The sequence below is a fragment of the Hylobates moloch genome, unplaced genomic scaffold (assembly GCF_009828535.3).
Source record: "Hylobates moloch isolate HMO894 unplaced genomic scaffold, HMol_V3 SCAFFOLD_11, whole genome shotgun sequence".
NCBI lineage: Eukaryota > Metazoa > Chordata > Mammalia > Primates > Hylobatidae > Hylobates > Hylobates moloch.
This window is the reverse complement of record NW_026652286.1, coordinates 87,393,125-87,465,213: the sequence shown is the minus strand read 5'-3', so window position 1 is coordinate 87,465,213 and position 72,089 is coordinate 87,393,125. Positions and strand designations below refer to the sequence as shown.

Genomic DNA, 72,089 nt, shown 5'->3' with positions numbered 1-72,089 from the left:
TAGTGGAGGGGCATTATTGTTTATCTCACACGTTGGCAGTAAAGATATACTGACTACAGGACATCTAACATGAAATAGAGGTTTGAGGATATTATTGAAACTAATAAAAAAAACAGAAGAACTGAAACCAATAATACAAGGAACAGATCTTACAGTGGAGGAGAGAAGCTGGAAGTGATCTAAATTCCTCATCCTTCCCAACCATGACTCAGTGGATTTCTTCTAATGTTAGTGTAATCATTAAGTAGGAGTACAAACTTAAGTTTGTGATGGACTAAAACAGAAATGATTAACTCTTTGCAAGGAGAGTAGAGCGAGCCCCACTTCTTAATACCATTACTTTGGGGGTTCAGTTTCACCATATGAATTTTAGGGAGATACCAACATTCAGACCATAGCAGTATGTCTACACTAGCTACCTCCAATGATGATAAATAAGGTCTCCTCCCTCTCTCTGCCTCAAACATACACACATCAAGTATAATTCAATGTGTTTTTAAACATTTACAGTCATTCTTTCCTTTTCGGTGCTCAAATTGTCCCATATTTGACCACTGGGAGCCCCCTGGAGTTTCTTTTCAGACCCCTCAAGCGTAAGAGAATCTCAGCTTTTATCCCACAATTATTGTAGCCTTTGCGCCTTTAGTTTGATGAGCATGAGAGATCAAAAGAATGTAAATATTTAGTTGCAATGAATTTGGTTTATTAAAATTAGGCATTGTGACACATTAGAGTGGTACTCATATTGTTGCATGTTTTCTCTCCTTGAAATGATGATTGGATTAATAGATTAAACTAAGAACATGATGTACAGTGGATATCAATGAGTGTTTGTTGTTAATGTTGCCTTTGATGGTAATGATAATAACAGCTTATATTACTGGGTACCTGCAATGTGCCAGGCTTATTTTACTAAGTACTTTAACTCCACTCTTTGAGATAGTTGCTAATAGTATTCATTTTACAAGTGATGAAACCAAAATACAGAGAACTTAAATAACTTGTCCAAAGATACAGATCTGATAGTAAGGAACCAAGTTGGGATTTGAATCCAGGCTGTTCAGAGCTCAGTTTCCTAATTGCTGGGATGATCATGATTGCATTAATTTATTGCTGATATTTATTATTCATTCATTCATTCAGCAATTATATATTGAGTTGCTCTATAGACTACACAATTGAGCCCGGCATTGTAGACACAGAGAAAAATAACAGCAGAACTCAGCCCTTAAAATGGAATCAAATGGACATTCTCCCTCGATAGACATCCTCAGGACATGCTATCTAATTTATTCTTCCAAGTTTGTCCTGGTTAGTAGCAGGCCCCAGCCAACTCTCTCAAACCTCAAACTTTTCCTAGGGCCCAAACACTTCTGATAACCCTCACTCTCCCCCAACAGACCTAGAAGGAAGATTTACTGGGCTCACCTCTAGTTGTGGCTTACACAGAGAGCTGTCGAGAAGATGAGGAAGGAGGGAGTGAGATACCTCCTCTCAGTGCGGGGAAGTGGGAAGTGTACCAGGAACTGTGTAGTGTATTCAGCAGTACCTGCTCTTACTATTCTCAAACTCTTCTACCTGAAAGGTATGTGGTATTATCTTAGGTTTGCAAATGTAAAAGCACACTCACGGAAGTTAAATGACTTAACGAAGATTATGCAGTTCATTAAGTGGTGAAGATTGGGTTTGAATTTAGGAATATTTAACCAGTTGCAGATGATGTTCTTTCCACCATGTCAGATACTTCGAATCATTTGGGATCAGGCTATGGTGTGCTGGAGATGACTTGTATCATCTAGCAAGATCTGACTGTATGCATCTATTCCCAATTCCATGTTCAGGGACATCATTTTGGTAGCTTAAAATCAGCCATGGAAGGGAGCACTTACACAACAGAAATTGGCAGATGCTACAAATCAGGACTTTTATGTCCAGAGAGCTGGTTCTGCACACCACTGTTTATCTGCACACCACTGGGATCTGGTAAACTGGAAGGCAGATATTAGAACTAGGTCAGAAATGACTCTTAGCTGGTCTTCATGGTGGAGCCAAGAAGAGTTAAATTAAGAGGGTCAGCCAGGTAGTAACCAGGTACGTCAGTCTAAAAGGCCTCTAACTCAGGGATCAGCAAATTTTCCTGTAAAGGGTCAGATAGTAAATAATTTAGGCATTACAGGCCACATTTTAATCTTTGTTTTATTTTTACAAATCTTTAAAAAGATTTTTAAAAAATTATTCTTAGCCCACAGGCTGCAGGCTGGATTTGGCTGACAGCTGTTAAGTTTGCTGACCCCTGCTATAAACTAGCACCAAATATATAGAAAGACAGAAACTACTCATTACAATTGTTCTCAGAGACAGTGTTCTTTGTCATTGGAAAAAAATTGATAAACTGCTTACAGTATGGAACATTAAAACAGCACCTGCCTGCCCCTTAAGAAACATAATCAAGTGGCAATGGACTGATACCAAACTGCCTTCTGAGGAAAGCAGGTCTCCTAATCACAGAGCTTTTATTTGGCTTAGTGGAATGTGCAACATTGAGGTCACAGCTAGATTGCTCAAGACATTAGGGGTATAACTGAGCTTTCTCTGCTGTACCACCATACAGTCTTCATCTTGCCCTCTCCATATACCCTAACCAAATATTTGAAAACTGGCACAGAATAATTTCTCTGCCCGGGTTCCACCATGCAAGAAGGACATATAAATATCTCTAAGATCCAGATAATTAAGACAGAGATGAGTAAAAGAGGATACAGGAAACATACCCACCTATATTCCCGAGCATTTTTATTTCATGCCTCATCCCTCCTCCCCTCTTCCTGGGGTAATTAATGTGCAGGAAATGGAGTGATCTCATTGAGCACCAGAATCTCTTTTTTCATGAAATGTAGAAGAGACAGAAAGACCTAGTTTCCTTGGATCCAGAGTAGGTGAAGGGAGAAACAAGCTGCCAGGTAATCAGGCTGCTGATGAAACTTCCATAAGGATTATGAGTTGCCTATCTTTGTAGCTGCTTCCCTGTTCTTCCAACAGCACCCCTCGGTAAAAACCCAGCCAGGTGATAGGTTTAAATGAAAACCGAGGGGGTACATGGACAGGATGAACGGGCATGTGTAAGTTGTTTGACAGTGGGGAAATAGACTGGAAAAGGATACTTTAGGTTGTGGTTCCTAAATTGGTCGTATTGCCAGGTGCCAACATAGATGCATTATAATTACATTAAAAGACTAAAACATACAGATTCCTGGGCATCACCCAAGAAAATCTGGTTTGATCGGTTAGAAGCTAGATGTGGAAATGCATGTTTTTAGAAAGCTACTTAGGTGGTTGTGGTACACAGGCATGTGGAAAAGCTGATTCTGAAAATGCTCTGAGAAGCAAAAGAGCCAGTTCTCAGAGTATGGTCTGAGGCATCTATGAAGGGCTCAGAAGGTATTCTGGTAGTTCTCAAAGAAAAGTATTTAAACATTTTGTTTATTTATACTTCATAAATTTAAATTGTAGTTTAATTATGATTTTTCCACAGTTTCTCTATATTTTTCATAAAAATTGCTTTCTTAAAAATGGTGCATGAATCATAAAGTTTATCTGATCAGTTAATCTTGACTAATATTCAGTTAACCTGGAGCACTTTGGTCTTCATAAACATGTATTTATTTTACATTACTATGGGTTTTTGTTTACAATTTATTGGTTTTTATTATGTAATTTTATATCTTCACCATAAAATAAATAAATCAAAGGCTTAAGAGTGAATTATTGAGCGTAAAAGAGGTTGAAAACATTAGTAACAGAAATACTTCAACTCAAAATAACTTTTTAAACATAAAGAGAAGAGCTTCTTTTCAAATTATTTGTGAATGTGTTGATTTTGCACAATTACATAGAACAAAATGTGCTAAAAAGAAATATAAGCATGAATCTCTGAAAATTGAATTTTATTGGATCATTAGTCTATTTGCCTCTTGGGTATTATTTTTGATGAAACTTTAAGTAGTGTCTGCAATAGAAGAAAAATATTTTATGTGTATATTCTTTCCTTCACTTCTAGCAATAAAATCTGTCCACAGGAGTGGGCATATTGTACAGGCTTGATAATCAAAATAATGTATCCTCAACCAGTGTTATTGATTTCAGCATGGAATTGTGACCCAAACTGGGACAACCAGAGTCTTCCTTCTTTCTTTCTTTCTTTCTTTCTTTATTTATTTATTTATTTATTTATTGACACAGAGTCTCTCTCTGTCACCCAGGCTGGAGTGCAGTGGCACGATCTCGGCTCACTGCAACCTCTGCCTCCCGGGTTAAGCAATTATTCTGCCTCAGCCTCCCGAGTAGCTGGGATTACAGGTGCATGCCACCACACCTGGCTAATTTTTGTATTTTTAGTAGGCATGGGGTTTCACCATATTGGCCAGGCTGGTCTCAAACTCCTGACCTCATGATCTGCCTGCCTCGGCCTCCCAAAGTGCTGGGATTATAGGCGTGAGTCACTACGTCCAGGCTTCCCTATTATTTTTATCTATATACAGGTGCGAGGAAAGTGTTCTATTACTGTGGGGTCACAAATCACAAGGATCATACAACTTTTCAGCTGCCACATGTAAAGAACCTGCCTGAAAATGAAGCCAACAGAAAACTGCAGGGCTGAGAGGTGGCATGGGAGATAACAGAGGCCTGGCAATGTCCTTTAAACATCTGGATACAACATCCCTCAATTATTTTGCACTTTTTCTGCCTTCTCAGTTATGAGTTAATTCAGTGCTTCCCACTCCTCCTTAGGCTACTTTGAGGTAGATTTTTATCACCTGTATAAATGTCCTAGCCTATAGAGGACTAAAGCCATCAAAGACAAAAGTCAAGCAAAGCACACTCACCTCTCTGCTAAGGCAATCTACTTTTCTCCAGAGCAAGAATGAACAAGAACAAGATATTGGTTTCCAGTACCAACTTGATGAGTTTTGTCAATAAAGTAAAAAGAAAAAAGACTAGAATTACCAAGGTATCATTTGTCATTGCACTCCTGATAGTGAAAAAATGTACAACACAAAGCACTGGCAAGAAGCTTATAAAGCCAACCACAAGCTAATGATACATATAGTTGATGCTAAATCAGAAGTAAGTCAGCAAAATTCCTATATCAAATGATACTGTTATACAAACATACTGTCAATAGCATATAATGTGAATGAAAAAGTATGTACTAGAACACATTTTGCTTTATAGTAGAGGGAAATGATTTATATGCGGAGCAAGAATACGTTCCTGGCATCTGTGCAGCATGTATAAGAGCCTGAAGCACTTGATGGCTTTTTGCATCTGGTTGTCATTGAAAACTCATGCTGTACAGGAAGAATTTTTATATAAATTATTTTGCGATCCATGGTGTAGACTGGAAAAGAACATTGGGATTACTCCTATGAGAGCAGCAGCTATGTGTGCAGCAAGACTTGTACCTGAATGCCAACTCACCTGCTCCTTTATTAACAGAGAACTGTTTTTAATCATATGCCTCCTAACGTTGATTGAGTATCGAAGAAAACAGAGAATTCAAGTCATTAATGGATACTGAACAACAGAGACAACAGTCGACTCTTGAACAACAGGGGTTTGAACTGCACTGGTCCACCTATATCTGACTTTCTTTCAACCAAATGTGGATCAAAATATTGAAATAAGTATTTGCAGGATGTTAAACCCATGTATACAGAGGGCCAACTTTTCATATACTCAGGTTCGGGGCTTGAGCATGAGTGAATTTTCATCTACATAGGTGTCCTGCAACCAATTCCCCACATACATAGAGGGACAATTGTATTTCATTTCAGCAAGTTGGACAAAGAAATGACATACTCTTGATTTCCGCATTTAAGTTTATTTGCCATGAAAGGGAAAGAACATACATGAGGGTTTTTAAAAATTACTATTGTGGTAACAAAACAACATTAAATTTATCCTCTTAACCATTTTTTCAGTGTACAGTACAGTAGTGTTAAGTATATTCACATGGTTGCAACAGATCTCTAGAATATTTTTACCTGGCAACACTAAAACTCTGTACCACTAAACACTAACTCCCTCTCCTACCAGCCCTTGATAACCGCCTTTCTACTTTCTGTTTCTATGATTTTGACTGCTATGAATACATCATAGGAGTGGAATCCTATATTATTTATCCTTTTGTCACTGGCTTTTTCCACTTAGCATAATATCCTCAAGGTTCATCTATGTGTGCATGTGACATGATTTCCTTCCTTTACTAAGGTTGCATGGTTTTTCACTGTATGTATATGCCACGTTTTCGTTATCTATTCACCTGTTGATGGACATTTGAGTTGCTTCACCTCTTGGCTATTGGAAATAATCTTGTGATGAACATGGGTGTGCAAGTATCTCCTTGAATTATGTGGAAATAATTCAATTTGCTTTGTGAATATCTATCCACAGTGGGATTGTTGGATTGTATGGCAATTCTACTTTTAATTTGTGAGGAACCTCCATACTGTTTTCCAGTATGTATGGTTGCACTATTTTACAATCCCACTAACAGTGCACAAAGGTTCCAACTTCTTCACATCCTCACAAACACTTGTTGTTTTGTGTTCTTTTGATAGTGGCCATCCTGATGGATGTGAGGTGATACCTCATTGTGATTTTGATTTGTAGTTCCCTAATGATTAGTGATATTGAGCATCTTTTTATGTGTTTATTGGCCACTTGTATATCTTTTGTGAAGAAATATCTATTCAACTTCTTTGCCCATTTTTAAATCTATTTGCTTTTTACATATTCTGGATATTAACACCTTATCAGATATAATATTTGCAATTATTTCTTCCCATACTCTAGGTTGCCTTTTCATTCTGTTGATTGTTTTCTATGGCTATGCAGAAGTTTTTAAGTTTGATGTACTCCCATTTGTTTCTTTTTTATTTTGTTGCCTTGCATTTGGTGTCATAGCCAAGAAATTACTGTCCTAAATCTTTTCCCTTGTATTTTCTTCTAGAAGTTTAATAGTTTTGGATCTTACATTTAGGACTTCACTTGATCTTAGCCAAAAGGCCGAGAAGTGATACATGTAGGTCTTTAATCCATTTTGAGTTAATTTTTGTATATGCTATAAAGTAGGAGTCCAGCTTCATTCTTTTGCATGTGAATATTCAGTTTTCCCAATACCATTTGTTAAAGAGACTGTTCTTTTTTTCCCTACTGTGTAGTTTTGGCACACTTCCTGAAAATCATGTAGCCAGATATGCCAGGGTTTATTTCTGGGCTTTTTGTTCTCTTCCATTGGTCTACATAGCTATCTTTATATCAGTACCACACCATCTTAATGATTGTTGCTTTGAAGTATGTTTTAAAATCAAGGAGTGTGAGGCCTACAACTTTGTTCTTCTCTTTCAATATTATTTAGGCTACTCAACATCCCTTGAGATTCCACATGAATTTTATGATTTTCTAATTCTACAAAAAATGCCATTGGGTTTTGACAGAGATTGCACTGAAGCTGTAGATAGCTTTGGATAGTATGACATTTAAAAAATATTAGGTCTTTCAATCCACAAGCATGGTATATCTTTCCATTTATTTGTATTCTATTTCTTTTAGCAATGTTTTATACTTTTTGGTTTTTCATCCCCTTGATTAAGTATATTGCTAGCTATTTTATCCTTTTTGGTGCTATAAGAAATGGGATTGTTTTCCTAATTTCCTTTTTGAATTGGTCATTGGTATAGAAATGCAACTGATTTTTGAGTGTTGATTTTGTGTGCTGAAACTTTGCTGAATCCATTTCCTAGTTCCAACAGGTTCTGTGCAGAATCATTAAGATTTTCTAAATATAAGATCATGTCATCTGTGAACTGAGAGAATTTACTTCTGCTTTTCCAATTGCATGTCTTTTATTTCTTTTTCGTTTTGTTTTGTCTTAATTGCTCTGGCTGGAAATTTCAGTATTATGTTGAATAGTAGTGGTAAGGATGGGCATCTTTGCTTTGTTCCCGATCATAGAGGAAAAACAGTTGTTCCTAGTTGCTTATGGTATTAACTGTGGGCTTTTCATATATGGCTTTTATTATGTTGAGATAGTTTCCCTCTATTCATAGTTTATTGAATGTTTTTATCATGAAAGGATGTGAAATTTTGTCAAATGCTTTTTCTGCATCAATTGAGATGATCATGTAGTTTTTGTTCCTTATTTTGTTAATGTGGCACATTATATTTACTGATTTCCATATGTTGAGCCACCCATGTATTCCAGGTATAATTGCCATTTGGTCATGGTGTATGATGCTTTTAATGTGCTATTGAATTTGGTTTGCTAGTATTCGTTCTTTTTAGGATTTTTGCATCTATGCTTATCAGGGATATTGGTCTATAGTTTTCTTTTCTTGTCTTTGTCTTGGTGTCAGGGTAATACTTGTCTCATGGAATGAGTTTGGGGAATTCCTTCCTCTTATTCTTTGGGAGAGTTTGAGGATTGGTGTTAATTCTTCTTTAAATGTTTAGTAGAATTCTCCACTGAAGCCATCTGGGCCTAGGCTTTTTATTGTTGTTGTTATTACTGAAAGGTTTTTCATTACTGTTTCAATGTCCTCTCAGTAATAGGTCTGTACAAATTTCTTATTTCTTTATGATTCAGTCTTTGTAGGTTGTAAGTTGCTATGAATTTATCAATTTCTTCTAGGTTATACAATTTGTTAGCGTACAATTGTTCATAGTAGTCTCTCGAAATCTTTTTTATTTCTGTGACATCCATTTTAATGTCTCATTGCCCATTTATAATTTTAACTATTTGAGTCTTCTCTATTTTTCTTAGTCTAGCTATGAATTTGTTAAATTTTTGATCTTTTTGAAAAACCAACTCTTAGTTTTGTTGATCTTCTCTATGGTTTATGCTTTACTTTATTTCCTTTATCTCTGTTCTAATCTTTATTATTCCCTTCCTTCTGCTGACTTTGGGCTTGGTTTGTTCTTCTTTTTCTAGTTCCTTGAAGGGCAGAGTTAGGCTGTTGATTTGCAAACATTTTTCTTTTTTCATGTAAGCATTTATTGCTATGAACTTCCCTGTTAGTTCCACTTTTACTGCATCCCATAAGTTTTAATGTGTTGTATTTTTGTTTTCACTCGTCTCCAGCGATTTCCTAAATCCCCTCCTGTGTTCTTCTTTGACTCATAGGCTGTTTAATAGTGCAATGTTTAATTTCTAAATATTTATGGATTTTCCTATTTTCTTTCTGCTATTGATTTCTTTTTTTTCTTTGGTTTTCTTTTTTTGAGATGGAGTCTTGCTCTGCCACCCACGCTGGAGTGAAGTGGCGTGATCTCGGCTCACTGCAACCTCCGCCTCCCGGGTTCAAGCAATTCTCCTGCCTCAACCTCCCGAGTAGCCGGGACTACAGGCATGTGCCACCATGCCCAGCTATTTTGTATTATTAGTAGAGACAGGGTTTCACCATGTTGGCCAAGCTGGTCTCAAACTCCTGACCTCATGATCTGCCTGCCTTGGCTCCCAAAGTGCTGGAATTACAGGCGCGAGCCACCACGCCTGGCCTCTGATATTGATTTCTAGTTTTGTTTCATTCCATTGTCCATAAATGGGTTTTTGAAAGAGGTTTGATAATAGCGATAGAGAACATTTCTATGATTTCAAATGGCTTGCTCAAGTCTTGTATATTAGCAATATAGTCATTATCTGCAATAACCTGAAGCTATCACTTTAAGCCAAAACATTATGAAATATTTAGATACCAGAATTTCTTTAAAAAATAAACAAGAAGCAAATGGCTTAAAAGTCAGAGACTTGACACTTACCAACATTTGGTGATTTTTTTTGTTTTTTACTCACCACGAAAAATGATAAGGCATTATAGAATTTGCTTTTAAAAATACAACGAATTACAATGACAAAACATTAAAAAATACTTTCTAGAGAAGAATGCAAGCACATGTTGTGCTATCTGTACAGTACCACTAGCTCCATGTGACTATTGAACACTTGAAATGTGAATAGTGCAACTGAGGAAATAATTTTTTACTTAGTTTAAATTTAAATAGCCCTATGCAACTAATGGCTATTGTGTTGTACAGTGCAATTCTAGAACAAGAGAAATAATAGACCCTCTTTTATAGGGGCTAATGGATCATATTTAAATTAAAACATTCAATTTGTTGAGGTGAGAGATGAGGGAGAAGGCACATTGTAGAGTGAGTTGTAGAGTGATATAGACAAACTTCAGTGCATGTGAAGAGAAGGTAAGAAAACTAGAAACTATATAATATCAGAACTAGGTTGAAGGAATTTGAGGTGGTCTTGGTGGGAAAATGATAACTCATTTAAGCAATTAACATTGCAATGGTTGGAAGAATAAATTTACTTTCAAAGTTTCCTAAAGGAGGAATTAGAACCAATAAGTAGCTTGATACAAGGAAGAAATTTCTAACGTGAGTTCCGTATTTAGAGAAGTCTAGTGCTAAGGTGTATGACCTAGACTTATGACCTAGACTTTTCTTTTCTTTCTTTCTTTTTTTTTTGAGATGGAGTCTCACTCTCTCACCCAGGCTGGAGTGTGGTGGCGCAATCTTGGCTCACTGCAACCTCCACCTCCCGAAGACCCAAACTTTGTACTGATGTTACAGCATTATAACTTCACTTCCTCTAACTAAGAAACACAGTCCTAAGAGGGGAAGTATCCTTAATAACAATATTCCCACTCTTGAGACCTAGAGTATATTAGTAGAAAGGGTGTATGTCTTTCTAATGAGAGGAAGATTTAGAGACAAAATTTGTCATTTGAGGCCCTCTGGAGGGGATCCCAAATCATATTTTAGGATATCCAAGAATCAGGGTTTTGGGGTCTGTACGTTAACATAATACTGAGTTGTTTTCTCTCAGTGAGCCTGGGGGTTTTGAAGTGTGATCCATGATTCTTACTGGAATCTAGAGAACTACTGGTTACTAAGTTCCAAATAATTTTCCTAAGCAAGAAGACCGCTATTATGATCCCACTAAGTTTTCCTGTTTACATCACATTTTCATTAAACTTGAATCATTTAATCTATGCATTTCTGTGCTGCACATGTCTTCAAATTATGGGTGATGATCATTTGCTATTCAATCATCGTGTTCAGCACTGGAGACATGCCTTTAAATTTGGTTTTCTCTTCCTAGTAGCACTATTTACAGTAGCCAAAAGGGGAAACAACCAAATGTCGATCAACAAATGAATGGATAAACAAAATGTAGTACATACGTACAACGGAATATTATTCAGTCTTAAAAATGAAGGAAAATTCTGACAAATGCCACAATATGGATGAACATTAAAGATATATGCTAAGTGAAATAAGCCAGACAGAAAAGGACAAATGCTGCATGTTCCCACTTATATGAGCTACCTAAAATAGTCAAATTCAGAAGGACAGAAAATACAATGGTGGTTGCCATGGGCCAAGGACAGAAGCGAATGGGGAGTTATTGTTTAATAGGTACCAAGTTTCTTTTCGGAATGTTAAAAATGTGCCAGAGATGGATCATGATGAGGGTTTCACAACATTGTAAATTACTTAATATCACGGAATTGTACGCTTAAAAATGGTTTATAGCTGGGTGTGGTGCTGCACGCTGGTGATCCCAGCTACGTAGGAGGCTGAGTCAGGAGAATCACTTGAACCCAGGAGGCAGAGGTTGCAATGAGCTGAGATCATGCCACTGCACTCCAGTCTTGGTGACAGAGTGAGACTGTCTCAAAAAATAAAATAAAATAATGCCAGGCATGGTGGCTCACACCTGTAATCCCAGCACTTTGGGAGGCTGAGGTGGGCAGATCACCTAAGGTCAGGAGTTCAAGACCAGCCTGGTCAAACAGATAGTGAAACCCCATCTCTGCTAAAAAATACAAAAATCAGTTGGGCATGGTGGTGGGCACCTGTAATCCCAGCTACTTGGGAGGCTGAGGCAGGAGAGTCGCTTGAACCTTGGAGGGGGAGGTTGCAGTAAGCCAAGATCACATCATTGCACTCCAGTCTGGGCAACAAGAGCAAAACTCTATCTCAAAAATAAAATAAAATAATAAAATGGCTTAAATGGTAAATGTTATGTTACATATATTTAACTTTAATAAAACTTTTTCAAATTTAGTTTCCTCAAAACTTGGATTGCATTAAACTATCCTCGCTGTATATGTGAGATCATCTATAGAAAGTGGCTAGTGCTATTTTTGTATTTTTCCTCTAACAAATGTAGTTTAAGAACACGCCAATCTGATTTTGAATCACATAATCCGGTGGATGGGCATTGTTGGTGCAATATGCAATCGTCATGTCCCAGGCATCAATAATACCCACATTAAGATCCACAAAAATATCTCTTATGATAAGATTCTGAATATAGCCATGAAAGTCACTGAACATCTCTGCATTTTGTTGTATCTCTCTGGTGTTTTCAGTTTTAAGCATCACCTTGGTCTCTGGGCTTCGCAAGAATAGACGTTCAATGGCCTTTTGAATATTGATGGCCCTACGGATGAAAATGTTGATGGGAAAGGGTCTGAAGTGTTGGCCAAGAGTAATGACAATGGCTGTGTTTTTGTCTCCTGCTACCCGGTCAATTTCCCGTGGGATATAGTTTTCATCTTTCACTGAGAATAACTTTTTGGTAACAAATGGATGACCATGTTTTTTCCACTGAATCAAAATATGTCTTTCAACATCCAGAAGAACATGTGTTTTAAAGATCCCAGCTCCATGATGATCAAAATATTTTAGGGCTGAGGAAAGACAAATCAATAAATCTTTTAATAAAAGGAAAATGATATAACTTTAAACTGCACACAACATGTATAAAATTCTAACCAAGATCACTTCTAACTAAGCATTGTTGCCCATGTAGGATGGATAATTTTACCAGGTGCATTACAATCTTAACAAAATATTGAACTTGTTATGAGAATACATGAAGAGGAAGAAAAATATTAACATTTGTGAATGAAAAGATAAAATTTAACTTTTTATTAAAAGCCCAAAGCCAAAAGTTAGGCAAATTTAAAAAAATAAAAATAAAATAAATATTAGAAAAGAAAAGCAAATAATTCTAATTATTATTTCAAAACCCTCAAAAGTCAAATAGAATTTCAAAATATAAATTAAATACATACTTTTCACAGTTTTTTGTAAGTAGTAAATCCACTGACGCAGTGTTGAATCTCCCATGAGATAAATAAGTTTTCTTTCCAAGCAGTCATTTATATTTTTTGTTTCATTGAACTTGATCTGTTTACAAAATGCTGTAATCCACATTTTTTTCAAAGTATAACCACTGGGGAAAGGAGTCTTCATTCCAATCTGGCAGTTGTTTTTTATGTTCTCGCTCTCTGGCAATACAAATTTCCAGACTAAGTAATTTTTATTACCACAAATTATTTTGGAAAAATGTTTCTCATTTTTGCCTTCCTTTTCCTCTTTTTCCTCCCCCTTTCTCTTCAGCTCTATTTTGCCCTCCTGTCTTCCACAAATATTTATTTAATAAATCATGTTAAAAGGGTGAATTAAATAGCTCTTCTTGAATAGTTTTTCTTGGAGTGGGGATCTGTTGACTCTTGTGCCTTTGCAGTGTTTCCCTGGGCTCCACCTTGTCCCCAGAGCCACTCTGCTGGGAACAGCCAGCCAGAGTCAGGAGGAAATGTGTGGCCGTGAAACAGCAGGGTGCAGTGACCCTGCCAAATATTACACCAATGACATTGGCCTCGCGGAATTGTAAATCTCATCTTCCTCAAACTACCTGTCCAGGAAAAGAAGCTTGAACGTGTTTATGAAATGAGTGTCACACATTGTTTATTTTGTATGTCCCAGAATCATCTTCTCTGGCTAATAATTTTTTTAAAATCCTTAAATCTTAATTGTCGTGTCTAGAACTGAATGTAATATTCTCAGTGTGATCTAACACAGAAAAAAAGTAGGATCATGACCTCCCTGTTCTGAACACTCCTCTATTAAAATAGCCTAAACTGTATTTACTGACTCTTATTGAGTTTTCCCCCAGGTAAATTTCCGAGGCCACTTTTATATTCACCACTTACAATGCACATTTTCTTTGTCATCTACCTGCATTGTTGGGATATGGGGTACACATTGAGGAACTTACATTTATTCATATTGAATAACATCAGATTTGTAAGTGGCACCAAAAATTACAGTCTGGTACTATCTTCCAAGAAACTGCCTGACTTTAGTAGAAATTACTGTCCAGGCAAGAAGGAAATAAAAGAGGTGTTACAAACATTCAAATTGCCTCAAGAATCTAAGAACTTTCTTCAGTGTAAAAGTTGGGTGTGAACGATAGTTGCCCTAGCAGAGAAGGGATCTGTCGTCTTCATAGATTGTGAGCTTTACATCTGGGTTCATGATTTATTTGTATTTATGTTCTCCACAGGGTTTAACAAAGTTCTTTGTAGAGTAGGACCTCAGTAAACATTTGCTAAAAGCACAAAAAAAGGGGTAATGAGTAATGGTACACCCCATTGATTGTTATAATGGAAGTCCTTCACTTTACTTTAATTTTGAAATTCACTTCATTTCCAGTGTAGCAGAAACATCACTTCTATGAGTGAAATGGTTTTGTGTTGACCACTAAAGTTCATATGATTAAACTGAGAAAAAATTCACATAAATTTCTAGTTCATAGAACTTCAAGTAAGATGACTTAGCTAAATGAGAAATTAGAAACCACCAAAGAAATGTCCTAACTCTGAATCTGTGCAGCTCATCTGAGACATGTTTCACATAGCACCAGCACCTGATCATTGGCTCTTGAGGAATAAATCTCAAATTTAAATACAAATAGCCTGTACATTTTGAGGCAGTGCCACTGAAGTTAATGGTTTCCCTAGACTTTTATATCTGACTTGGGATGAAAATTTGTTTAAATCGATATGAAAATAATTTCCAAGAATAAAATCCCTTCTCTAAAACCCAAGGTGGTTGATGTAATTTGTCCCAGGAAATGAGAGATCAAACGGTTAGAATAAATATCTCTAAGTAAGCATGTCCTTTCCGTGGATAAATTGTGATCATGGCAGGCAACAACACTCCAGACTTACTGTTACATGGTACGACCTCAATGGGGGTAAAGTTCTTCATCATTTCAACTCCTATGTTGGACCTGCAAGAAATGGGAAAATAAATTAGCTTAATATCTGCCCAGATAATAAAGCAGGAATCACTGGTTTAGATGGATTAAACCTCTCTTCTCCAAATGCCTTTCCCCCCCTTATTTTGATATATTTAAGATATCCTGGGGAAGTAAATGGGTCAGGATTCTGGAAAGCTGTTCCTCTGCTAATGGCAGGGAATCTAGAGATCTAGAGAAAGTCACTCACCCTCCATATGCAATCCATCACATCTATCTAACATCTATCTGTCTGTCTGTCTGTCTATCTATCTAACCTTCTTTTAATTTTACCTTCTAAATGGCTCTCTACCACAAACTACCCTCTCCACATTTTCCCCCTGTAGTAATTCAGGCCCTCATCAACCTTTTCCTAGGCTAGTGCTTCTTAAACTTGAGCGTGCATCAGAATTACCTCCAGTACTTTATTACAACTCCAGTTGCGAGCCTCACACCCAGAATTTCTGATTCAATAGTTATGGGGCAAATTCTCAAGAATTTGGATTTCTATCATAACAAGCTCTTAGGCAAACCCAAAGCCAATGGTCTAAGGGCGTTACTTTGAGAACCTTGTCCTAAATTATTATAATACTATCTTTCTGCCCTTTTGGTTTATCTCACCTAAATACAAACCCTATGCTACCTATTCTTTTCCCCTATGTAAAATGTTCCCATGACTTTCTGTCCTCAACCTACAGAAAAAGCTCCCTAACTGGTATAAAAATCTCCTATGAGTGTCTATATTGCCAGCTTCATCTTCATCTACTCTTCACCTTCTTGAGTTCCCTGGAGTCTATTTTTCATAGTCTGTAATCTCCCTCAGATAGGAATCGTCAATATTATTCACCATAATATTTCAAATGCCCAGCACAGTGAGCTTTGTCTCAAGGTATCAGTCCCAATGACCATGGTGAGTATGTCTGGCCAAACTGAATTCACTCTATCAGAATGCAATCCATCTGGGGGAAGGTAGGCCCTTTCAGAGCCAGAGCCACAGAAACCTTCAAGGGGGATAGAGAAAGCCCTTTCTAAGATTGAGAAGAATTGCCTGAATCTCAGGAAATGAGTTTTTGGGTCAAATGAGGATAATATCCCCTTCATCAAGAAGGCCAGAGGACTGAAGAGAGGTTAGGGTGGCTGGACGTGATGGCTGCATGGAGTGGTGGAGTCATGGGAGACAGCACTATGGCCCATTGACTTTAGAATAAGATTGACTGGGAATCCCGTCCTGACTCTGCAATTCAACTAGATATATGACTTTGGCCAAACTATTTAATATGCCTAAATTTTCTCATCTTTAAAATGAGCATAATAATAGTCACTCCAGAGTATTTTACTGAGGATTAATGGTATAATATAAGGGAGGCACCTAACATAAAGGTTGGCATATAGTAGGTGCTCAACAAATCATTGCAATTATTATTACTGAGGATCCCATCAGACCTATTTTTGGCACAAGAGTAAGATTTGCCTCTAAGAAATTTAACCTGACCAAACCTCTATTCTCCCATACCTTTCTCAGGTAAGGCTGAGGATAACAAAAGAGATTGAGACCTGGCTACCTTGTAAATTTGGTTACCAAAGAAAACTTTGATGCTACATTAAAATTAGGATTAAAACCATGTATTAATGTTATAAAGGAATTCATTTTAATGTCTCTTGTTTTTGTAATTGTATCTGTGCATTAAATTTTAAAAAGGGATGTATAATTAATTAGACCATAATAGAAACTAACAGAATAGTGAACAACTGTGTTACCTATGTGATGTCTTCTCCTATGATAACTCCTCATTTATGTTTTTATCATGATTATCCACACAACTCTTAAAAAGAAAAAGACTTTTTTAATTTGAAGAAATAAATATCCTAGGAAGTAACATTTCTGATTCTTCAGCCAAGGTTGGGAGAGAGAACCCAAGTGGGAAAATATATTTACAGTTATCCCTCAGTATATGTGGGAGATTGGTTCTAGGACCCCCACTGCATCTACAAAAATCAGCATATGCTCAAGTCCTGCATTCAGCCCCACGGAACCCAAGTATGTGAAAAGTCAGCTCTCCATATATGTAGGTTTTGCAAGCTGTGAATATTATATTTTTGATCCACATTTGGTTGAAAATGCTTTGAATATAAGTGGATTTGTACAGTTCAAATCTGGGTTGTTCAAGGGTTAACGGTACTATGTTACAAATGAAACAGAAACTGGCTTAGTCCCTGTATTCGTGAAAAGGAAAGATGTCAAAGAATTGGGCTTGGGTCTAGGAAGGGGCCCTAGAGCTTAGCAATAGAATGGTCCATGAGACCTCTTGGATGTGTAATCAGCTGTTCCTTGCATATGCACTACATCACCTGTAAGGAGACTGAAATTTCTATTTCCATGCAGTAGGGGAAAAAAACTTAATAGCTTGAATAGAGCAGGGGATCTGGGAAGGACTTATGTCTATTTGGAAATAAAGCAGCTTACTATCATGATTACTGTTATGAGCACAGCCCCCTTGAGAAGCCTGCTTAGGACCCAAAGTGTGTGCCAGTCTGCCAGACTAGGGACTTTGGATTTCCTGAGACACAGCCAGCAACCGTGCAAGGATGGTACCTCCAACCCAGGCTTCAGTGAGGACCACCTCAGGAGGGATCTAGCTGTAGCCAACAGGGAATGTAGAATCAGGCACATATAAAACATATAGAATACAGAATCTTAAGTCCACCCTTAGACTTAAGACATAATTCTGAGACCTTCAAGACAGGAAGACCTTTATGTCTCCATGGTCATTATTCCTTTGCTTCATAAAAATTTATTTTTAAAATCCCAGCTTCTTTTAGCTGAGCCATAGGGGATAAAGAGATTTTTCCATACCTTGATCAGGAAAACGTAAAGAAGTAAAGGTGACATAGGGGTGAAAGGGAGAGCCTGTAGTGATGTAGGGTCAGTTGTGCCCAGCTCTCGGTGTCATCATAATGCTTAAATTGGATTTGAACTTGAATTTCCAAGATACGGTGCTATCCTGGAAATCTGCCCTCTGAAGACATATCAGAAAACTAAAGCCTTTCTATGGCAGCAGCTCCCAAACTGGGGAACCAAAGTCTCTTTAAGTGATCCATAAAATAAGTGGTCTGTGGCCAAATAAATTTGGGAAATGCTGTATGCTCTATCCTTGCTTGAAGGGATACATATTAAAGTTTCTGAGAAGTCCTGCTGCAAAAAAACCAGCTTAACTTTAATTATTTCTGCAGATTGTATTATTTTACTTATTTCTTTTTCATTCAACAAATAGTTGTTCAGAACTTTCTCAGTGTCAGGTATTGTGCTGGGCCTGTGAGACAAAATACTGGCCCTGAATGACTTCCTGACAGACATATATGACTTCTAAGGCCCTGCCTACCTATCTCATCTTCTCTCTCCCTCACTTCCTGTGTTCCAGCCTCACTGCACTCCACCCCCACCGTGGTTCCTAGAACATTCCAACATGCTCTTGCCTCAGGTCCCATTCCTTCTCTTGAGAATGCTATTTCCCAAAAATTCACATGGCTTACTCCCTCACTTCACTCAGGTTGCTGCTCAACACAAGGCTTACCTGACACCGTTTTAAAATAGCATCAACCATCATGTTTGAACCTGTTACTCTTACGACCTTCATATTAAAGAGTTTTAATATTAAGAGAGTTTAAATTTCACCCTTAGAGCCGTGGGGTCATCTTAAAGCTATTAAGGAGGAAATAGTAAAAGACATAACTGCATTTCAAAAACATTAGTCTAGGTGCAGTGTGGAGAATAGATTGGAAGAAACAGGATTGAGGGCAGAGAAATCAGCTCTGGGGATTGTTGTAATGACCCGAGGTATGATGGCAGGTTAGACAAGGATAGAGGCAATGGTGGTAGACAGAAATGGCTGGGTTCAGGAGATAGTTAGGAGGTATAATGTATAGAGCTTGATGATTCACTGGATGTAAGGGGTAAAGCTTGACCGAACAATGATATCATTCACCACTTTTTTATTGTACAGCATCTATTAATACTCTATAGGATTAGTATTCCCTGGAACACATTATAGAAAATACTGGCCTATAAAGAATTACTGAACCTGGAAGCATTGCAAACCATGGAGAACTATAGGTCTATATTAAGTGCTTCACTGGTTATAATCCTGTCAGCAAATAGTTCTAGGGGTGACTTGTACGGATCCCTGTGAACACACTCCAAGCTGATCTGACTCTGAGGACCTAATTATAATTTAGTCAACATAACTGACATGATACAAAAGTTTGATTAGGCAAAAAACTACCAGGCAGAGTTTGGTCGGATACCTCTTTTTATCTATTATTGTATTTGAAAGCCTCTTTACCTGTGAAAAAGGCTCCATTCTTCCTTGCTAAGATAGGAAATATTTCTTGTCCTAGTGGTCATGTGGGTCAAGGCCTCACAGGACATATGTTGAGGCCTCACACAGTAGAAGGCTTCTTGGTCTCTGTCATCCATGTACTGGCACAGTTCAGCGTTTGTGTTTAGGGTCAGGCCACATTCAGTGAAGACATTGGAGGTTCTGTTGGCAAACAGGCCAATGAAGATGATCCTATCACATCCTTGGTTCCTTGCCCTCCAGAGAGCTGACACCCCTTCACTGGGGTGGATGAGCAGCAGAGACAGGGAGACCTGGCCCTCCCAGAACAGAGTGAAGCTGACCAGGTAGGTGCCGTTGTTGAAGTCAGTCACCTTTCCTGAAGCACCTGCCATCAGGGCTGGGGAGGACATCCTGGCCCTCAGGAAATCCCCACCATATTGCTTCCTGCGTCCCAAGTGGTCCCTCACCTCCAGCAGGATGTCCAGCTGATCCCCCCTGCAGTACGTATCTCGAGGGTTGAGGATGGTGGCTGTGCTGTGTGTGGCACTGGTGGTGGTATTCACATGGGTGAAAGGTCTGGGTGGGATCTGCTGGTCTAGTTTCTCCATAATGTCCTTTATTCTAAGTTCAGTCTCTTTTAGTGAAACTGCTGGACACAGTGGTGCTTCAGAGCGTGAATATTTTTTGAAGATGTTCCCTTGGTTCAGGGTAATATGATTTTCCAAGCTGAACGAGAACTGAAATATTGAAAGGGAAAAGAAAATATCATCAGCAAACAATAGGGCTTGCTTTTCAATGTAAATTATTATGGCTTATTTTACATCTTTCAGTGTGATAAATATCAAAAATCAATACTAACTGGTTTTCAGTTATGGAATCTTCAGAATTGGTTTCCATGTAGTATGACTTCCTCTGCTGCCAGCAGATGGTTTTCTTTAGGAGTCACTGGCTTAAAAATTAACTAGATACAATCAATACATACTATTTCATGATTCAATTTTAGTTTTTCCTTTTGCTATCCCCTCACTTGACTTTTCTTTTTAAAAACCATATTATCATTTTCTATATCAACAATTCAGACAACAGAGCACAATGTGGTACATGCTTCATGTGCAATGTATATTCCACTGCTGTTGGAGGAAGTGTTTTATGAATGTCAATCACATTTAGTTGAAGGGCTGTGTTCTCTAGTTCTTCCACAGTTTTGCTGACTCTATTAGTTTCATGGGGCTGACATCACAAAGCATCACAAATTTAGTGACTTAAAACAACATAAATTAATTCGCTCATAGTTCTGGAGGCCAGAAGTCGGAGATCAAGATGTCAACAGGGTTGGTTCCTTATAGACGCTTTGCAGAAGAATATATTCCATACATCTCTCCTAACTCCTGGTGGTTTCCAGTAATCCTTGGTGTTCCTTGGCTTGTAGATAGCTTACTTCAATCTCTGCCTCCATTTTTATGTAATCTTCCCCTCTGTGTGTGTTTTCCCCTTTTCTTCTCTTAAAAGGACAGTTGTCACTGGATTTAGGATCCCCCTTAATCCAGGATGATCTCATCTTGAGCCCTTTCACTTATTTACATCATCAAAGAGTGTTTTTCTAAATATAGTGGCACATCCTTATTCATGGTTTTAGTTACCCATGGTCAACCATGGCCCAAAAATAGGTGAGTATAGTACAATAAGATATTTTGAGAGAGAGAAAGAGACAGAGAGAGAAGCCATATTTATATAACTTTTATTACAGTATGTTGTTATAATTGTTCTATTTTAATATTAGTTATTTTTGTTAATGTCTTACTGTGCCTAATTTATAAATTAAACTTTATCATAGGTATCTATGTATAAGAAAAAAACAGCATTTACACTGTATAGCGTTTGGTACTATCTGCAGTTTCAGGCATCCACTGGAGTCTTGGAATATTTATTTAGTAGATTTAAGGAAGACTACTGTAGGTCATATTCAGGGGTTTCAGGTAGGCACATTTTTAGGGGGCCATCATTCAACCTGCTAAACTGACTTTCTCTCTACATAGTTTATCAATTACTAAGAACAATGTTAATGTTGTTGACTATGATTCTGAATTTTTCCTTTTCTTTTTATTGATATATGTTTTTCTTCAAATATTTTGTAGCTCTGCTATTAGATATACACACATATATTTGTTGTTATATATTTTGGGTCAATTGTCACTTTTATCATTATGTAATGATCTTATTTATTCTTGGTAATTTTTCTGGTTCTGAAATCGACTTTGTCTGATATTAATAAATTCATACAAGCATTATTTTGGTTAGGATTTGCATGGTATATCTATTTTTGTCATTTTACTTTTAGCCTACTTATATCTTTATATTTAAAATGGATGCTAGCTTATGGTTGGTTTCTTTTCTTTTCTTTTCTTTTCTTTTTTGATACGGAGCCTCACCTTGTCACCTAGGCTGGATTGCAGTGGCACGATCACAGCTCACTGGATCCTTGACCTACCAGGCTCCAGGCTTAGGTGATCCTCCCACCTCAGCTTCCTAGGTAGTGTGAGCCACCAGCACCTGGCTAATTTTTGTATTTTTCGTAGAGGTGGGGTTTTACCATGTTGCCCAGGCTGGTCTTAAACTCTTGGGCTTAAGGGATCTGCCAGCCTCAGTGTCCCAAAGTGCTAGGATTACAGACCTGAGCCACTGAGCCCAGCATGATTTCTTCTTCTTCTTCTTCTTCTTCTTCTTCTTCTTCTTCTTCTTCTTCTTCTTCTTCTTCTTCTTCTTCTTCTTCTTCTTCTCCTTCTTCTTCTTCTCCTTCTCCTTCTCCTTCTCCTTCTCCTTCTCCTTCTCCTTCTTCTCTTCTTTTTTTTTAATTGAGATGGAGTCTCTCTCTGTCACCCAGGCTGGAGTGCAGTGGCACAATCTCGGCTCACTGCAACCTCCGCCTCCCAGGTTCAAGCAATTCTCCTGCCTCAGCCTCCTGAGTAGCTGGGATTAGAGGTGTGCCCCACCACACCCAGCTAATTTGTGTGTGTGTATCTTTTTAGTAGAAACGTTCTTTCACGATGTTGGTCAGGCTGGTCGCGAACTTCTGACCTTGTGATCTGCCTGCCTTAGCCTCCCAAAGTGTTGGGATCACAGATGTGAGCCACCGTGCCTGGCCGATTTCTTCTTTTTATACATTCTGACAGTCACTGTTTTTTCACTGATGTGTTTGGACTATTTATATTTAGCGTTCTTATTGATATGCTTTGATTCAAGTCTACCATTTCAATAACTGTTCTCTTTGCTCTCTCTTTTTCTAGTTCCGATGCCACTATTTTTAAATTTACCAGAACTCTCTGTTCTCTTTAACAAGGAGAACAAGGGGAACTAGGTTACTAGAGCCTAACCAAGTTGGGTTTTGCCAAAACCTGATCAACCTGGGGTAAGGAAATACCCAAACCCAGCCTCCATCTGGCCTTCTTATTTCACCTAAGGATAGACGTGGGTATAGGAAAACAGGAAGCTGACAAGCACTTGTGAAGGTCATGATTTAAGGGCACAAGCTCACTAAAATACTGAGACTAAATCACAGTACTACAGAATGCTTCCTCTCCTGCACATCTTACAACCAACTCAATAGGAATTCTGTATAGAAACAGGATTATAGCAAAAAGCACTGCAAGCCTCAGACCCTATTTAAAAAGGAGTCCCTAGAAACACCCAAGGATGAAGTCTCTAGGAGAGACATGGACACTGGAGGAAATTGTAGCCTCTGACACAATATCTATAGTAAACAGTAAAGACAGTCCAACTCCTAAACACATAAACATAAAAGCTCACACTAAAGGCCTATCTCAGTTCCAGTTTACCAACTATATCATATCCAGATTTCAATAAAAATTACAAGGCACACAGGAAGGAAAAAAATATAGTCTAAAGGGACAATGCAAGCATCGGAACAAAACTTATAGTAGAGATTTTGAAATTATCAGACCAGAAATTTAAAATAACTATGATTGAGGTATTAATACTTAGGGCTCTAATAAAAAAGTACACAACAAGCAAGAATAGATGGGTAATGTATGTAGAGACGTGGCAACTCTAAGAAACAATCAAAAGGAAATGCTAGAAATAAAAAACATCAGAATAAAGAACACCTTTGATGAACTCATGAACAGACTGAACATAGTCATGTGAAAAATAAGAGAGCTTGAAGGTATGTCAACAGAAACTTCCCAAACTAAAAACAAGAGAAAAAGCATGAGAAAAGAACAGAATATCCAACAACCACAGGACAAACACAATAGGCATAAATACACATAATGTGAATACCAAAAAGAGAATAAAGAGAAAGGAACAGAAGAAATACTTGAAGAAATAATGACTGAAATTTTCCCAAAACTAGTAACAGACACCAAGCCATAGATCCAGAAAGCTCAGAGGGCACCAAGCAGGAAAAATACCAAAAATCTACATCTAGGCATATCACATTCAAATTGCCAAAAATGAAAGAGAAAGCATAAAATTATGATACAAGCCATACAGGAAAGAAAACTTTACCTATTGAAGAACAAGGATAAGATATCTACATCCTCTTCTCCAAAACCTGTGAATATGTTAAGTTACATGGCAAAAGGGAATTAAGATTGAAGGTGTAATTATGCTTGCTAATTAGCTGTCCTTGAGACGGGAAGATTATCTTAAATTATACAGGTGAGTCAAACGTAATCACGAGAGTCTTTAAAAGTAGAAGACAGTGGCAGGAAAGAAAAAACTGAAGAGATGGGAGTGTGAAAAAGATTTAGACCAATGTTGCTCCATGTTGTTTTGAAAATGGAGAGGCCAAGGAAAACAGAGTCTCTCTTCAAAGGGCCAGGGAACACATTCTCCTCTACAGATTCCAGAAGGCAATGCAGCCCTGCTAATACCTTGATTTTAGCCCAATGAGATCCATTTTGTAATTCTGACCTCCAGAAGTGTAACATAATAAATTTGCATTGTTTAAGCCACTAAATTTGTGGTAATTTGTTATAGCAGCAATAGAAAACCAATATAGTTATAATAGCTGTTTTTAAGTCTTTGATAATTCCAACACCTATGTTATCTTAGGGTTTTACCTGATTTCTATTCTCTTGCAAGTTGTGGTTTTCCTGTTTCTTCATTCTCTAAATAGTTTTAAATCATATCCTAGATATTTTAATTATTATGCTATGAGATTCTGGGTCCTGTTTAAACTCTAATGATAATTTTGATTTTATTTTTAAAACAAGCATTTGATTTAGTTAGGTTAAGGCTGCAAATTTCAACCCACCTTTTGTGGGCTTTGGTTACAGGTCTGTTCAGTTCTCAAAGACTTCACTGTATTACTTGAATCTGTTTTATGTGTGTAAAATCCAGTGGACAGTCTGGGACGTGGGCAGTGGTCCAGTCCGCAATTAAATTCCCAAAGCCTTTGGTAGGCTATTTAGGGTAAGATTGACAAATGCTAAACAGAGTTGAGCCCAGGAGTTCATCAACCACTTTGTGGGATAGCTCTTTTGTACTTCATCTTTTCCACAATCTCCCTAACACTTTCCCATTCTCTGAGGTGTCCATTATTGGTCCTCCAGCCAGAAATATGGGGCAGGAAGAAGGTTTCCCATCCTGAAGAAGAACTCTAATATGCTTCCCTAGGTTACCTGTAGCACCTGAGACAAGGCAGGAATATTTTTAAAACGCCTGACAAAGGCAAAGTATGCACCACATGGAGTTTTAAACTGTTGAAGGAAATAAGGTTTGGATAAGATTCAGTATATAATGAGGTATTTAAACTTCAACAGAAGTATAGTAAAGAGAAAAAAATTAAGCTTTTTATTTTGAGATAATTGTAGATTCACATGCAATTGTCAGAAATAATAGAGAAATTGGAGGGATCAAGATGGCTGAGTAGACACAAGTACCGTGTGCCTCCTCCATGGAGAAGAGCCAGAGTAGAAAGTAGATAGTTGTTGCAGTGAGCCAAGATCATGCCATTGCCCTCCAGCCTGGGCAACAACAGCAAAACTCCATCTCAAAAAAAAAAAAAAAAAAACAGAAAGAAAGAAAGAAAGTAGATAGTCATATTTTGAATCAATTCACTAGTAGAGAATGCTTGGATTCATCAGAGAAGAAACAGGAAGCATCAGAAGTAAGTAAGGAGAGGATTTAAAACAGCTGGCCAAGCTAGGAACTGACTGAGAGTGAGAGGCTCATAGATGCAAGGAGACAGTAAGAGAGAAATCCCCAAAGCTCTGAAATAGGCTTTAATGATCATGGCTACAGGAGAAACCCTCAACCCATTTGGGCCTCTTGTCTGACATACAGAGCTGCCTGAAGATCACACAGAAACATTGCTCCAGAAAGGGAACCCACACAGAATCCCACAGGCATCCAAGCCTGGAGCAGACTCAGCTGGAAGCCACTTTGAGAGATTAGATACTGGGGATCTGTGGACATGGCTGTAGCTGCTGCACAGTTCCAAGGATGAAGGGGGAGAATGGGTGCACCCACACAGCCCTGGGAGGGTACTTGCTACCCTGCAACAGAATGCTGTGAGACTGAGATGTAAATGGACTGCACTCTCCACAGCTTCTTGCCCATGCTACTTGCCTGAGAGGGACCCTATCCTCTTCAGACACAAACCCACAAATGGACACCATTTTGGGCATTTAAAGACATTGTTTGGCCACTTGGCAGTGGTGACTACAGCAGGCATTTTAGGCTCAGTCCAGAGTTAGCAGCATTTGCTCTGGAAAGGCAGAAGGGCACCCACAGTCAGAATTGAGTGGTGAATGCAGAGTTCCCCAGCAGTAGGCACTGGAATTAGTCTTTTTCCTGTCATAGGCCTGGAGCAGGAGGAGAGTTTCTGAAGCCAAGGTTTCTCCTGGGTGGTGAGGCTTGTAGCTGGGGACAGCTTTGCAACCTGGAACCAGTCTGTGTGTGTCAATCCCGGTGTCCCAGCCTGCTGCCTTGGCCATTTGGGGGACAGTGCCCCATCAGCTCCAAGAAGTAGAATGGAGGCAGACCCCACTTTCCTGGAGATCTAGCCCTCAGCCCTATCTGCCCCTAAGGGAAGGGGGAGCACAGCTCACCAAAGCCCCCCTTGGGTCAAAGAAAATGCAAGCATGGCACAAGCTGCTGAAAGTGGCATCACCAAAGCCCAGGAATGCACATGGAGAGGAGGTCATCTCTCACCCCAACCTTTCTTCTCAGTGTACTGTTGCAGACTTAGCAGCAGCTCTTCCTATCAGGGCATGGGGAGCATGGGCTGAAAGAGACAGCTTCTCCAGTGTCTCCACCACCACTGAAGGTGAATGTGTGCTGGGAGAGGGCACGTTTCGCACTTCCCAATTTGTCTCTGCCCCTGCCCCAGCTGCCAGCTATTACTCTTAAATGCCACACACTAGACTGCAGCTTGAATTACACCAGCAAACAAAACCACATCACTACAAAAAGCAATATCTGAGAAAGCCACTGCAACCTATCTGTAACCAATGAACCCATAAAGAGCCTAGGCACCCTGAAAGCACCAAGAAACAAAGCCAATTGATCATATACAACATACAGCATAGCCATACCCCCAAGAAAAAAAAGAAAGAAAAAATCAAGAATCCCTATCTAAATGACAGCAAATTCAAAGGAAAGAAAAGAAGTGTCAACTCTCTCAGATGAGAAGGAACCAGTGTAAGAACTCTAGCAATACAAAAAACCAGAGTGTTTCATCACCTCCAAAGGATGCCATTCACTCACAAACAATGTATATTAACTAGAATGAAATATCTGAAATGACAGGTATAGAATTTAGAATGTGAATGGCAAGGAAACTCAACAAGATTAAAGAGAAATTTGAAATTTCCAACACAAAGGCACCAGAAAAAATCATCCAACATTTGGAAGATGACATAGCTCTACTAAGAAAGAATCAAAAAGAACTTCTGTGTTGCGGGAAGTCAGGGACCCCAAACGGAGGGACTGGCTGAAGCCATGGCACAAGAACGTGGATTGTGAAGATTTCATGGACATTTATTAGTTCCCCAAATTAATACTTTTATAATTTCTTATGCCTGTCTTTACTGCAATCTCTAAACATAAATTGTGAAGACTTCATGGACACTTATCACTTCCCCAATCAATACCCTTGTGATTTCCTATGCCTGTCTTTACTTTAACCTCTTAATCCTGTCATCTCGTAAGCCGAGGAAGATGTATGTCGCCTCAGGACCCTGTGACGATTGTGTTAACTGCACAAATTGTAGAGCATGTGTGTTTGAATAATATGAAATCTGGGCACCTTGAAAAAAGAACAGGATAATAGCAATGTTCAGGGAACAAGAGAGATGACCTTAAATTCTGACCACTGGTGAGCTGGGCAGAACAGAGCCATATTTCTCTTCTTTCAAAAGCAACTGGGAGAAATATCACTGAATTCTTTTTTTCAGCAAGGAACATCCCCAAGAAAGAGAATGCACCCCCGAGGTTAGGTCTCTGAAATGGCCCCCTTGGGTATGGCCTTCTTCTATGGTTGAGACTGTAGGGGTGAAATAAGCCCCAGTCTCCCATAGTGCTCCCAGGCTTATTAGGATGAGGAAATTCCCACCTAATAAATTTTGGTCAGACCGGTTGCTCTTAAATCCTGTCTCCTGATAAGATGTTATCAATGACAATGGTGCCCAAAACTTCATTAGCAATTTTAATTTCACCCTGGTCCTGTGGTCCTGTGATCTTGCCCTGCCTCTATTTGCCTTGTGATATTCTATTACCTTGTGAAGCACGTGATCTCTGTGACCCACACCCTATTCATACAGTCCCTCCCCTTTTGAAAATCCCTAATAAAAACTTGCTGGTTTTACGGCTTTGTGGGGCATCACGGAACCTATCAACATGTGATGTCTCCCCCAGATGCCCAGCTTTAAAATTTCTCTCTTTTGTACTCTGTCCCTTTATCTCTCAACCCAGCTGACACTTAGGGAAAATAGAAAAGAACCTATGTAACTATCAGGGGCAGGTTCCCCGATACTTCTGGAATTAAAAAATTGACTATAGGAATTTTAAAATACAGTTGGAAACCTTAACAATAGACTAGACCAAGCAGAAGGAATTTTAGAGATCAAAGACCTGTTTTTCAATGAACCACTCAGACAAAAATAAAAATAAAAATAATTTTTAAAAATGAACAAAGACTTTGAGAAATAAGGGATTATGTAAAGTGATCAAATCTATGATTCATTGGCATTTTTGAGAGAGAAGAGAGAGTAAGCAACTTGGAAAACATATTTGAATATAGGAAAATATTCCCAATCTTGCTAGAAAAGTTGACATGCAGATACAAAATCCAGAGAACTTTGATGAGATACTATACGAGGCAACCCATCCCCAAGGCACACAGTCATCAGTGTATCCAAGACTAACAAAAAAGTAGAAATCTAAAAGGCAGCTAGAGAAAAAGGTCACATTATCTATAAAGGGAAGCCCATCAGACTAACAGCAGACTTCTCAGCTGAAACCTTACAAGCCAGAAGAGACAGAGGTTCCATTTTTAGCATTCTTAAAGAAAAGAAATGCTAGCCAAGAATTTCATATCTTACCAAACTAAGCTTCATAAATGAAGGAGAAATGAAGTATTTTCCAGACAAGTATTTGTTAAGGGAATTCATCACCCCAGACCAGTGCTACAAGAGAAGCATCTCCTTCAGGAGTTCTAAATATGGAAATAAAAGAATGTTACTTGCTACCACAAAAGCACACACAAGTCCATAACCCACAGATCCCATAAAGTAACCCCTCAATTGAAACTACAAAGCAACTAGCTAACAACACTATGGCAGGAACAAAACCTTACATATCAATTTTAACCTTGAACATAAATGACATAAATGTTCCACTTAAAAGACATAGAGTGGCAAACTGGATTAAAAAATAAGACCCATCCTTCTGCTGTCTTCAGGAGATTCATCTCACATATAACAATACCCATAGGATCATAGTAAAGGGGTGGAGAAAGATCTATGACACAAACGGAAAAAGAGCAGAGTTTGTTATTCTTGTATCAGATAAAATAGACTTTAAACCAAAAAAGTTAAAAAAGGACGAATAAGGGCATGACATAATGATAAAGGATTCAATTTAACAAGAAGATGTAACTATCCTAAATATATATGCCTCCACCACTGGAGCACCAAGATTTATAAAACAACTACTTCTAGATCTAAGAAAAGACTTTGACAGTCACAGGAAAATACTGGGGGACTTCAACACCCCACTGACAGCATTAAACATATCACTGTGGCAGAAAACTAACAAAGAAACAAATAAATTCTGGACTTAAATTTGATGCTTGACTGATTAGACCCAACAGACATCTACAAAGTACTCCACCCAACAACCACAGAATATACATTCTTCTCATCCACACATGAAACATATTGTAAAATTGACCCCGTGCTTGGTTATAAAGCAAGTCTCAATAAATTCAAAAATACTGAAATCATACCAAGCATCTACTCAGACCACAATGGAATAAAAATAGAAAGCAACACCAAGAGGAACTCTCAAAATCACACAAATATATGGAAACTAAACAACTTTCTCCTGAACAACTTTTGGGTAAATAACAAAACTAAGGCAGAAATTTTTAAAAATTGAAACAAATGAAAATAGAGACAAAACATACCAAAATTTCTGAGATGTGACAAAGCTAGTGTTACTAGGAAAGTTTATAGTGCTAAATCCCTGTATCAAGAAGACAGAAAGATCTCAAATTACTAACATAACTTCACACCTAAAGGAAATAGAAAAACAAGAACTAGTCTCAAAGCTAGCAGAAGAAAAGAAATAACTAAAATCAAAGCAGAGCTAAATGAAATTCAGACCCCATAAAAAATACAAAGGATCCACAAAACAGCAGGTTGGTTATTTGAAAATATAAACAAGATCAACAGACCACTAGCTAGATTCACAAAGGAGAAAAGAATATCCAAATAAGCACAATCAGAAATTACAAAGTTGACATCACAATCAATCCCACAGAAATACAAAGATCTTCAGAGACTACTATGAACATTTCTACATAAACTAGAAAATCTAGAGAAAATGGATACATTCCTGGAAGCTCACAATCTCTCAAGATTAAACGAGGAAGAACAGAAATCCTGAACAGACCAAAAATGACTAAAGAAGTTGAATCATAATAATGATTGTTTAAAAACCTATCATGCAGAAAAAGCCCTGGACTACACAGATTCACAGCTTAATTCTACCAGACATACAAAGAAGAGTGGTACCAATCCTACTGAAACTATTCTAAAAAATCAAGGAGAAAGAACTCTTCTCTAACTCATTCTACAAAACCAGTATCATTCTGATACCAAAATCTGACAAAGACACAACACCAACAACAAACTTACAGGCCAATATTTCTGATGAATATAGATACAAAACTTCTTGATAAAATACTAGCAAACTGAATTCAGCAGCACATCAAAAGTTAATTCAGCACAATTAAGTGGGCTTTATTCCAGGGATGCAAGGATGGTTTAACATATGCAAATCAATAAATGTGATTCATCACATAAACAGAATTAAAAACAAAAACTCTATCATCATCTCAATAGATGCAGAAAAAGCATTCAATAAAAATCCAACATCCGTTTATGATAAAAAACGTTCAACAAACTAGGCATCGAAGGAACATACCTCAAAATAATCACAGCTATCTATGACAAACCCACAGCCAACATCATAATGAACAGGCAAAAACTGGAAGCATTTTCCCTAGGAGATGGAACAAGGATGTCCATTCTCACCACTCCTATTCAACATACTAGAAGTCCTAACCGGAGTAATCAGGCAAGAGGAAAAAATGAAAGGCAACAGCATAGGAAAACATGAAGTCAGATTATCTTTCTTCATTGATGATATTGTTGTATACCTAGAAAATCTTAAAGATAATGCCAAAAGACTCCTAGACCTGATAAACAGGTCTTTAGCAAAGTCTCAGGATACAAAACTTATGTACAAAAATTAGTAGCATTTTTGTAAACCAATAATGTTCAAGCTGAGAAAATATCAAGAATCCAATCCTATGTACAATAGCTACAAAAAATACCTATGAATACATCTAACCAAGGAGGTGAAAGATCTCTACAAGGAGAACTACAAAACGTTGATGAGAAAGGTCATAGACAACACAAATGGAAAAACATCCCTTGCTCATGGATTAGAAGAATCTATATCATTTAAATGTCCATACTGCCCAAAGCAATGTACAGATTCAATGCTATTCCAACATCAGTATTCCCAAAATGAGAAAGAACTATTCTAAAATTCATATGGAACCAAAAGAGATCCCAAATAGTCAAGGCAATCCTAAGCAAAAAAGAATACAGCCAGTGGCATCACGTTGTCCAACTTTATACTTCACTACAAGGCTATAGTAACCAAAACACCATAGTACTGGTACAAAAACAGGCACATAGACTAATGGAACAGAATTGAGACCCCTGGAATAAAGCCACACACCTGTAACCAACTAATGTTCAATATAGTCAACAAAAATAAACACTGGGGAAAGGATAACGTATTCAATAAATGGGGCTGGGAAAACTGGTTAACCATATGCAGAAGAATAAAACTGGACCCCCACCTCTTACCATATAGAAAAATTAACTCAAAATGGGTTAAAGACTTAAATATAAGACCTCAAACTATAAAAATCCTAGAAGAAAACTTGGGAAATACTCTTCTAGACATTGGCCTAGGCAAAGAATTTATAACTAAGCCCTCAAAAGCAAATGTAACAAAAACAAAAATTAACAATAGGGACCAAATTAAACTAAACAGCTTCTCCACAGCAAAACAAACCATCAACAGAGCAAACAGACAAGCTACAGAATGATAGAAGATATTTACAAACAATGTATTCAACAAAGGACTGCTGTCAAGAGTCTATAAGGAGCTTAAAGAAATCAACAGGAAAAACACAAATAGTCCCAGTAAAAAGTGGGTGAAGGACACTAACAGATACTTCTCAAAAGAAGACATACACGTGGCCAACAAACATAAGAAATGCTCAACATCACTAGTAATTAAAGATATGCAAATCAAAACTCCAGTGAGGCACCATCTTACACCAGTCAGAATGGCTACTATTAAATAGTCAAAAAATAACAACTGTTGGCAATGTTGCAGAGAAAAAGAATTGCTTACATACTGTTGGTGGGACTGTAAATTAGTTCAGGCATTGTGAAAAGCAGTTTGAAGATTTCTCAAATAACTACAAATATAATTGCCATTCAACCCAGCAATCCCATTACTTAGTATATACCCAATGGAAAATAAATTTTTCTACCAAAAAGACATTTGTTCTTGTGTGTTTATTGTAGTGCTATTCACAATAGCAAAGACATGGAATCAACCCAGGTGCCCATCAATGGTGGATTGAATAAAGAAAATGTGGTACATATATACCATGGAATACTACACAGCCAAAACAAAGCACAAAATCATGTCCTTTGTAGCAACATGGATGCAGCTGGGGGCCATTGTCCTAAATGAATTAACACAGAAACAGAAAACCAAATACCACATGTTCTCACTTATAAGTGAGAGCTAAACGTTGGGTATACACGGACCCAAAGATGAGAACAATAAACACTGGGGATTCCAAAAGCAGGGAGGGAGGGTGGCAAGGATTGAAAAACTACCAGTTGAGTACTATGTTCACTACTGGGCAATGGGAGCAGTAGAAGCCCAAACCACATCATCATACAATATACCCGTATAAGAAATCTGCACATGTACTCCCTAAATCTAAAATTTTAAAAATTATAAAAGTATTTAGAAAAAAATAAATTATAGAGAAATCTCATGTACCCTTTACCGAGTTTTTTTCAATGGTAACATCTTGCAAAACTAGCAAAATATTGCAACCAGCACATTGAAACTGACATCGTCAAGATACAGAACACTTCCTTTCCTTCATGTTGACATTTTTTAACCACGCTTACTTTTCCCTAACCCTCTCCCATTCCTTAGTTAACCTCTGGCAAACACGTATCTGTTATTTATTTCTATGATTTTGTCATGTCAAGAATATTATGTAGTAGAATTATGCAACATATGAGACACAAATGTGAGCAAGGAAAAACAAAAAGTTTTGTGCTAGACCCTGAAAATTAGGAACAGAAGTAGGAAAGTCTCTTTAAAATAGTAGTAGCAGGGCCAGGATCAGCATTTAATGCTCAATTTCATGTGAGGCCCAGTTGTCTCATTATTTAATACCAGTTAAACACACACTTACACATACACACACTAGAATTGCCATAGACTAAATGCTTGCATCTCCCCAAAATTCATGTTGTAACCTAATCTCCAATGTTGCTATAGATAGAATATTTGTGGTTCCCCAAAATTTGTATGTTACAACTTAACTTTCAAAGTGACGGTATTAAGAGATGAGACTTCTGGGGAGGTGATTAGATCATGGGAATGGAGCCCTTATTAATAAAGTTAGGGCCTTTACAAAAAGGACCCCAGAGAGCTCCTTTGCCCATTCCACCATATAAGTACACATGAAAACATACCCATCTATGAACAAGGAAGCAGTCCCTTATCAGACACCAAATCTGTTGGTGCCTTGATCTTGGACTTTGCAGCTTCCAGAACTGTCAGCAGTAAGTTTATATTGCTTGTAAGCCATTCCGTCAGTGGTATTCTTTTAGAACAGCTTGAATGGACTAAAACCAGGGTTTTATACACATACGCACACACATTTCAAATATATATATTTTGAACATTTATATATATTAAGGGATATATATTTTTTCAGAAGACCCTAAGATATCTTGTTCTCCATGATATACCTGACCAACTATCACCAATTACTACATAATCCTCCTCTTCTCTGTCATTTTTTGACCAACTGGATTCTTTTACCCATTTACAGAAGATCATGAAGAACTTGGTTCCTAGTCTTAATCACTAGAGGTCTTGACATCCTCCAGTTAGAGTTCAATATCCACGGAGGCAGTTCCTCCAATACCTAAATTTCTGTGTTCCTGAAGCTTCTTGGCTTTAGAGAACTGAAAGAGTAATCACTTAGCAATTCAACTTCCTGTCACACTGCCAAACATGTGTAACCACACCTTCTCTTTCCTACTTCCTACTTTCTTCTATTAGCCTTTTTCCATATGAATTAAAATATATTCAAGTATCTCCCATATTACAAAAAGGAAAATTTTTTGAGTCTCTGATTCTCCCTTTAATTGCTATTCTAACCTTCACCTATTCCCCACCCCTACCAATTAAGTAGCCTGTGTAAGTGACAATAAGAGGATTTATTTTAAAAAACTCAAAAACTTTTATATAATCTAGTTCTCTATGATTAAAGGGAAATTATAATGCTCTTTCTATAGATCAGATATGATATTTTAAAAACCACTTATACACTAAAGAATAGAATTGGTTAGAACAATGAAATTTTCTTAAGGGGTTTGTTTAATTTTAATAAATTATAAAATATTTTAATTTTTTATTTTAACCCAAAGTTCAACTTTATTGCATCTCACGGGTTTTGGTTTTCTCTCCCCTTTTAAAAGACATGAAATAGTAACAATATCCTCCAACTCATTTTCAGTTCATATAAGTTTTTTTTTTTTTTCCTCCTTACGTTCTGTTTCTTGTGGCCTTATGCTAGCAATGTTTTCTTAAAGGTCTAAAGGAAATGTCTTCTTCCAATATAATATTCTGTGCACTACAAAAGGTCTTTTCTTTTGCCTTTTGGTAACTGAACTAACAGATTTTAAGTTTTATCAGAATAATTCCTATGCCATTATTATTAAGTTTGGTTTGCTCAGGAAAAATTGAGAAAAAAAAAATTTTAATTAACGTTGTTACATCCTTGTATCTTCCTGTATGTGCTTTTAAAGTCCTTGTGACATTGAGTTACAGCGCTTTGACTTCTGAGTCTAAAAAGAACACCAAGTCCTGCTAAACTTAAGCTCTGACAGCAATTAAAGCCTCATCTTCAGGCCTGGTAGAAGATGCCAATCAAAATTAACTGCATTCCTGAGACACCGGGCCAGAAATTAAAGCTATTCAACTCCTCAAGGCCCAGGGACTATCTTGGAAGAGGTGGGCGTATGAGATTGTAAGGGCCAATTTTAAAAGATAAAATAAGTTCAGTTTCTTTATAAAGTAATCATTATTGTCAAAAGCATACTGATGCAAGACCAGCATGTGGGCCCCTATGTCAGATTAACAAGGTTTTCTTGAAGCATTAACCTACTCCTTAATAAAGGTTATAAAGACTTACGGAAGTTATATCTTATGATCAGGATGAAAATTTTATAGATTGTTTATAAAATTTTGGAAAATAAATTTAATAGGCTTCCTGTTGTTTTTATTAGGGCTTATTGTTTGGAAAATTAAGTCTCCTTTCTCATAGAATGAAGGTTTTGCCTTTTTAAAAAAATCCTTGAGTTACCACTTTGGTTAAATGAATGATTTATTTTACAATGACCTGTGATCCTATTTTGTAATATCAAGTGTTTTAAACCTTTGATATTTGACAAACTTTCCAAAATCAAATTATAAATTATGTCTTTTTCTGACCTTATTAATCCTTTAAGATATTACTAATAGGTTCCCTAAAGTCCAAAAAATGACATGTTTAGCTTATTTGGTATAAAAATTATACAGCAAGCACTGTCAAATATAAAATGGTGTTTGGTTTCCTTTGGGCTGTATTTGTATAAATATGTTACTGGCATGTATTCCAAAATTACGGAAAACTCCTATAATTCTGATATGACTTAATGTATGTTATCAGTAATAATTATAATCGTTATGTTTAAAAAATCAAACAGAGTAAGGGGAATGCTAAGAGGTGGGAGTGGGGATGTGTCTGGTGTTAAATCAAGAAGATGAAAAAGACTTGAAGGAAGTAAGAACTATGTGGAAGTTACATGAAAACCTGGAGAAAGGGAAGAAAAAGAAAACAGCCAGTGCAAGGATGTCTTGGACCAGGCCTAGTGAGTTTCTGTGCCCTTTATTTAAATGAGTCCAATAAAACACTGTGCCAAGGCATTTGAGCCATACACATGCTACATGAGGAGCTGCTGAAGGTAGAGTACCATATTCAAACTTTCATTTTAGAAATAAAATTTCAGATTCTTAAACACAAAGATGATATCCTGTATTTCAGTATCTTTATTCCTAGACCAGTGCCTGACACACAATATACATTTAACAAATGTTTGTTGAATGAGTGCTTCGAGCAGGCTGAGGCTGGAGGCAGGGAAATTAATTGGAAAACTATTTCAACAATTTAGATGAGCAATGACAAAGTATCATTCTAAAGAAAGACAATGTGGATGGGGAAAAAAAGGATAGACTTGAGAGACATTTTGGAGGTAGGATTTATAAGACTTAGTGGCTGATAGCTTGTGGAGGGAGTTTTAGCTTGATTGACCACACAGGCTATGGCAACAATTATTAAGACTGGAGAGATAAAAGTAGAGAATTTGTTTCCATTTGATTTCATATGCTTGTTTTGTTTTTGTTAGGGGATGATGGTGAGACAGATGATAAATTTGGTGTGTGTGTTTCTTGTGTTGGTAGTGCTAGTGGAAGACTTAGATGGAGATATCCAATGAATAGCACATATTCAAGACTGGGGCTGGAAAGAGGTTTCACCTTTGGAAGGACATAGCAGAGACTCTCAAATGTTAGCATGCTTAAGAATAAGCTGAGAAGCTTGTTAATACTTTGTAATCTTAGGGTCAAACTGAGATTTCAGTAGATCTGAGTATGGCTCAGGAATCTGCATTTTACACACAGGTATAAGCACAGGTATTCTGCACAGAAGGCTCCCAGACCTCACTTTGTGAAACACTAATATTGGTAGTGGATAGGACCTGGGCAAATGAATTAAAAGGTACCAGCATAGAAGAGAAGAGGATCAGAGGAAGAAATCTAGAGAACACATATTTATAGAGAGGGCCCAGGAAAAGAAATCTTCTGAGCTGTGCTCTGAAGGCTTTTTTTAACCAGTTCATATTACTGGCTGAATGCCCTAGACTGTGGTGCTTCTTGTTTGAAGCTTGGAGGTAAGTCTGCATTAGACAAAGGTTAGAGAGACACTTTTAAAGGTAGTTGGGTTCAAATGAAAACGGGCCTCAAATGGCTAAACAAAGGAGTTTGTTCTTTCTACTGTCATTGGTGAAAGTGTTTGATCAGGACCAGAAGATGATAAAAGCAGAGTTTCTGAAAGATTATGTTTGTACTAAATGGTTGGGAAGAAAAGAAACCGGAAGCAAGTTGAGTTAAGAAAAACTTACAAAGGGAAGAGCCAAAAGACACTAAATTACTTAAAGAGTAAGGAAACCCCTGTGAAGAAGGCAGAGGACTGAAACAGAAACGTAATTAGTTTGAAATCTCAGAGGCCAAGGGAAGAGGAGGGAATTTTGAGGCAACATGGTTACAGTGCCAAGTAGTACAGAGATGGCACAAATCCATCTGCCATTTTTTAAAGAAAAACAATAATAATGTATACATTGCCATTTAAAATAGTAATAATAATGTATGCATTGCCAAAGGGATTTATGGTGAACAGTGAACCCCCTCATCCACATTCTCCTGCTAAGACGATATGCTTTTAACTTTTATTTCTTGCCGTGATAAAGGGGGACATTCAAATGAAGTCACTGTGACCTTCTGTGAAATTCTTAAAAAGGAAACTTCCTACCTTTGTGTGGTCTTTTGAAGCCAAGTAAATGACCCAGAAAATTAAGATAAATATCAACATCAGCAGTAATTTTCGAGCTATGGCATTTGGAAACAAAGTGAGTATCCTATAAGAGAGGACAGGAGAAATAATCACATTAAATCAAATAAGCACGACATGGCTCCGTACACTTTGGTTCCTCTTCAGTCAGAACAAGGTGATGTTATCCTGGGTTTTCCAAAAGTTCCTTTATATCTTCTATTGTCAATCAGAAACAAAGTGTTTCCCTGAGGCAGGGAACAAAACTCCTAGAAGGACTCCTGGTTTCTGATGCTCAGGTTAATTCTTTGGATTTGGAATCACATCATATACTGGAACCTGTTTTCTTGTCGAGGTCTCAGCATGGACAACAAGGTTTTAGATTATTTACCAGAAAAAACAGTACCCCAACCCCCACCCCACCCCCACCGTGTCCTCTAGTGAATACTGGTCTCTAAATCTCTCTCTCTGATACACACACACACACACACACACGCACATGCACACACGTGTTATCTGGTGCCCTCTCTCCCTGGTCTTATCTGCCTCCAAGAGCTTCATTATAAACCTCCCATTTACTTTTTTAGGCAGCTTGTTGCCACCTCAGGTTCTCTCCTCAAGCCAAAGCAGTTGATAAACACTGCCAAAAACAGTGAAAGTTACAGTCTTAAAAAAGCTCAGTTTTGAGCGGTTAGAATTTCAGTGTTAGTTTTTAAAACCCAGAATTCCAAACGTATGTGGCAAAGAGCTAAATTACGGCAATCTTTACTAAACATTTCTGACCAGGATCCATAGTAAAAAAATAAAAACAAACAACCCCCCCAAAAAAACATCATACCAAATCCCAGCTCAGGACACACGAATGCATACACACAAACACACACACACACACATACACGCCCCCAAAATCTCATAAAACAATACTATCTACACTGCACACAATGCACTATGATTTTTTTCTAGTTACTGTTTTATTTCATTGAATTGTATTCCATTTTAAAAGTATTTTTATGCCCAAATAAAACAATTTTACTATCCTCTAAAAGGTTGCATCACACCATCTGAAAAACACCAAATGGTCTGTGATTCTCCCCTCCCTTCCCTGACGTTAGCTTGCCAGTAAGAGTTGGAAAGTACCACACCTATGGCTGAGTATTTTCTCCATCATCTTCTCGTGTTCTCACAGGAATTATAGTTTGTCCAGAGACTCTCCTTGATTAAAGCAGTCTTTGCATTTATCTTAGGGTTGGAGTTTCCCTATGCGCTTCATTGATCAAAAGCTGAAATCCTATTTGTGGCCACAGCGTTTCAGCTGGAATCATAAACCTCCCTTATTATGATCTGTTCCTGCCCAACCCACACCACAGAGCCAGAAGAAAAAAGCCATGAGGAAGCTCTGAAGCTTGTTTTTAGAGACTGGACATCTAATTGCAGCACTGGGTCACCTTTGGTTGAGGCTTTACATATTTATACACAGAGTGCCCTTCCATTGCTCATGCCTTTGTATGGTTTTCACGTGGGATTATTCACCTCCACGGTAGCAGGAAAAGTAACTGAAAAATCAGAAAGAAGAAAAACAGAAGCCCTGAGTCCACAGTTCCTGAAGGCCTGAGAATTGATTCAGCTGGGTCCTCTCAATTTTTGGAGTGCTTTCTTTGTAAACTTTCTCTTGCTCTAAACCATTGCATACATCAAGCAGTCCCACAGCGATTATTTAAATTCAATCTCAGGCCATAAGAGGAACAGCCACAGGTCTAAATCTCACTGCAACTTGAATATGTAACAAGGTAAGAGAATCCAAAAGGGCAAATTCTGTGGATGTAGGTATCATGACACTAAGGATTTTCAGTGGTCACAGCGCAACTACCTGCCAGGTGGCCCTGCTACCACCATATCACACGGGCTGCACTCAGTATGCATTGCTCTGCATGAGAGTATCTAGATATAGATCTCTATATACAGATATAGATAGATGATAGCTATCTAGATATAAATATGGATATATACATGTGTATACTTCATAGATATGTGTATCTTTATATACACATAGCATTTGTTTGTTTGCATCTAAGCCAGCACCTCTAGCCACCATATATCCCTCCATGTCTATATAACAGCATTCATATCAGAACTGTAATAACAGCATATTGGAGACTGGCACAGAGATTCGGTAGATAATTTTTAAAGAAATTTATTGAAAGAAAAAAGATATGGATCCTGCCAATTCTTCCCCACTCCTTATAAGGCATGTTCTTCTCCTCTGCCTTGTGATGCAGTGTTATGACACTTATAATAGTGTCCAGAATTTTTTTCAGCTTTATTGAGGTGCAGTTCGCAAATAAAAAATGTATATGTTTACAGTGTATAATGTGATGCTTTGATGTATGCAGACATTGTGAAGTGATTACTACAATCAAGCTAATTAACATATCCATCACCTAACATAGTTATTTTTATTTGTGTGGTGAGAACGCCTAAGATCTAGTCTCTTTGCAATTTTCAAGTATGCAATAAAGTATTATTAACTATAGACACAATGCTGTACAATAAATCTCTAGAACTTATTCATCCCGTGTATGTAAAGTAAAACCTTGAGTCTTCTCACCAACATCCCCTATTTGCCCCTCTCCCTGACCAGACCCTCAGCAACCACGATTCTACTCTATTTATATGAATTTGACATTTTTAGATTTCACATGTAAATGAGATAATGCAATATTTATCTTTCCATGTTCTGTGACTGGCCCATTTCACCCAGCATAATGTCCTCCAGGTTCACCCATGTTGTTGCAAGTGACAAGATTTCCTTCTTTTTTAAGGCTGCGCAACACCCAACTGTTTATGTGTATATATGACACAATTTCTTGATCAGTTCATCTGTTGATGCATACTTAACGTTGTTTCCGTATCTTGGCTACTGTGAATATTGCTGCAATTAACATGGGAGTGCAGATATCTTCTTAGATACTGACTTCATTTCCTTTGGATATATACCCATTAGTGGGATTGCTGGATCATACAGTATTTCCATTTTAAATTTTTTGAGTAATCTCCATACTGTTATCCAAAATGGCTGTACTAATTTACATTCCCAACAAAAGTGTACAAGTATTCCCTTTCTCCCCCTCCTCACCATCACTTATATTTTGTCTTTTTGATAATAACCATACTAACAGGTATGAGGTAATCTCTCATTGTAGTTTTAATTTGCATTTTCCTGATGATTAGTGAGGTTGGACATTTTTTTCATATACCTCTTGGCCATTAGAATGTCTTCTTTAAGAAATATCTATTCAGCTCCTCTTCCAATTTTCTAATTGGATTATTCGTTTTCTTACTATTAACTTATTTGAGTTATTTGAGTTCTTTTATATTTAATTTAAATATTAATTCCTTATCAGATGTATGGTTTGCAAATGTTTTTTCCCATTTCATAGGTTGTCTCTCCATTCTGTTGATTGTCTCCCTTGCAGTACAGAAGCTTTTAAGTTTGATGTAATCTCATTTTGTCTATTTTTTGTTTTGTTGCCTGTGCTTTTGGGGTCATATAAAAAAAAAACCTCAGTGACCATACCAATATCAAAGAGATTTTTCCCTATGTTTTCTTCTAGCAGTTTTACAGTTTCAGGTCCTATGTATAAGTCTTTAATCCATTTTCAGTTGGATTTTTTAATATGTTGTGAGATAAGAGTCTAGTTTCATTCTTCCACATGTGGATATGCAGTTCTCTCAGCACCATTTATTGAAAAGCCTGTCTTTTCTCCATTGTGTGTTCTTGGCGCCTTTGTTCAAAAATCAGCTGACTGTAAATATGTGGATTTATTTCTGGGGTCTATATTTGGTTCCATTCTTCTACGTGGCTGTTTTTATGTCCATACCATGCTGTTTTGATTACTAGAGCTTGTAGCAGATTATGAAATCAGGTAGTTTAATATTTCCAGCTTTGATATTATTGGTCAAGATTGGTTTGGCTATTTGCGGTCTTTTGTGGTTCCATGTAAGTTTCAGAATTATTACTTTTATTTCTGTTAGAAAGTCCATTGGAATTTTGATAAAGATGACATTAAATCTGTAGAATGTTTTGGGCAGTATGGACATTTTAACAATATTAATTTTTCTAATCCATGAACATAGGATATCATTCTATGAACAGATCTTTTCCCTACTTCATGAAATTAATTCCTAAGGGTTTTTTTATGCTATATTAGATTGTTTTCTTGATTTCTTTTTCAGATAGTGTATTGTTAGCGTATAGAAAATCTATGTATTTCTGCAGTTAATTTTGTATCCCACAACTTTACTGAATTTGTTCAACAGTTCTAACAGTTTTTTGGTGGAGTCTTTAGAGTTCTCCATATATAAGCTCCTGTCACTGGCAAACAGAAACCATTTTACTTAATTTTTTATTTGGATGGCTTTTATTTCTTTCTCTTGCCCAACCATTCTGGCTAGGACTTCCAGTACCATGTTGAATTCAATGGCAAGAGTGGGTATCCTCTTATTCCTCATCTTTTTTTTTTATTTTATTATTATACTTTAGGTTTTAGGGTACATGTGCACAATGTGTAGGTTTGTTACATATGTATCCATGTGCCATGTTGTTTTGCTGCACCCATTAACTCGTCATTTAGCATTAGGTATATCTCCTAATGCTGTCCCTCCCCCCTCCCCCCACCCCACAACAGTCCCTGGAGTGTGATGTTCCCCTTCCTGTGTCCATGAGTTCTCATTGTTCAATTCCCACCTATGAGTGAGAACATGCGGTGTTTGGTTTTTTCTCCTTGCGATAGTTTACTGAGAATGATGTTTTCCAGTTTCAACCATGTCCCTACAAAGGACATGAACTCATCATTTTTATGGCTGCATAGTATTCCATGGTGTATATGTGCCACATTTTCTTAATCCAGTCTATCGTTGTGGGACATTTGGGTTGGTTCCAACTCTTTGCTATTGTGAATAGTGCCACAATAAACATACATGTGCATGTGTCTTTATAGCAGCATGATTTATAGCCCTTTGGGTATATACCCAGTAATGGGATGGCTGGGTCAAATGGTATTTCTAGTTCTAGATCCCTGAGGAATTGCCACACTGACTTCCACAACGGTTGAACTAGTTTACAGTCCCACCAACAGTGTAAATGTGTTCCTATTTCTCCACATCCTCTCCAGCACCTGTTGTTTCCTGACTTTTTAATGATGGCCATTCTAACTGGTGTGAGATGTTATCTCACTGTGATTTTGATTTGCATTTCTCTGATGGCCAGTGATGATGAGCATTTCTTCATGTGTTTTTTGGCTGCATAAATGTCTTCTTTTGAGAAGTGTCTGTTCATGTCCTTTTCCCACTTTTTGATGGGGTTGTTTGTTTTTTTCTTGTAAATTTGTTTGAGTTCATTGTAGATTCTGGATATTAGCCCTTTGTCAGCTGAGTAGGTTGCAAAAATTCTCTCCCATTCTGTAGTTTGCCTGTTCACCCTGATGGTAGTTTCTTTTGCTGTGCAGAAGCTCTTGAGTTTAATGAGATTCCATTTGTCAATTTTGGCTTTTGTTGCCATTGCTTTTGGTGTTTTAGACATGAAGTCCTTGCCCACGCCCATGTCCTGAATGATATTGCCTAGGTTTTCTTCTAGGGTTTTTATGGTTTTAGGTCTAACATGTAAGTCTTTAATCCATCTTGAATTAATTTTTGTATAAGCTGTAAAGAAGGGATCCAGTTTCAGCTTTCTACATATGGCTAACCAGTTTTCCCAGCACCATTTATTAAATAGGGAATCATTTCCACATTTCTTGTTTTTGTCAGGTTTGTCAAAGATCAGATAGTTGTAGATATGTGGCATTATTTCTGAGGGCTCTGTTCTGTTCCATTGATCTATGTCTCTGTTGTGGTACCAGTACCATGCTGTTTTGGTTACTGTAGCCTTGTAGTATACTTTGAAGTCAGGTAGCGTGATGCCTCCAGCTTTGTTCTTTTGGCTTAGGATTGACTTGGCGATGTGGGCTCTTTTTTGGTTCCATATGAACTTTAAAGTAGTTTTTTCCAATTCTGTGAAGAAAGTCATTGGTAGCTTGATGGGGATGGCATTGAATCTATAAATTACCTTGGGCAGTATGGCCATTTTCACGATATTGATTCTTCCAACCCATGAGCATGGAATGTTCTTCCATTTGTTTGTATCCTCTTTTATTTCATTGAGCAGTGGTTTGTAGTTCTCCTTGAAGAGGTCCTTCACATCCCTTGTAAGTTGGATTCCTAGGTATTTTATTCTCTTTGAAGCAATTGTGAATGGGAGTTCATTCATGATTTGGCTCTCTGTTTGTCTTTGGTTGGTGTACAAGAATGCTTGTGATTTTTGTACATTGATTTTGTATCCTGAGACTTTGCTGAAGTTGCTAATCAGCTTAAGGAGATTTTGGGCTGAGACAATGGGGTTTTCTAGATATACAATCATGTCATCTGCAAAGAAGGACAATTTGATTTATTCCTCATCTTAAAGGAAAAGCCTTTAGATTTTCACCATTGAGTATGTTAGTTGTGGGTTTGTCATATATAGTCTTTACTGTGTTGGAGTATAATCCTTCTAATAATCCTTCTACACTCAATTTTTTAGAGTTTTTTCTCATGAAAAGACATTGAATATTGTCAAATGCTTTTTCTGTATCTATTGAGATGACACGATTTTTATCCTGCATTCTGTTAATATGATGGATTACATGTATAGATTTGTGTATGTTGAAACATCCTTGCATCCAAGGGATAAATCTCACTTGATTATGGTGAATCATTCTTTCAATGTGCTATTGAATTTGGTTTGCTAGTATTTTGTTGTGGATTTTTGCATCTATGTTCATTAGGGGTGATAGTCTATAATTATCTTTTCTCCTAGTGTCCTTGTCTGGCTTTGATATCAGGGCAATGCTGGTCATCTAAAACGAATTTGAAAGTATTCCCTTTACTTCAGTTGTTTGGAAGAGTTTGGGAAGAGTTGGCATTATTTCTTCTTTAATGCTTACTAGAATTCATGAGAGAAGCCATCAGGTCCTGTCTTTTCTTTGTTGAACAGTTTTGTTTTTTTCTAACTGCTTTGTAGTTACTTTGTGTCATTCTTTCTCTCTTGTTGTCTTTTGTGATTTGATTTTTTTTGTGGTGGTATGTTTTGATTCCTCCTTATCTTTCATGTTTTCTGCTACAAGTTTTTTCTTTGTGGTTGCCATGAGGTTTGCATAAAACATACTATGGCTCTAAAATCCATTTTAAAGTGATAACAACTTTGACCACATACAATAGGATTCTCTCCTAATGTGGAATCTAGTCTTTATGTAGCTAAGTGAAATTATTCAGCTCCATAGACACTTGATGATAGATGTGTGTCTGAGCCACATCATAATTACTGAAGTACATTTTTCCCATTGTGTTATTTTTATTTAATGATTTTTCGAGGGAAAATTAAGGTTATTTGGTTGGCAAATAATTTTAAACTTTTTTTAGTATAAACTTCAGCCCGCCATTGTAGGAAATGCAACATATGCATGAATTTTTAAAATAAAAGACTACTAAGGCATTTTAATTTCTTAGCAGGTTTTGTTCACTTGTTTGTTTGTTTGTTTTTAAACAATGTCCACCAGCCCCTGAAGGCCCCTTCTCTCCCTTTGAAATTTTTAATCTCATCTAATCCCATCATCATCTTTGGGGTGATTTCTAGTTTTGTTTTTATCCTGTACTTGTGAAGATAAGCTGATAAATGACATTGTCATGGTGAGATTTAACAGAATTCTGGTTTTGGGCTAGTTTATAGGAGGGATATGTATCCTGAAGGATTTAGGAATTCACAAAGAATTTCCTCATGAGCAATTTGAGGGAGGCTATCTGGGGAGATATGTGGCTTCCTATCATTGTGGGAACCTGGTTTATGGATGAGGCTCTCACATAGAGTTGTGAAATTACAGCTCTTTGGGAACAAAAGGAAGGCAGTATTGCATGACTCAATTCCCAAGTTTAACTTTCTCTTTGGCATAGAGAGTTAGGGGTCCCGAGATTCTATTTTCTTTCACAATAGGGATTTTTTCTCTTTTATTCCTGATTTTAGTAATTTGAGACTTCTCTTTTATTCTGAGTTATTCTAGCTACAGGTTTGTCAATTTTATTGGTCTTTTGAAAGGGCTTTTTTTGGTTTCAATGATTTTTCTGTCCTGTTTTTCTATTCTCTATTTTTCTGCTCTGATTTTTATATTTTATTTATTTTGCTTGCTTTATGCTTAGTTTGCTCTACATTTTCCAGTGTCCTTAGGTGAAAAGTTGGGTTATTGATTTGAGATCTTTTTTCTTTTTTAATATGGGTGTGAACAGCCACAAATTTCCATCTAATAACTACTTTATCTTTATCCCATAAGTTTTGGCTTGTTATACCTCCATTTTCATTCATCTGAAAGTGTATTCTGATTTCCCTTGTGATTTCTTTCTTGACACCTTGATTATTTAGTAATGTGTTGTTTAATTTTATATATTTGTGAATTTTCCAAATTTATTTTCATTACCAATTTCTAATTTCATTCCATATAGCCACAGAGCATACTTTGCATGATTTCAATTATTTTATATATACTATATATGTTATATATATATATATGTAATATATATATAGGCTTGTTTTATGGCATAGTATATGGTCTATCCTAGAGAATGTTCCATGTGTACTTGAGAAGAATATGTTTTCTGTTGTTGTTGGGCAGAATGTTCTATAGACATCTGTGTGGTTTAGATGGCTTATAATTTTGGAGTTTTTTCTTATTGTTATTCTGTCTAGTTGTTCTAACCATTATTGAAAGTATGATATTGAAGTATCTAACTATTATTGTTGAATTGTCTATTTCTTTTTTCAATTCTGTAGGTTTTGATTTATATATGTTAGGTCTATATTGTTAAATGCTTATATTTTTCTAAGTGTTATATCTCCCTGATGTATTGACACTTTTATCATTAGAAAACGTTCCTCATTATCTGTGGTGACATTATGGCTTTTAAAGTCTATTTTGTCCACTTCATCTTTCTTATTATTGCTGTTTGAATGATATCTTTTTTCCATCCTTTTACTTTCAAATTGCTTGTATCATTAAATGTAAATTATGTGTCTTGTAGGCAGCATATGCTAGTTGGATCTTGTCCCATTAACCAATCTGGCAATTTCTGCCTTTTGATTGGATTGTTTAATCCATTATTCACATTAAGTATTAACATTAAAATAGTTATTTTGCCTTTTGTTTTTAATATGCCCCTTGTGTCTTTTTCTCTATTCTTCCTTTACTGATTTCTTTTGCATTAAATGAATATTTTCTAGTGTAACATCTTAATTCCTTTAATTTGGAATTAAATTTGGAATCCTTTATTTTGGAAAAATTTAGGGATTGTTCTAGCAATTAACTTGCACAGTACATTCTTATTATTCATGGTTTTTATGTTCTATAGTTGCTTTTTGTGTGTGATATGGTTTGGTTCTGTGTCCCCACCCAAATCTCCTGTTGAATTGTAATTCCCAGTGTTAGAGGAGGGATCTGGTGGGAAGTGATTGAATCATGGGGGTGGACTTCCCCCTTGCTGTTCTCATACTAGAGTTCTCATGAGATCTGGTTGTTTCAAAGTGTGTAGCACCTCCTCCTTCTCTCTATGTCTTTCCCACCAGCCATGTGAATATGTGCTTGCTTCCCTTTTGCCTTCATCATTATTGTAAGTTTTCTGAGGCCTCCTCAGAAGTAGAAGCCTGTACAGCCTGCAGAAACATAAGCCGATTAAACCTCTTTTATTTATAAATTACCCAGTCTCAGGTATGTCTTTATAGCAGTGTGAGAACAGACTAATACAGTGTGTGTGTCTGTTGTGTTCAAATTACTGTCTGTGGTTACTTGTTTTCAAACTGAGCAATTCTCCTTGCTATTTCTTGTAAAACAGATCTGTTGGCTATGGATGCTCTCAGTTTTGTTTATCTGAGAATTTCTCTTTTTCCTCTTCACGTTTAAAGACAGTTTTGCAGATAAAATACTCTGTTGACAGCCTCATTTTATTTTTTTCTCTCAGCACTTTGAATATATCATCCTACTGCCTTCTGGTGCCACTATTTCTAAAGAAAAGTCAGTTGTCAATCTTATTGTGGTTACCTGGTATGTGATAAATTATTTTCCTCTTGCTGCTTTCCAGATTTCTACTTTGACTTTGACTTTCATTTTTACTATGATGTGTCTGGGTGTGGATTTCTTTACACTACCATACTTGTACTTTATTAAGTATCTTGGATATACAGATTAATGTTCTTCATTAAATTTGAGGAATTTTCAGTCATTATTTCTTCCATTGTTTTCTGGTCCTTTCTCCCTATCCTCTCCTTCTAATTACTCCCTTACATTTCAACTGCTGTGCTTAAATTTGTACCATATTTCTCTAATGATCTATTTATATTCTTATTATTTTACTCTCTGTTCTCTAGACTGCATAATCTCTACTGATCTACCTTCAAGTTTGCTGATTCTTTCTTCTGACAGTTCAAATCCACTGTTAAGTATCACTTGTTAACTTTCCATATCAGTTATTGTACTTTTCAATTCTAGAATTTCAATTTTATAATTTTGTTTATATATATATTTATATATATATATATTTATATTTATGTATATATTTATATTTTTATATATATATTTGTCCTTATTGACAATTTCTCCTTGATGGGATATTGTCATAATAATTTCCTTTCATTTTTTAAGCAGGGCTTCCTTTAATTCCTTGAACATATTTATATTGGCTATCTTGCAGTCTTTGTCTGACTTGGTTTGACAACTTGGCCCTCTCAGAGGCAGTTTCCATTGCCTGCTTTTTCTCTTTTTTGTGGGTCATTCTCTCCTGTTTCTTTGCATGTCTTATAATTTTTTTGAAAACTGAATATTTCAGATAAAATATTATAGCAATTTTATATACTGATCTCCACTCTATGGAACTTGATATTGTTGTTGTTTGCTTGTTTTACTTTTATTTATTTATTTATAGAGACACAGTCTCACTCTGTTGCCCAGGCTAGAGTGCAGTGGTACAGTCATACCTCACTGTAACTTTGAACTCCTGGGTTCAAGTGATCCTCCTGCCTCAGCCTCCTAAGTAGCTAGGACCACAGGTGTGCACCACTATGCCTGGCTAATTTTTTAATTTTTTGTAGAGATGATGTCTTGCTATGTTTCCCAGGCTGATTTCTAACTCCTGGCCTCAAGGGATCCTACCACAAGGGCCACTTTAGCGCTGGAATTACAGAGGTGAGCCACTGCGCTTGGCCTGCTTGTTTGTTTAGTAATTAGGCTGGACTATTTTAGTAGTCTATTTATCCAGAAGTGCATAGTGTCTGATATTGCTCCTCAAAGTAAAGCCTTGGGAATGCGCACAATCATCTTGGGATAACAGTGATTTTATCAAGGCTCTCTTTGACCATGTCTTATTTTGATTTCTCTAAGCTCTCTCCATCTGTTGTTACCATACCTAATGGATAGCCTCTACTAATTCCTGGCTGATTGCTCCATTGTTCCCCACAAGGTCCTGGGGCATAAATTGCTTTATAGTCTAATTAAATTAAATATAGTTTCCTTTGAGGGGCAGTTTTTGAGACCAGTCTTTGAGGTTTGTTCTAATTCTATAGGGCTCTACCTAGCTATGTCTTTGTGCAGTTTCCTCTGGTATATTAGTTGGTTTATGGTTTTGCTTGTTGCTCTCAAGAAGCTGCCAGCTTGCTCTTAACCCATTTATCCCTCAGGTTGCAATGTTTTGAATTTTTGCAATCAGATCTTGAGGATGACCGCAAGCAGTAGGATATAAATAACTACCACATGCTTAGTGTTCCAATAATGGAACACTAGGCATAATTAATTGCCTACAACCAAGATCTCCATTATCTTTGGAAGAGTTTCTTTAGGACTGAAATTCCCTTCAGTCTGCTCCAAGTAAAGTCAGTACCCTTGGAAAAAATATGTGGAGCATTCTGTTGCTATGACCTGCCTCTCTTCCTGGGCAAAACTTCTGTCATTGCTCCAGAACTGAAGTCAGTGACAGTGGCCCATTTCTCAGAGTGACACTCAGCCAGTGAGCTGAAGTGGGAATAATTGGAGCTTCGTATTCTCAGTCCATCAAACCTAGAAAACTGCTTCGGCTCTATAAGGAGGGGCTGGGTAGAGAAAGAGAGTCCAGTACTTCTCAGCCATTCTTGGGTAGAATAGAACCTCTGCAACACAGAATTGGAAGGAATGAAAAATGCTAGTGGACTATCCCTTCAGGTAAGATATTCTTGACTGACAAGTCAGGGAAGATGAAGTCTTCTTGATTGCACCCACCAGAGTAGAGCTTTCTCATGATAACCTGTGGGCTTGGAAGGAGAAGATGGAAGGATTTTGTGGCTCAATTTCCAGTCTTTTTCTATTCTAACTGAGATATAGAAGATTTTCTTTAAAAAATGTTTATTCATCTACTGTATGCCCTTGGGATAATTTCCAAAGATTTTAAATCATTGTTTTATAATGTGTATCAATTATGATTGTTCCACTGGGGAGAGAGTCCACAGAGCTTCTCACATTTTTGCTGGAAGTCGTCTCTTGATTTCTATTGTTTTTGAAATCATTCCGGAGCATAGGAATTTTCTGTGGAGCTCTAAATCTGATCAGTCTTCTCCACTTGCAGCAAGCTACCATTCCTCATGGCTACCACTCTATAGACCTGGGAGTGGAATGGGAGCAGCCCCAAGTTAAAATCACAGAGATTCCATTCTTCTAATCAAGATTCAGTCATTTTTTCTTAAATAAGTGTTGTTTGATTTATTGTATACCTTTGGTTACTTTTCAGAGTTTTGCAAATATTGTTTTATATTATTTTGTCCAGTTATTTCTGGGAGAGGATTTTCCAAGCTTCTTATTTCACCATTCCAAAAATACTGTCCTAATAGTTGGCGTCTATATTTACAATATTCACTAAAGATTAACAAGTAACTTATTAATATTTTATGAAGAAAATATAAAGATAAGTCATGGTCTCTGCCCACTCCCATTTATCTTCCTAGTTTGTTCCTTTTCCTCACTTACTCTGGGCAGATCCTAGAATACTGTGTGCCCTTATATACCTTATGGCTGTGTTTATCTGGAGAACTCTAACTGGTATGTTAGCCTGTTCACTAGTAGAAATAGGAAGCAGACAAGCAGGAGCCTGTCCCTTATCTTCCTCCAAAAGTCTCCCTCTAGTGTACCTTAATTAACATAGATCCTAATAGGAAAGCAGCTAAGGTTTGCAGAGTCCCAGCCACAGAATCACAAAACAGAGTACAGAAAAGTAGTTTGGAGTTCAGGGCCAATAGCTTAAGAGTAGGCACACTATCCATCTATCAAGAGGTATTCAGTCTTTTCCAAGAACACTTCCTGAACATCCTTCTCCCTAAGAAAGGCTGAGGTTCCTTCTGTGTGTACCTGTAGAACCTCAACCTCACTGTTATAAATAGTGCTTTTCACAATTTTTTGTTTGCTTGTTTCTGTATCCTCTGTGTATTAGTTATCTACTGCTGTGTAACTTAGTAATTTAAAACAAGAAACATTTATTATCTCATAGTTTGTGCAGTTGAAAACTTAGGAGTGGCTTATTTGGGTGGGTCTGGCTCAAGATCTCTAATGAGGTCTCTCAATATGGCAGCTGGAGATACGCTCATCATCTGAAGGCCTGACTGGGACTGGAAGATTTACTTCCAAGATGGCTGACTCAGATGGCTGTTGTCAGGAGGCCTCAGTTCTTTGCTGTCTGTTAGCAAGGTCTCAGTTCTTCACCACTTCCCATGGACTGTTGAGTGTACTCATGATGTGGCAGCTGGTTTTCCCCAAAGCAAGTAATCCAAGAGAGAAAGCAAGGAGGAAATCACAATGCCATCTTTGACCTACTCTCACATGTCATGACTTCCACCAAATTATATTTGTTAGAAGCAAGACAAATCCATTATTACTCAAGAGGAGGGGAATTGGGTTCCACTTCTTTGAGGGTGGAGTATCAAAGAATTTATGGACATCTTCGGTGTTGCATGTTTAATTAATGGATAATCTCTGACTGAATTAACATTTAGAAGTCTATTACTTCAGAATTAAGCTTCAAATTGACATTTTAGGAGAAATTTGTCTAGTTATTAAATACAATTATGTTTATTAAAAACACTTTTTAAAATTCACTCTGTTATTCTTTCTCAACTTCCCATTTGTAATGGTTAAAGAATGAATTTTAAATGTTCAGAAAGATACCTTCATTTCTAAAAGAACAAAACCAGTTTTATCACTCTCTGTCAATCAGGACCTTGATCTTCATGTAAATATCTTCATGCATACAGATAACTCACTGGGCCACATGGCCATCACAGCACAGGTAGAACAACACCTGGCACATGTAAAATTTTGTTGCATGAATATAAGGAAAATAGAAACATACTTTAAAAGTGAGGATGTTTGATGTTGATTAATGTTCAAACCTGTGTTTGTGTTTCTGAGGGCTATGGGTGTGGACATATGTGTGTGGATGTGTGCAGGGGTGTTTTTTATGTATATATGCTATAGAGAGAAGCGTGTGTATTGTGAATGAAGGGTAATATTTGTTTTTCCTTTGGTAATTCTACTGTGACTGAAATAAGAATTTGGTTCAAATGTAGTAAATACAAGGAAAAGACCAACATCCTAAGAGGGCATTCCAAGACAAGCTGCTATTCTAGCTTATAAAGCTTCTCACATGCATATGCTAGCAATTTGAGACCCTAATACCTCTTTAGAAATTATTTTGTGAAACCATGAATAATATTTCAGATCAAAAAACCAAAGTACTAAGGGCTTATATGATTTAAGGCCATATATCCTATTAAACAACAGATAGAACAGGTCTCTTAACTATCAATCCAGTTAATTTCTTATGCCATTTTACCATTTCTGAAAAAAAGAGTATTACCTTTTGTTTGAAAGTTCATATATAATATTTTAAGACAAATCAATACTGATGTGATGGTACACATTTTATACTTTGATAGTAATAATCAAATTGAATTACCTTTAGGGGAAAAAAATCTTTTATCCCCAAATTGGGGTAATTATGGATCTGTGGGACTTTTACTTTACTTTAAAGAAGGCCCTGGAACTGGCCTCAGGCTAGCAAGAAATGTAAAAATGAAAATGCTGCTGTGTGTCCAGGAAGATAATGGTTGAAAGAGGAATGAATCTGCTATAGGGTAGCAAAGGTATATAGCTTTCAAAACAGCAAAATGGGGAAAATGTAAGAGCCTTAGAGAGAGAAGGAGAAGGTCAGTGGAAAGGATGGCATGGCTGTCTAAAGATATGGAGAGTCATCAGAAGTCTGGGAAAATGTGCACTAGGGCCAAATGAACCTGAATACTGGAAGGATTCTCATAAGATGCAGGATAGTGTGGAAGTAAGGGCACTGGAATTGGAAACCTGTAGATTCAACTACTAACCCTGCCCCCTATCTCAGTCTCCTCACTTGTAAAACAAGAGTGATAATAACTACACACAGATTTGTCGTGGAGACAACTGTTTTAGTGCAAGCAAAGGTCCTAGTGCATTGTAGGTGGTCAATAAATGGCATCTTTAATTAGCTTCAAGTAGTTACAGTAATGCGACAGGAAGGGAAAGTTCCAAGGAGAAACTTTAAACCTGCACAGTCTTAGCCCTTCTCCAAGTCCCTGGATTCTGACCTTGACTTTATCTGTGCATGTTTGCCACCTATGCACTGTCTTTCTAACTGACTCCAGATTACAAATTATTTAACCTGCTGAACTATCTTCCACCTACACTGACCCTTAGCAATCTGTTCTAGTTCTTGCTGTCCTGTCCTACTAATATTTGATGTTAACTACGTGGGCTTCAGAGAAGTTGTTGAAATATTTTAAAAGGTACATATCTCTTTGCATGCTTTGAGAACCTCAGCCTTTTCAAACCCCTTCCTTTTTAGAAATGATATATTAAGGACTGGCATATGGATGGTTTTCACGAAGTATGACTGAAAATGGGATTGAAATCAGGTTGTGCTATGTTCACAGAATTTTAAAACTTTGGACAAGTTTAGAACATCATTGTTAATAGATCATCAAGATGTAATGGGCTTATAACCACGACATTCTAATTAGAGAGATTGTGGGGGAGAAATTAGCATTTCAAATGACTTAAAGCTGGTTGAGAGAATATTTTAGAGACTAGAAAGCATTTTTTGAATTTATCTTAAATAGATATTACTTTCTGTATTTTGCTAAGATAATGGCATTATCATAAAGAAAATGGGAAAGATGTGGCAAGGCTACTTTATATATCTATAATGAAACCCTAATATACGTTTTGTTCGATAAATGGGAATATAAGATAATAGTGATGCCGTGTACAGATGTGCCCCAGCTTACATGGGGTTGTGTTCCATTAAACCCATCATAAGTTGAAAATATCCTAAGTTGAAAATGCATTTAATACGTCTAACCTACCAAACATCATAGCTTAGCCTAGCCCACTTTAAATGTGCTCTGAACACTTACATTAGCCTACAGCTGGGCAAAATCATCTGACAATCCAGTAGTACACTGTAGAGTATTGGTTGTTTACCCTTGTGATTGTGTGACGGACTGGGAGCTGAGGCTCTCTGCTGCTGCCCTGCCTCCTGAGAGAGTATCCTACAGCATATTGCTAGGGGAACAGATCAACATTCAAAATTGGAAGTACGGTTTCTATTGAATGCTTATCACTTTTGCACCATTTTATGAGTCAACAACTCATAAGTCAAACCCTCACAAGTTGGGGACTGTGTAATTAAGTGCATACAAAATTATACATATGTCACTTTAAGGAATTTGTACTTTCAAGGAGCTCCTTTTCTTCTGTGTGTACAGAACAGTCTGACAGCAAGCAAATGTGGGAAATGACACTCTGTCCAGGTTTTTGTGAAGTCAATTTATTGAGGTGCAATTTACGTAAAGTAAAATTCACTATTTTTTTGTTTACAGTTGTAAGTTTCGACGATAATGTAACTACCACCAAAATCAAGATAGAGAATAATTCCACTACCCAAAACTTTACTCATACACCATTGTGTTCAGCCCTTGTCCCTAATCCCAGACCTTTACAAGCCCTTAATTTGTTTTCTGCCATTATGGTTTTGCCTTTTCCAGAATGTTATATAAGGCTTTTTAGTCTGCGTTCTTTTTCTTGGCATACTGCATTTGAGATTCATATTATAGTACTTGTGTATCTCATTGCCACCGAATTACAGCATTCAGCAGTATGGATGTATCCCAGCTTGTTTAATTAGTCAAAGGACATTTGAATTATTTTCCAGTTTTTGGCAATTGTGAATAAAACCTCAATAAATAATCATGTATAAACTTTTGTGTGAACATAAGTTTTCATTTCTCTGGTGTGGCATTGCTGTGTGGTAAGTTTGTTTTAACATTATAAGAAACTGTCAAACTGTTTTGAAGTGTCTGCACCATTTTTGCACTCCATAAGCAATGTGCCAAAGTTGACCTTCTAATGGGTGTGTAGTAGTATCTCACTGTGATTTTATTTTTATTTCCCTAATGACAGATTATGCTGAGCATCTTTCTATTTGCTCATTTACCATCTCTATATCTTTTCTGGATGAAATGTTTAAATTTTGGCCATTTTTTACTTGGGTTGTTTATTATTATTGAGTTTGGCAATAGATAGGTAGGTAGATTAGATATAGATAGATAGATAGATAGATAGATAGATAGATAGATAGATAGGATAGATAGAGATAGATAGGAGATGGTGAAGGGGCCTGGTGACCTTACAGCTCCCAGTTTACAGCCCTACTGAGGGGTGGGACACTCATGCACTTGGCTTCCATAAGACACCACTATGTCCTTCTAAGGTAACCCCCATTTTATTTTACATAAACCCACATCTGTTTTTTGTTACTTGCAACCATTGAGTCCTAACTCATGAACAGGAAGAGGGCCCACCAATCCAGAGATTGGCAGGCTACAAGAGCAGCCTAGGCAGAACATTGAGGCTACAATGGATATTAATGGTTCTATTGTACTGCAGCTGAGTTGGCACTGAAACCACAAGACACAGTCCTCCCCTCTTTTCTCTTCCCCTTTCCAAAGTGAGAGGCACTTCAACCTGTGGCCACCGTCACAGGCCCACAGGGAGTACTGCCAGACTACCACCAATGTTCCCTTAAGGCCCAAGGGCTCTTCAGTCAGCCTTTGGTGAATGATGCCTGGCCTGATACTAACCCTTCAGGGCAATGGGCTCCTGTCTGGTGCAGAGCAGGTCCAGAAATGCCATATAAGAGACAAGTGCTGGAATCAGGGACCTCAAGAGGCTGCTTGTTGCTCTCCTTCATTGTGGCTGAGCTGGTACTTACAGACAGCAAGTCTCATAGGCTCACCCAAGGCCCTCAATATAGTACCTGGATATTGCTGCTTGTTATTCAAGGCCCAAGCACTCTGCAGATAGCAGGTGATAACTGCTGCCAGGACTGGGTCCTTTCCTTCGAGGCAACAGGTTCCCTTCTGACCCAAGATGCATCTAGAAATGTCATTTGGGAGCTAGGGCCTGGAACGGCAGCCTCACAACTCTGACCCATACCCTATCCTGCTGTGCCTGAGCTGGTATCCTAAATGGAAAACAAAGTCCTCACCACTCTTCCCTCTCCTCCCCTCAAGCAAAGGAAGGGGTTTCTTTTGGAGCTGTGAGCTGTGCAGCCTAGAATTAGGGGAGGGGTGATGCCAACACTCCCTTAGCCACCCCAGCTGGTGTCTCAGAAAGTTGTGTGCTCCCCAGTCCACTGACTCTGGGCCAAGTTCAGCACTAGTAGCAGCTCATTTAAAAGTTGCAGTCCTTGTGGCCTAGACTGTCTTTCAAGTTTAGTTAGAGTCCCAGAGCACTTTAGCCTACAGCGGTGAGGCTTGTGGGAACTCAGGTTCCAACAACCCCGATGGGTAATTCCCCTCTGGCTAGGACTGGTTTAAATGCTCTCTCTGTGGGTGGGCATCAGCTGAGTTTGGTCCAGTTTTGCTTTCTGCTATAACAGGGCAGCACGAGTTCAATGCCTCACAGTTGCTGTGCACTCTCTCTCCCCAGTGCACAGAAACATTCTCCACACTATGTTACCACTGCCGGGGGTTGAGGGTGGGGTTGTGTTGGCAATTCAAGATTGCTTTTTCCTACCTCTTCAGTGCCTCTTTCAGTGATATGGAGTTAAAATGAGGTACTGATTTTGGTTCTTATAAAAGTGCTTTTTTGTGTGTCGATAGTTGTGAAATTGATGTCCTTGCAGGGGGTGGGTGGAGAGGGTGGTGATTGGTGGAGCCTTCTATTCTGCCATCTTGCCCCACCTCCCACAGGTCCTTTTACCAGGATAATTTCTTGAAAAGACAAAATTTCCTCATTGAATTGCTTTTGCACCTTCATCAAAAACCCATTGACCATATACATGTGGGTATATACAGAGAATCTCAATTTTTTTCTGTCAACCTCTGTGTCTATCTTTTCACTGACACCATACTGTCTTAATTACTATAGCTTCCTAGCAAGTCTTGAATTGAACCACTATGTGTTTGTAAGAGGACAAGTCACCAGTGGCCTTGGCCAATGCAGTTCTTCTCCCTATTGCTTGCATTTCTTGGGAAGAAGGTACCGATAATGCAAAATCCTGAGATAAAGAGGAAATGTCTGTAACAATCAAGGTTTTGTCCTTGTTCTACCCAGAATGGGATGTTCTACAATGCTTGTATTCAGCAACCCAAGTGGTACCCAGGATATAAAACTCAGAGGAGAGTACTTTTGAAGTCCATCAGTTGCAATATGATGACAGTGCAGACAAAAGAGGCAGCGTTCCTGAACCTTAGGGGCTGGCTCACCATGGATCCTAGGCTTCTGTTTACCTTAGTTGCCTATCTGAGTAATAAAGTTGCTTTGCCTGACTTGTGGTATAAGTGTTCTGTCTCACTGGACCAGAACCAGGAACCTTTGCAGAGTCCTCCAACAGTGCTCTTCTTTTTCAAAACTGATTGATTATTCTATTTCCCTTACCTTTCAACATAAATGTTAAAATCAAGTTGTTGATTTATATAAAAAGTACCCTACTAGATTTTGATTTGAATTTTATTGAATCTATAGATCAATTTTGGGAGAACTAATATCCTAATCATATTGAACCTGCCCATCCACAAACATAGCCCATTTACTTATGTCTTCTTTGATTTCTTTCATCATGGTTTATGGTTTGCAGTATATAGATCTTGCGTATTTCATTAGATTTACACATAAGTATTTCATGTTTTCGGTGCCATTCTTAATCATGCTATGTTTTTAATTTCAATTTTAAACTGATGATTGATAGAATAACAATAAAACTTTATATTAAGGGGCAGGCCTAAAAAAAACTTTATGTTAACCTTGAACTTTATAATCTTGCTGACACTAAATAGTTCTGGTAGATTTTATGTAGATTCTTTGGAATTTTCTATTTAGATAATCATATTGGCTGTGAAAATACGTAGTTGTATTTCCCTTTATCCAAATGGTATGCCTTTTATTTTATTTCTTTCTAACACCTCCAGTATAATGTTGAATAAGAACAGCAGGAGTGAACATTATTGATTTTTTTCCTTATCTTGGGGCAAAGCATTCAGTCTTTCACCATTGAACATGATATCAATACAGATTTTCCTAAATGCCTTTATTAAGTTAAGAAAACTCCTTTCCATTTTTAGTTTACCATAACTTTTCATTATGAGGAATGCTGAATTATGTTAAATAATTTTCCTGTTTATATTGAGATTATCATAGGTTTCTCTTCTTTAGCCTAATGATATGGTGATTACTTTGATTGATTGATCTTCAAATGACGAACAAGGCTTTTATTACCAAGATAAGCCTCACTTTGTCAGGATATATTATCCATCTTATAAATTGCTAAATTTAATTTGCTAATACTTTGTTGAGGATGTTTGCCTCTATGTTAATTCTAGTTTTGAAATTAGGGTTTTAGAATCTCTTTTTCTCATAAAATGAATTGCAAAGTGCTCTATTTTCTGAAAAAAAATCAGTAGAGTTGTTAGTATTGATTCCTTATATTTGGCCAAATTTGCAAATAAAACCATTTAGGCCTGATTTTTCATTAGGAATTATGAAAAATCTTGATGCATATTTTTCATTAGGAATGTAGTTTCTCCCAAAGCTATAGAATTTTCAGGTTATCTATTTTTCTTAAGTGAATGTTGGTAGTTTGTGTCTTTCAAGGAGTTTTCTCATTTCCTTTCAGTTGTCTAATTTATAGATATAAGATTCTTTAGTATTCCCTTATCAGTCTAATATCTGTTATATCTGTAATAATATTCCCTCTGTCATTTCTAACATTGATACTTTGTGCCTTGTCTCTTTTTAGTCATCCTGAGTATTAACATTGATCTTTACAAAGAATTAGCTTTGTTTCATTGATTTACTTTATTTTGTTTCAGTTTTTAATTTCATTGATTACTTGCTTTTATCTATATTATTGTTTTCCTCTGCTTTGGGTTTAATTTGTTTTTTTTCCAGTTTCTTAAGATGAAAGATGAGTTTATTGATTTTAGACCTTTGTTCTTTTCTAATACATGTATTTAATGTTACAACTTATCCTTCAAACACTGCTTTACCTGCATCCCCATATTTTGATATATTGTTTTCATATTCATTTCATTAAAAATATTTTCTAGTATTCTTGTGACTTCTTATTTGGCCCTTGAGTTATGTAGAAGTATGTTGTTTCATTTCAAAATATTTGGGGGTTTTCCAAACTTTTTTTGTTAGACCATTTGATATTATTTCACATCTCTAGGGTAATCTATACTGTTTTTTTTTTCTTCACTCTTTTTTTTTCTCTTTTTTTGTTTAGTAGAATAATTTTCATTGACCTATCTTCACATTCACTGATTCTTTCCTCATGCTTGTCAACTCTACTGATAAGGCCATCAAAAACATACTTCATGTTGATGACTGTCTCTTTGTCTGATAATACCAACATTTGGTCATCTCTGAGTCTATTGATTGCCTTGCTCTTTACTATGGATTATTTTTCTTCCTTTTCTGTACATCTCATACTTTATTTATTATTGAAAGGCATAATGTTCAAAACAATATAGACTAACATAAACAGTATTCATGCAAAGAAATGGGTACAAATCTTCTCCTGAGCCATGAGGTAGGGAGGAGCATTGACTCAATCTAGTCAGTCCAGCTGTGTTTGAGGTTTTTGTTGCAAATTTTTCTGGTTACTTGGTGCTTAAGGTGAGTACTGTTTTGACAAAGCGTTTTTCTCAGTGTTCCTGTTCACCCTTAGCTTTGTCCTTCCTTGTGTGTCAATGTCCCAGAAAGAGCCTCTCTTCATGCCCTTGTCCCTTCTTCCATGGTAGATTGCTGTTGCTTTCTACCTGGTGCTGCCTAGCCTACTGGGGGAACGAGTGAGATTCTCTTTTGTTGGGGATCAGCCTCAATCCTAGGTAGGTCTTGTGTTCATGTTATTTTGTAGGGTTAGGGAAAGGCCTTCTCAGTGATCCTGTCCTCTTCTCCATAGCATTAGAAAATCTCTAATGGTCTGGGCCCAGGACAGTTTTCTCTCTCTCCCCAGGATGGTTTTCTGCCCTTCCTGAACAAGTTCACAGTTTATTATTTTTCCATTTTCCCAGCCACAGGGATCTTCATATGTGTCTTGAAGTCACAGAGTTTGCTGCCTTTCTGCCAGTAGCATAACACTTTAGTGTTCTTAGGGGAAGGGCATGAGGGAGCTTTATGTCTTTCCCTTTGAGGCAGCTACCCTCCTCCTCCAGGCCTGCATTAGTGAGGTCTGGTCTCCTGCCCTGACCCATCTTTCTCATGAGTGCCCAATGGAGGTCCAAAACAAAGAGGTACTAGGTAGGAACAAATTCTCTTTATGTGCAAAGTCTCTTTACGTCTGTGCTCCCAAAAGTTCTATACTCTCATACTAGCCCACATTCAGCCTTTAGAAATTCATTTTTAAAATTTAGCTAAATTCTTCTTACCTGTTTATATGGCAGTTCATCCTCTTCCCTTGCTCTCTTTTCAAAAGTGAGGCAGCATTTGTGTTCTTTCTGCTCTGTCTTTCATTAGATTTTAAGCTAGATGGTTGGCCTGTGACCTCAATTTCTAATAAGTTAAATGAAAGTTATTTTGCAGATTATCTGGATTTTTCTTTTTTATGACGGGAGTGATGATGCCTCTTGCAGCTAAGTCCTCCAGGGTTTATTTTAAAGGGAACAAAATTATGTTAGGAAGACAAGGTCCTTAGACCAGGAAATATAATTCTAACTTAAAGAAAGCAATAAGTTAGTTTGTTCAATAAGCTAACTGATTTGGCATTAATAGTCTATGACTAATGCTAAATAACTGTATTCTATTCCTCTTTTGATTGAGAAGATGATGGTGTTAAATGAAACTATGAGAGATTTTGCTCAGTCTGTAAAATTGGGGCTGGAAGCTGATTTGTAAGTGAAAAGAGTATATTTAACTAAATTAATGAAAAATATAATGGTAAGTGCTAAATCAGGGGTTCTTATATCTTTTTTTCTTTGTACAAGGAAGCCTTTTATGATCTATGGACTATTTCTCAAAACAGTGTTTTTAAATGCATGAATTTAAATATAAAATATTATAAAGAAAACCAATCATATTAAATTACAGTTTTCTAAGTATTTTTATTATGATATATAAATATACATCCTTCCTATTATACGACATTAAATAGCAATATCTAGTGCGGGCCTAATTGCTATAATTTCAAAGTAGTGGTAAGAGTAAGTGGCACTTTGTGATACCTGCAACAATTGTAGCATGATATGAAATATTGTGATTTCCATTGGTAAAAATCTTGGATATCACTAATACTGCTGAGCTTTATTGCCTACATTCAAATTAGAGAAAATGCTGAACTTCAGTTAGATGTTAGTGAAAAATAAAGATGTAATCTTTTTCCCACCTAAGTTCACAGACTCCTCTAAATTCTATATCGAGATCTCCCAAGGGGACCCTTGGCTAAGAACCTCTGTGCTAAAAACATAAAACCATCAACTGCAATCAGAGATAGAGGTAGGAAAGACAGAGAAGGCATCAGGGAAATCCCAAGTGGAGGCCCCAGCATCTGAAAAATTGTGTAACTGAGGATGAGTATAGTACAATCCGGAACTAAAAGTAATTTGGTGTTTGTGTGTTTGTTTGTTTTTGAGACGGAGTCTCACTCTGTCGCCCAGGCTGGAGTGCAGTGGCGCAATCTCGGCTCACTACAAGCTCTGCCTCCCAGGTTCATGCCATTCTCCTGCCTCAGCCTTCCGAGTAGCTGGGACTACAGGTGTCCAGCACCACACCCGGCTAATGTTTTTTGTATTTTTAGTAGAGACGGGGTTTCACCATGTTAGCAAGGATGGTCTCGATCTCCTGACCTCGTGATCTGCCCATCTTGGCCTCCCAAAGTGCTGGGATTACAGGCAGTAATTTGATATTTTTAAACACTACTACTACTAGTTACTATTTTAAGGGTATTTTATAATAAATATCAAGTACTGTATTAAGTATATTACAAACATTTTTCATATAATTAATTTCATGATTTGGCTCTCTGCTTGCCTATTTTGGTGTAAAGGAGTGCTTGTGATTTTTGCACATTGATTTTGGGTCTTGAGACTTTGCTGAAGTTGATTATCAGTACTGTATTAAGTATATTATAAATATTTTTCATGCAATTAACTTATCACAACATCTCTTTGAGGCAACATATTTGATCCCCATTTTAGAGATGAAAAACTTGGGATCTAGGGAGCATGATGCCTCCAGCTTTGTTCTTTTTGCTTAGAATTGTCTTGGCTACAGAGGGTCTTCTTTGATTCCATATGAAATTTAAAATAGTTTTTTCTAATTCTGTGAAGAATGTCAATGGTAGTTTGATGGGAATAGCACTGAATCTATAAATTACTTTGGGCAGTATGGTCATTTTCACGATATTGATTCTTCCTATCCATGAGAATTGAATGCTTTTCCATTTGTTTGTATTCTCCCTTATTTCCTTGAGTAGTGGTTTGTAGTTCTCTTTGAAGAGGTCCTTTGCATCCCTTGTTAACTGTATTCCTAGGTATTTTATTCTCTTTGCAGTAATTGTGAATGGGAGTTCATTCATGATTTGGCTCTCTGCTTGCCTTTTGTTGGTGAAAAGGAATACTTATGATTTTTGTACATTGATTTTTGTATCCTGAGACTTTGCTGAAGCTGCTTATCAGTTCAAGAAGTTTTGGGGCTGAGATAACGGGGTTTTCTAAATATAAAATTATGTCATCTGCAAAGAGAGACAATTTGACTTCCTCTCTTCCTATGTGAATACCCTTTATTTCTTTCTCTTGCCTGATTGCCCTAGCCAGAACTTCCAAAACTATGTAGAATAGAAGTGGTGAGAGAGGGCATCCTTGTCTTATACTGGTTTTCAAAGGGAATGCTTACAGCTTTTGCCCATTCAGTATTGGCTGTGGGTTTGTCATAAATCACTCTTACGATTTTGAGATGTGTTCCATCAATACCTAGTTTGTTGAGAGGTTTTTCTTAACATGAAGGGATGTTGAATTTTACAAGGCTATAGTAACCAAAACAGCATGGTACTGCTACCAAAACAGATGTATAGACCACTGGAGCAGAACAGAGGCCTCAGAAATAATACCACACATCTACAACCATCTGATCTTCCTCAAACCTGACAAAAACAAGCAATGGGGAAAGGATCTCCTATTCAGTAAATGGTGCTGGGAAAATTGGCTAGCCATATGCAGAAAACTGAAACTGGACCCTTTCCTTACACCTTATACAAAAATTAGCTCAAGATGGATTAAAGACTTAAATGTAAAACCTCAAACCATAAATACCCTAGAAGAAAACCTAGGCAATACCCTCCAAGACATAGGCATGGTCCAAGACTTCATGACTAAAACACCAAAAGCAATGGCAAAAAAAGCCAAAATTGACAAATGGGATCTAATTAAACTAAAAAGCTTTTGCACAGCAAAAGAAACTATCATCAGAGTGAAAAAGCAACCTACAGAATGGGAAACAATTTTTGCAATCTACCCATCTGACAAAGGTTTAATATCCAGCATTTACAAGGAATTTAACATATTTACAAGAAAAAACAAACAATCCTATCAAAAAGTAGCCAAAGGATATGAACAGACACTTCTCAAAAGAAGATATTTAAGTGGCAAACAAACATATGAAAAAAAAGCTCTAATGCTAAATGACGAGTTAATGGGTGCAGCAAAACAACATGGCACATGGATATATATGTAACAAACCTTCACATCGTGCACATGTATCCTAAAACCTAAAGTATAATAATAATAATAAAATAAATTAATTAATTAAAAAAAGAAAAATAAAAGCTCATTATCACTGGTCATTAGAGAAATGCAAATCAAAACCACAATGAGATACCATCTCATACCAGTCAGAATGGTGATTATTAAAAAGTCAGGAAACAATAGGTACTGGCAAGGCTGTGGAGAAATAGGAATGCTTTTACACTGTTGGTGGGAATGTAAATTAGTTCAGTCATTGTGGAAGACAGTATAGCGATTCCTCAAGGATCTAGAACCAGAAATACCATTTGACCCAGCAATCTCATTACTGGGTATATACCCAAAGAAATATAAACCATTCTACTATAAAGACACATGCCCACATATGTTTATTGCAGCATTATTTACAATAGCAAAGACACGGAACCAAGTCAAATGTCCATCAATGATAGATTGGATAAAGAAAATGTGGTACATATACACCATGGAATACTATGCAGCCATAAAAAGGAATGAGATCATGTCTTTTTCAGGGACATGGATGAAGCTGGAAGCCATCATCCTCAGCAAACTAACACAGGAACAGAGGGCCAAACACCGCATGTTCTCACTCATAAGTGGGAGTTGAACATTGAGAACATGTGGACATGGAGAGGGGAACAACACACACCAGGGCGTGTTGGGGGTTGGGACAGTGAGGGGAGGGCACATAGAAGATGGGTCAATAGGTGCAGCAAACCACCATGGCACACATATACCTATGTAACAAACCTGCACATTCTGCATGTGTATCCCATTTTTTTTTAGAATAAGAAAAAATAGTTGGGATCCAAAGATTTTAAACAACTTTCCTAAGATCCGGTAGCTTGTATGTGGCAGAGCATGCATTTAACACAGCTCTGTTTCATTCAAAGCTCCTGAGGGGCTTTGGATGTGTTTTTCTCTGGGTGGAAGGCAGGCATCTCACTCTGGAAATGCTCAGTGATAAAGAGACTTGAATGCCAGGCTAAGGGTTGTAGATTGGATCCTGAAAGCCAATGTGGGGTCTACTTTCCAACTTCATCTCCTGCTTCTTTGTACACACCTTCACCACTTTGTATCATTGTCATTACCAAACATAACTTGATTTTCCTATGTTCATGCTTTGCATGTTTTTCCCTCTGCCAGGTATGCCTTCCTTCCAGGTATGCCTCCTTCTCCTGGCTAACTGGAACTCATGTTTCAAGACGTCATGGGACTTCCTCTCTAGTTCACAAATGTAGATTGCTGTTCCTTGCTTAGGAAAGCTGGAATCTTGAGCTTTCTAGAGGTAGGTAGAAAGGAAAGCAGGACAGGCCGGGCGCAGTGGCTCACGCCTGTAATCCCAGCACTTTGTGAGGCCGAGATGGGCAGATCACGAGGTCAGGAGATCGAGACCATCCTGGCTAACACAGTGAAACCCCGTCTCTACCAAAAATATAAAAAAATTAGCCAGGCATAGTGGCGGGCACCTGTAGTCCCAGCTACTCGGGAGGCTGAGGCAGGAGAATGGCATGAACCCAGAAGGTGGAGCTTGCAGTGAGCCAAGATCGCGCCACTTCCTTGGCAACAGAGCAAGACTCCGTCTAAAAAAAAAAAAAAAAAAAAAGGAAAGCAGGACAAGGGTAGTCCTAACAAGAAAAGGGAATGAAATACGGAGTACAAGCACCCAAGGGTTAAATATTTTCAAAGCTGCCTTCTGGAGGCAGAAAGAAATGTAGAATCACATGAGAAATGGAGAAGAAAAATAGATGGTTTATTGCCTATACAACAAAACCGTTGAGCTTATAGGGACAATAAAAGTACCAAGAACAGACTGAGATGGCTGCTGCTTTCTTGAACAATATTGTCTGGGGCTCAGCCCTTATAGAACATTTTTATAATGTTTGCTTACATTGCCTTTCGCACCTCCAGTCTTACACTGTTAAATCTAGAATAATAAATGTTTTGTTTTAAAATCCCTTTCTCCAGATACTTTTATAACTTTGAAACTTATAAAACCAGTCAGTTTTGGTATTTATGCTTCTTAGAAAACCCTTGTTTTGAGAATTTATACATTCAATGAGTGAAAGGGCGCAAGGCTCTATGGAATATATAATGATGAGTTCTACATCAGCAGAACCCCCCAGATTTTACACAGAGGTTGCAAATTTGCATCTCACAGTCATCTTTTGTTTGCTCCAGATTTTTAAGAATACTAAAACTTCAGATTTTACATAATCATCTGGATTTCTGGCTTCACTTGAAAAAACGATTGGCACCACTGGGCTTGCAGTACCAAATGGAAAATGCTCTAGCTGAATGTGCTGCCTTTTATAAACTAGACACAGGCATTCCAGTGTGCCATAGATGCCACTATTCTGCCAACCCCAGAGTCTAAAAACACAGAGCCATTCTTGGCTGTGCTCTATCCCTCTTCATACTCATTCAGCAAGTCAGGTTCTCTACAATATTCTTTGCTTCAATTTCCTTCTCTTAATTCTAACTTCAAGAATGATTTCAAGACTTTATTACCTCCTGATGACAATTATAACAGTTAACATATGTTGAGCAACACTCACTGTGTTAAGCATTTTACATGGACCAACTCTTTTAATCCTCACAACAGCCCTTAGAGATGAATTCCATCATAATCCTCATTATATAGTAGAGAATTGTGAGACCCTAGAAGCTTAACACATCTGCCCAAGATCTCAAATCCTGAAAGTGCTGGAATCTCACTCTGGACACTGAATTTCTGACCGTACAAATCGCAGTCTAGGGAGTTTCAAGCTTAGGCACAGGGAGCTTTGGCTCTGGTGCTTTGCAGCCTTTCCAAAGGGGTAGAAAGGAACAGGATGCTTTAAGGACATCATTTCTCCTTCCAGATGCTCAGTGTCCATAAATACTTTCTCATGCACCAAATTTACCTGCTAACTCAACTGAGGTCTCAGAGCCCGTTTCAGTATGACCCTTCTCTCTCTGCTTATCTCTCACCCATACTGAATCTTACTAGAGTGCATTGGCCAGTGTGTGAAACTCTGTAGGCAGTAGATTAAAAAAAATTTTAAGTACTGGTGTAAGTTTTAGAAAAAGTAAATAGCTTTATCAGTTGGGTAACAAATGCTTTGGAGTTTCAATTGAGTTTCAAGTTCCACTTCAACCTGGGATGCAGCAAGCTGGAGTGCCACTGTGAACCTAACAGCACCCTAATAATTTGGTTTGTTTCTTTGTTTTGTTTATGGTTTTTGTTTTGCTATTATTGAGAGGTGAAGCCAGCTGGGCTTCTGAGTCTGGTGGGGACTTGGAGAACTTTTCTGTCTAGCTAAAGGATTGTAAATGCACCAGTCAACGCTCTGGGTCTAGCTAAAGGTTTGTAAACCCACCAATCAGCACTCTGTAAAAATGCACCAATCAGTGCTCTGTGTCTAGCTAAAGGTTTGTAAACACACCAATCAGCACTCTGTAAAAACAGACCAATCAGCACTCTGCAAAATGGACCAATCAGCAGTCTGTAAAATGGACCGATCAGTGCTCTGTAAAATGGACCAATGAGTAGGATGTGGGCGGGGCAAAATACGGGAATAAAGACTGGCCAGCTGAGCCAGCACTGGCAATCCTTTTGGGTCTCCTTCCACCTTGTGGAAGGTTTGTTCTTTCGCTCTTTGCAGTAAATCTTGCTGCTGCTCACTCTTTGGGTCCACACTACCTTTATGAGCTGTAACACCACGAATGTCTGCAGCTTCACTCCCAAAGCCAGCGAGACCCCAAGCCCACCAGGAGGAACAAACAACTCTGGACGTGCCACCTTAAAGAGCTGTAACACTCACTGTGAAGGTCTGCGGCTTTACTCCTGAAGTCAGCGAGACCACGAACCCACCGGAAGGAAAAAACTCCGGACACATCTGAAAATCTGAAGGAACAAACTCCGGACATACCATCTTTAAGAACTGTAACACTCACCACGAGGGTCCACAGCTTCATTCTTGAAGTCAGCGAGACCAAGAACCCACTGGAAGGAACCAAATCTCGACACATTATACTATATATATGTAATATTGTATATATATTATTATACATTATGCTAGCTATTATATTATTACCTTCAATGTACCACAGACTTCAAATTCTTTGTTGCCTTGTGCTTAGGGTAGGGGTTGAGTTGCAAGAGGGTTTTTCCTCAGTGTTCCTGCTTCCTGCTGTGCTGTCAGCCATCTCTGTTAGCCAGTATTACCAGGCTCCCCCTCCACCAGCTGCAGCCTGCCATTTTTACCGTTGTTTCTTGGGGTAGGGCAGGAGAGAGACTCTGTTTTCCTGGTCCAGACTTTGTCCTTGGCAAGTACCTGGAACTTGGAGAGAGCCTTTCCAGAGTTCCTGCTCCTCCTTCCTGTGGCAACCACACTCTGCCTTGTATCCATGGTTGGTCTTGGGTGGGAGTTGCCTGCTCTGCTTACGATGGTAGCAGATTTCTGCTTGATATCAGCATATATCCTGGGTTCAAGACAGCTTCCTGCCCATTCCCTAGGGGTAGAGGTCTTATTCTTCCACCTCCTCCCTTTGCAGCGGTAGATTTTTTCTCACTTCCTGGGGAAGGAGAGCAATACCTGCCCTTCCTCCATTGATGTAAGGCTCTTGCTTAAGGCCAGGGCTTTATGCCCATCCCCTAGCTGCTGCCAATTACTTCCTTCATGCCTGCACCAAATAGGAGTACCCTCTCAATCTTCTGGTCTTCTCTGAGTGTTTCTCATAAATACCAGTGGAGGATCATAGGGAAGAGCTCATGGGTGATTGTGACATCCTCTTTTCTGCTGACCCCAGCTATTCCGAATTAGCACACTAGCTCACATTTGGCCTTTAACAATTCATTTTTATTCTTGCAAGATTCTTCTTTCCCTTTTCTATTGCTCTCCTCTTTTTCCTGTGCTCTGCCAGATGAAATCGTTTGTGTATTTCATCTCTCCCTGAAGGGGCTTGTTCCTCCTTAGAATTCCGGCCATTTGGTCTTCTTGCTACTTGAGCTTTATGATGTATTTGGGAAAGTTACACTTTTGTATGTTATCTGGAATTTTTTTCTCATTGTTAGGGTGGAAGCAGTGTTTTTGAAGTTTACTACAGTTTATGTAGAAACAGAAATCTTTATTGACCTTTTAAAATATAACTCTACGGGACGCATATTTTACATATAATTCATCCATTTCAAATGTGCAAGTGGAGCTTCTTACAAACTGCACGCATTCACCAACCAGCCCTAGAATCCCTGCCTTAGTAAAACATTGTAACTGAAAGGAGTGTCAGAACCCTCAAGTACACATTCGAACATGGGAAATGGTTGGTAAATATTAGCCCAAAAGCAGGAAGTCTGTTCTGGAGGCTATTTTGTGAGTCAAAAAAGGCAATTGGATTCATCACCCTACCCGGCCTTGGACTCCTATGATCATTTCCTCCTACTACCTGTTTCCCCCACCTCCAGTCTTCTTCCAGCTCAACCTACTTTATATTTCATAGGGGTGTATTACCATCTTCATAAGTTAGAAAATTTTCATCATCTCAAGATGATTTTTACCTAGTTGCCCAGGCAACCACTGATGGGCTTTCTGTCTCTATAGCTTTGCCTTTTCTGGCAATTTCAATCAAGTGGAATCACAACATGTGGTCTCTTGTGTCTGGTTTCTTTCACTGAGCATAATAGTTGTGAGGTCCTTCCATAAGCTAACATGTACTAGTAGTTCATTCCTTTTCATTGCTGAATATTACTTCATTGTGTTCATATGCCACATTGTGTCTATCCATTCACCAGTTAAAATACATTAGATTTTCTCTAATTTTTTGCTACTAAGAATAATGCTTCTAAGAACATGTATGTGCAAGTCTTTGTGTGGTTCATTAGTATTACCATGCCCTATGATTAAGGTCCATGGAAAACTAAAATGACCCAAACAAGGCAGGATTAATGTTCCAGACTCTTCAAAAGTAAAGGTTTGGGTCACCCCACCAGTTAAAAAAAAAAAAACATGACAAGCTGAGGTGCTTGCTGAAGGCAAAAGGAATATGGAATGGTAGTGGAGGATAAATATCAGTTATAACCATGTGACCAGTTACATAAACAAGAACTGTAATTGTCATGAGTATTTCCTTCTTATTTTTGTATAAAAATATATTTGTATTGTGTGTATAAAAAAGCAAATATTTTTGTTTTCTTTCCTCTTATCCCCTTATCATATAACATAAGATGTATTGACTTCATATCATAGTATTTACGTACTGTTCACCTTATATTATATCATTTTGACTATGGTATACAAGTTATAAGATATCAAGTATTTAAGTTATAGAATATCAAGAAGAGTAAACATCACTCAAGGACTTTATCTCCTTTTCTAGAGAAGAAGTTAGTAAGTTTTCAGTTGTATGCAGGATAGTTTTACCATATATTAGGTGGAATTACGACCTTGTCATTGTCTTCATTTGGAGATTAAGTATGACTTAAGGAGATGCATATGGCTGCTAACTTGACAAGGGTAGACTTATGATGATTAATTTTATGTATCAACTTGACTGGGTCATGAGGTATACATATTTGATAATCATTACTCTGGGTGTTTCTATGAGTGTTTTTTGGTAGATTAACATTTAAATTAGTAGACTGAGTAAAGCAAATTGTCCTCCCCAATGTATGTGAGCCTCATCCAATTTGTGAAAGCCTGAATAGAACAAAAGTCTGACCCTCCGCTGAGTAAGAGAGAATTTTTCCTGCCTGAATGCCTTCACACTGAGATATGTGTTTTTGTCTTGTTTTCAGAGTAGAACTAAAACATTGGCTCTTCCTGGACCTTCAACCTACCAGCTTTTGAACTGAACCTACACCATTGGCTCTCCTGGTTCTTATGCCTTCACATTCAGACTGGCGATTAGCCCCCATCTTAAGGTAATCTCGGGGCCCCTCCCTGAATCACTTCACTAGCACAAACTCAGATGTGCTCAAAAAGGGCTCATTATAAATAGCCAAAGATACTCCTATCATTAGGAAATTCTAAGGTGTCAGGAACCAGGAGCAAAGACCCAATATATGTTTTATATACCACAGGGAATATTAACAAAACTAAAATCTAGTTCTTAAAAAACGTTAAGTCGGCCGGGCACAGTGGCTCATGCCTGTAATCCCAGAACTTTGGGAGGCCAAGGCAGGTGGATCACGAGGTCAGGAGTTTAAGACGAGACTGGGCAAGATGGTGAAACCTCGTCTCTACTAAAATTACAAAAATTAGCCATGCACAGTGGCAGGCACCTGTAATCCTAGCTACTCGGAAGGCTGAGGCAGGAGAATCGCTTGAACCCAGGGGGGAGACGTTGCAGTGAGCCCAGATCATGCCACTGCACTCCAGCCTGGGTGACAGAGTGAGATTCTGTCTCAAAAAAAAAAAAAAAATTAAGTCTCCCAAATACTGATTGAGAGAAAGA

General features: G+C 37.6%; 1 protein-coding gene across 1 annotated transcript; it reads right to left on the bottom strand.

Annotated features, from left to right (window-relative positions):
* Positions 1-11,993: 11,993 nt before the first annotated feature.
* Positions 11,994-39,467, bottom strand: LOC116477444 (NXPE family member 2). Its single transcript, XM_032168129.2, has 6 exons — positions 39,391-39,467; positions 38,231-38,336; positions 19,510-20,243; positions 15,102-15,163; positions 13,161-13,376; positions 11,994-12,773 (listed from the first exon to the last, which is right to left on the bottom strand). The coding sequence occupies exons 1-6, from the start codon at positions 39,414-39,416 to the stop codon at positions 12,238-12,240; spliced, it is 1,680 nt and encodes a 559-aa protein (XP_032024020.1). The 5' UTR covers positions 39,417-39,467; the 3' UTR covers positions 11,994-12,237.
* Between the last annotated feature and the right edge of the window lie 32,622 nt (positions 39,468-72,089).

Bases quoted from the DNA above. Each gene is read 5' to 3' on its own strand.
- LOC116477444 (XM_032168129.2), bottom strand. From the start codon at position 39,416: ATGATGGAGAAAATACTCAGCCATAG. The intron at 15,164-19,509 runs GTAAAGAGGCTT...CATTTCTTGCAG, and splicing joins GAATGGAGCCTTTTTCACAG to GTCCAACATAGGAGTTGAAA. The intron at 12,774-13,160 runs GTATGTATTTAA...GTCTTTCCTCAG, and splicing joins CTTACAAAAAACTGTGAAAA to CCCTAAAATATTTTGATCAT.